Here is a 71,097-nt window from a genome sequence, read left to right on the forward strand (position 1 = left end):
TTGCTTGACATCTATAACTCATATTTCTAGGGGAATTTGGTCAGTTGGCCAAAATGTTACATATTGTAGCTTAAGGAAAATGTATATTTCTCATGATTAGCTCATAGAAAAAGTGGCAAAAAAATGTGACATTAAAATGCATTTCTATAGCTTCCAAAATATTTTTCACAATGGAGTGCCAACATGGCTGCCGGTGGCTTCAGAACACCGCCCTGTCAGCCATCTAATATATATAGCATTCGGAAAGTATTCTGACCTCTTGACTTGTTCCAAATTCAGAGACTTGTCCCGAAGCCACTCCTGTGTTGTCTTGGCTGTGTGCTTAGGGTTGTTGTCCTGTTGGAAGGTGAACCTTCACCACCAGTCGGAGGTCCTGAGCGCTCTGGAGCAACTTTTTATCAAGGATCTCTCTGTACTTTGCTCCCTCCATCTTTCCCTCGATCCTGACTAGTCTCCCAGTCCCTGAAAAACATCCCCACAGCATGATGCTGCCACGACCTTGCTTCACCGTAGGGATGGTGCCAAGTTTCCTCCAGACGTGACAGTTGGCATTCAGGCCAGAGTTCAATCTTGGTTTCATCAGACCAGAGAATCTTGTTTCTCATGGTCAGAGTCCTTTAGGTGCCTTTTGGAAAACTCCAAGCGGGCTGTCATGTGCCTTTTACTGAGGAGTGGCTTCCGTCAGGCCACTCTACCATAAAGGCCTGGTTGGTGGAGTGCGGCAGACAAGGTTGTCCTTCTGAAAGGTTCTCCCATCTGCACAGAGGAACACTGGAGCTCTGTCAGAGTGACCATCGGGGGCTTGGTCACCTTTTTATTTTATTTTTATTTCACCTTTATTTAACCAGGTAGGCTTTTTGAGAACAAGTTCTCATTTACAACTGTGACCTGGCCAAGATAAAGCAAAGCAGCGCGACACAAACAACAACACAGCGTTACACATGGAATAAACAAACATACAGTCAATAATACAATAGAAAAAGTCTATATACAGTGTGAGCAAATGAGGTAGGATAAGGGGGGTGAGGCAATAAATAGCCCATAGTGGCGAAATTATTACAGTATGGCAAATTAAACACTGGGGTGATAGATGTGCATTTACGTCATTTAGCAGACGCTAATGTGCAGAAGATGAGTGTGCAAGTAGCGGTACTGGGGTGCAAAGGATCAAAATAAATAAAATAAATAACAATATGGTGAGGAGGTAGTTGGATGGGCTATTTACAGATTGGCTATGTACAGGTGCAGTGATCTGCTCTGACAGCTGGTGCTTAAAGCTAGAGAGGGAGATATGAGTCTCCAGCTTCAGTGATTTTTGCAGTTTGTTCCAGTCATTGGCAGCAGAGAACTGGAAGGAAAGGCGGCCGATGGAGGAATTGGCTTTGGGGGTGACCAGTGAAATATACCCGCTGGAGCGTGTGCTGTGGGTGGGTGCTGCTATGGTGACCAGTGAGCTGAGATAAGGCGGGGCTTTACCTAGCAACGACTTATAGATGACCTGGAGCCAGTGGGTTTGGCGACAAATATGAAGCGAGGGCCAGCCAACGAGAGCAAACAGGTCGCAGTGGTGGGTAGTATATGGGGCTTTGGTGACAAAATGAATGGCACTGTGATAGACTGCATACAGTTTGCTGAGTAGAGTGTTGGAGGATATTTTGTAAGTGACATCGCCGAAGTCAAGGACCGGTAGGATAGTCAGTTTTACTAGGGTATGTTTGGCAGCATGAGTGAAGGATGCTTTGTTGCGAAATAGGAAGCCGATTCTAGATTAAATTTTAGATTGGAGATGCTTAATGTGAGTCTGGAAGGAGAGTTTACAGTCTAACCAGATACCTAGGTATTTGTAGTTGTCCACATATTCTAAGTCAGAACCATCCAGAGTAGTGATGCTGGACGGGTGGGTAGGTGTGGGCAGCGATCGGTTGAAGAGCATGCATTTAGTTTTGCTGGCATTTAAGAGCAGTTGGAGGCCACGGAATGAGAGTTGTATGACATTGAAGCTTGTCTGGAGGTTAGTTAATAACCTGTTTAGGATAGGGGGCAGTATTTTCACGTCCGGATAAAAAACGTACCCGATTTAATCTGGTTATTACTCCTGCCCAGAAACTAGAATATGCATATAATTGTTTGATTTGGATAGAAAACACCCTAAAGATTTTTAAACTGTTTGAATGGTGTCTGTGAGTATAACATAACTCATATGGCAGGCCAAAACCTGAGAAGATTCCATACAGGAAGTGCCCTCTCTGACCATTTCTTGGCCTTCTATAGCCTCTTTATCGAAAACAGAGGATTTCTGCTGTAACGTGACATTTTCTAAGGCTCCCATAGGCTCTCAGAAGGCGCCAGAACGGGGAATGATGACTCTGCAGTCCATGGGCAAAAAACAGTAGGGCTTTTGGAAAGTGGTCGTTCTGAGAACAATGACACGGGTGCGCGCGTGCATGTGAAGACTCCATTTTCTATTTTCAGTGTTTGAATGAAAACAAGGTCTCCCGGTCTGAATATTATCGCTATTTTACGAGAAAAATCGCATAAAAATTGATTTTAAACAGCGTTTGACATGCTTCGAAGTACGGTAATGGAATATTTTGAATTTTTTTGTCACGATACGCGTCGGCGCGTCACCCTTCGGATAGTGTCTTGAACGCAAGAACAAAACTGAGCTATTTGGATATAACTATGGATTATTTGGAACCAAAACAACATTGGGTGTTGAAGTAGAAGTCCTGGGAGTGCATTCTGACGAAGAACAGCAAAGGTAATCCAATTTTTCTTATAGTAAATCTGAGTTTGGTGAGTGCCAAACTTGGTGGGTGTCAAAATAGCTAGCCATGATGGCCGGGCTATCTACTCAGAATATTGAAAAATGTGCTTTCATCGAAAAGCTATTTTAAAATCGGACACCACGATTGCATAAAGGAGTTCTGTATCTATAATTCTTAAAATAATTATGTTTTTTGTGAACGTTTATCGTGAGTAATTTAGTAAATTCACCGGAAGTTTTCGGTGGGTATGCTAGTTCTGAACGTCACATGCTAATGTAAAAAGCTGGTTTTTGATATAAATATGAACTTGATTGAACAAAACATGCATGTATTGTATAACATAATGTCCTAGGAGTGTCATCTGATAAAGATCATCAAAGGTTAGTGCTGCATTTAGCTGTGGTTTTGGGTTTTGTGACATTATATGCTAGCTTGAAAAATGGGTGTGTGATTATTTCTGGCTGGGTACTCTCCTGACATAATCTAATGTTTTGCTTTCGTTGTAAAGCCTTTTTGAAATCGGACAATGTGGTTAGATAAAGGAGAGTCTTGTCTTTAAAATGGTGTAAAAAAGTCATATGTTCGAAAAATTAAAGTTTTGGGATTTTTGAGGAGTTTGTAATTCGCGCCACGCTCTAATCATTGGATATTGGCGAGGCGTTCCGCTAGCGGCACATCTAGATGTAAGAGGTTAACACAGTGTCCAAAGAAGGGCCAGAAGTATACAGAATGGTGTCGTCTGCGTAGAGGTGGATCAGAGAATCACCAGCAGCAAGAGCGACATCATTGATGTATACAGAGAAAAGAGTCGGCCCGAATATTGAACCCTGTGGCACCCCCATAGAGACTGCCAGAGGTCCGGACAACAGGACCTCCGATTTCACACACTGAACTCTGTCAGAGAAGTAGTTGGTGAACCAGGCGAGGCAGTCATTTGAGAAACCAAGGCTGTTGAGTCTGCCGATAAGAATGTGGTGATTGACAGAGTCGAGAGCTTTGGCCAGGTCGATGAATACAGCTGCACAGTATTGTCTCTTATCGATGGCGGTTATGATGTCGTTTAGGACCTTGAGCGTGGCTGAGGTGCACCCATGACCAGCTCGGAAACCAGATTGCATAGCGGAGAAGATACAGTAGGATTCGAAATGGTCGGTGATCTGTTTGTTAACTTGGCTTTTGAAGACCTTAGAAAGGCAGGGTAGGATAGATATAGGTCTGTAGCAGTTTGGGTCTAGAGTGTCTCCCCCTTTGAAGAGGGGGATGACCGTGGCAGCTTTACAATATTTGGGGATCTCAAAAGATACGAGAGGTTGAACAAGCTAGTATTAGGGGTTGCAACAATTTCGGCAGATCATTTTAGGAAGAGAGGGTCCAGATTGTCTAGCCCTGCTGATTTGTAGGGGTCCAGATTTTGCAGCTCTTTCAGAACATCAGCTATCTGGATTTGGGCGAAGGAGAAATGGGAGGAGGCTTGGGCAAGTTGCAGTGAGGGGTGCAGGGCTGTTGACCAAGGTAGGGGTAGCCAGGTGGAAACCATGGCCAGCCGTAGAAAAATGCTACTGAAATTCGCAATTATTGCGGATTTATCGGTGGTGAAAGTGTTTCCTAGCCTCAGTGCAGTGGGCAGCTGGGAGGAGGTGCTCTTATTCTCCATGGACTTTACAGTGTCCCAGAACTTTTTGGAGTTAGTGCTACAGGATGCAAATTTCTGTTTGAAAATCTAGCCTTTGCTTTCCTAACCGCCTGTTGGTTCCTAACTTCCCTGAAAAGTTGCATATCGCAGGGGCTATTCGATGCTAATGCAGTACACCACAGATGTTTTTGTGCTGGTCAAGGGGAGTCAGGTCTGGAGTGAACCAAGGGCTATATCTGTTCCTGGTTCTACATTTTTTGAATGGGGCATGCTTATTTAAGATGTCCAGTTTGGCCGGGCAGCCAGCTCTAGAAGAGTCTTGGTGGTTCCAAACTCCATTTAAGATTGATGGAGGCCACTGTGTTTTTGGGGACCTTCGATGCTGCAGACATTTTTTGGTACCCTTCCCCAGATCTGTGCCTCGACACAATCCTGTCTCAGCGCTCTAGAGACAATTCCTTCGACCTCATGGCTTGGTTTTTGCTCTGACATGCACTGTCAACTGTGGGTCCTTATATAGACAGGTGTGTGCCTTTCTAAATCATGTACAATCAATTGAATTTACCACAGGTGGACTCCAATGAAGTTGTAGAAACATCTCAAGGATAATCAATGGAAACAGGATGCACCGGAACTCATTTTCAAGTCTCATATCAAATGGTGGTAGAAACTCCCCAAATACAGGTCTGCCAAGCTTGTAGTATCATCCCCAAGAAGACTTAATGCAGTAATCGCTGCCAAAGGGGCTTCAAAGTACTGAGTCAAGGGTCTGAATACTTATGTAAATGTAATATTTCAGTTTTTTTATTTGTAATAAATTTGCAAAATGTTCTACAACTATTTTTGCTGTCATTTTAGGATATTGTGTGTAGTCGTGGCCAAAAGTTGAGAATGACACAAATATTAATTTTCAGTCTGATGCCTCAGTTTGTATGATGGCAATTTGCATATACTCCAGAATGTTATGAAGAGAGATCAGATGAATTGCAATTAATTGCAAAGTCCCTCTTTGCCATGCAAATTAACTGAATCCCCCAAAAACATTTCCACTCCATTTCAGCCCTGCCACAAAAGGACCAGCTGACATTATGTCAGTGATTCTCTCGTTACACAGGTGTGAGTGTTGACGAGGACAAGGCTGGAGATCACTCTGTCATGCTGATTGAGTTCGAATAACAGATTGGAAGCATCAAAAGGACGGTGGTGCTTGGAATCATTGTTCTTCCTCTGTCAGCCATGGTTACCTGCAAGGAAACACGTGCCGTCATCATTGCTTTGGACAAAAAGGGCTTCACAGGCAAGGATATTGCTGCCAGTAAGATTGCACCTAAATCAACCATTTATTGCATCATCAAGAACTTCAAGGAGAGCAGTTAAATTGTTGTGAAGAAGGCTTCAGGGCGCCCAAGAAAGTCCATCAAGCGCCAGGACCGTCTCCTAAAGTTGATTCAGCTGCAGGATCGGGGCACTACCAGTACAGAACTTGCTCAGGAATGGCAGCCGGCAGGTGTGAGTGCATCTGCACGCACAGTGAGGCGAAGACTTTTGGAGGATGGCCTGGTGTCAAGAAGGGCAGCAAAAGAAGCCACTTCTCTCCAGGAAAAACATCAAGGACAGACTGATATTCTGCAAAAGGTACAGGGATTGGACTGCTGAGGACTGGGGTAAAGTCATTTTCTCTGATGAATCCCCTTCCGATTGTTTGGGGCATCCGGAAAAAAGCTTGTCCGGAGAAGACAAGGTGAGCGCTACCGTCAGTCCTGTGTCATGCCAACAGTAAAGCATCCTGAGACCATTCATGTGTGGGGTTGCTTCTCAGCCAAGGGAGTGGGCTCACTCACAATTTTGCCTATGAACACAGCCATGAATAAAGAATAGTACCAACACATCCTCCGAGAGCAACTTCTCCCAACCATCCAGGAACAGTTTGGTGACGAACAATGCCTTTTCCAGCATGATGGAGCACCTTGCCATAAGGAAAAAGTGATAACTAAGTGGCTCGGGGAACAAAACATTGATATTTTGGGTCCATGGCCAGGAAACTCCCGACCTTAATCCCATTGACAACTTGTGGTCAATCCTCAAGAGGCGGGTGCACAAACAAATACCCACAAATTCTGACAAACTCGAAGCATTGATTATGCAAGAATGGGCTGCCATCAGTCAGGATGTGGCCCAGAAGTTAATTGACAGCATGCCAGGCGGATTGCAGAGGTCTTGGAAAAAGAAGGGTCAACACTGCAAATATTGACTCATTGCATCAACTTCATGTAATTGTCAATAAAAGCCTTTGACACTTATGAAATGCTTGTAATTATACTTCAGTATTCCATAGTAACATCTGACAAATATCTAAAGACACTGAAGCAGCAAACTTTGTGAAAATTAATATTTGTGTCATTCTCAAAACTTTTGGCCATGACTGTAGACTGAGGGAAAAAACAATAATCAATTTTAGAATAAGGCTGTAACTTAACAAAATTAGGAAAAAGTCAAGGGGTCTGAATGCACTGTATATATACACACACACAACAAAAACAGAATTGCAACTGAGTTACAGTTCATAAGGAAATCAGTCAGTTGAAATAAATTCATTAGGCCCTGATCTATGGATTTCCCATGACAGGGCAGCCGATCAGAATTTGTTTTCCCCCACAAAAAGGCTATTACGACAGAAATACTCCTTAGCAACCCCCTTCCCCCGACGACCCTGCAGTTGAAGCTGTATGTGGAGGTCCTGGTAGGATTAAAAGTACATAACCTGCAACAACTTTAGACCAAGGGAGAGTATTTCCTCACAAACTACATCACCTTGAATCAGTATTTGAAAATCAGTTTTTTCAATTTTCACCTAAAATTACCAACCCAAATCTAACTGCCTGTAGCTCAGGACCTGAAGCAAGGATATGCATATTCTTGATACCATTTGAAAGGAAACACTTAAGTTTGTGGAAATATGAAATTAATGTAGGAGAATAACAAACATTGGATCTGGTAGAAGATAAAACATAACATGCATTTTCTATTTTTTGTTGTTCCATCTTTGAAATGCAAGAGTACGCCATTATATCACTTAGGAGTCCAGGCACAATTTAGATTTTGGCCACTAGACAGCAGCACTGTATATGCAAAGTTTTAGATTGATCCAATGAACCATTGTATTACTGTTCAGTCTGCCAAAATGTGCCAAATAAGTCAATTGATACATTTAAGTACATAACTTCAGAGAACATACAAATATATGGTAATACATTTAAGTTCACACACTCTCAGTAATGTCATAAATGATGGATAATTAGCTTCCCTATAGAAAATACACCATAGCTGGAGATCACGTAGAGGTTAAAATGTTTAAACCTTTGATGTCGTCGAGTAGAAATGTTTAACACATTTTTTCTATTAAACATAAAAACACCTTCCCACTGATAATGTTCTAGAAATAATGACAATGAGGTTGAAATGTCATGTGCACTAATCTGAAATGTAATCCTCAAAGCACATTGTGGCCTAGCACTTCCATTTTTACATAAATCCCTTTGCCCCTCATATGAAAGACAGCATTGGAGTCACAGGCGGCAAGAGCTTGATTTTACAATGTACATACTGATGTGAATAATAGATCTCTCTTAAAGCTAGAACATGATCAGTTCGGCGTGTGAGATCTCAATAAGTAACCCAAATAACCTGTCTCACCTGCAACTTTTTAACAGCATTGCCCTTAGGATACAGGATTCATGACTATCTATTTGGGTCGTATCAAATCCGAAGCCTTTAGATGGATTAAAGCCAACTTTACATGACCAGTAGGGATTTCATAATACTAATGAAGAAGCATGAAAAGACAGAGACATTGCATTTTGGTACGAATGGTTCCATTTAATTTACATTACTCCCGTGCCATGAGTTTCTGCTTCTTCAGCTTCTTCTGAGAAACCTGCAGGACAAAGAAATTGTATTAGACCAACATACACCATACTAACTCTCATAGGGACAGAATGATGTAGAGTTAAATGCAAGTGTGTGGTTGCTCAGCCTCATTCATATTTATTTTCATGGGTAATCCAAAGGTGTCCTAAGAAAGTCATCATTGCAACCATTTCATACACACTTATGTGAAAGGTCTGATAAGATTTAATGAGTAATGCCAGAAGAATAGTAAACAATTTTGTTCCAGTCTACAGAGCTCTTGTTCAATAAGAGCTTGTACCTTCTAATCACACTGCTTTTACATGGGAAATATGGGGACAAGTGCATATTTTCAGGAAGATACCAAGCAGTCTTCTGCGAAAGGCGTTGGCATGCATACCTTTTTCTTAGTGGCGACTTCCTCCTCTGGTTTGGGAACGATCTGCTCCTTCTCTGTGAGGATCATCTCAATGTGGCATGGGGAGCTCATGTAGGGGTTGATGCGACCGTGGGCACGGTATGTGCGTCTGCGCATCTTGGGGGCCTTGTTCACCTGGATGTGCTCGATCACCAGGGAGTCTACATCTAGACCCTGTCAGAAAAGACAAAGATTAAACCGGTTAGCAAGTCAAATAATCCACATACATGGCCAGTTGTCTGTGGGATACAGTACTTAACCTTGACACTTGTGGGAATTGGCCTATACGTATAGGGCTAAATTACAATGTTTCTCACAAAAGAAATATGAAAAGTACATGCAAAGTAGCAAGACAGAATGCAGTTTATTAGGCTACAAACGAAATAAGCGATGAACTTCACACGGTGGTGAAAGTGCACAGTGATTAATGCTCCTTTCCAGGAAATAGAGGGTCCTCTTCTGGAGATATACTCGAGGCGTGGCTGCTTCTGACAAAAAAATAATCTCATTCTTGTCCATAATAATCTCATGCAGGCCATCCTACCCGCACGTATCTGCGAGCTGTCAGCTAGAGCCTACGTGCCAAGACCAGATTGGGCACAGTCACAATATAACTTTTCTTGTTTTTGACAAAACCATTTCACTTGTATTTATATCTATGTGCACTAGGTCATCACTCACAGCCTTTTATCCGCAACAGGTCAATTTGATGGAAACATCTCTGGAGGGAAAATGCAGATATTGTTTTTATGCAGATTTGAGAATATCTGCATAAAAATCTGTCGCCAATTAGATAGGAACCTAGCTTATGAAGTACTTTGAGCTATCCTAGCTGTGCCGTTGAACTAGAGCAGGCACACTTGTAGTGGTTTCTTTTGGAACACAACAACGGTCCATTATAAGTCCCAATCTGGGTCAGGTGGGCATGATTTGAAAGCTTGTTCCATTGCCAACATGACTCGCTAAGTAATAAAATACAATTTTACAGTGTTACCCTTTTACAAGGTAATTCAGAGAAACTGGTGGGCATACAGTGAATTCAGAAAGTATTGAGACCATCACAAGTTCCAAATGTGTTACATTACAGCCTTATTCTAAAATTGATTAAATTGCCCCCCCCCCCCCCCAAATCTACACACAATACCCCATAATGACAAAGCAAAAACAGGTGCCATTTTTGCAAATTGATTAAAAATAAAACTGAAATCTCACATTTAAATTAGTATTCAGACCCTTCACTCAGTACTTTGTTGAAGCACCTTTGGCAGCAATTACAGCCTCGAGTCTTCTTGGGTATGACGCTACAAGCTTGGCACATGTATTTGGGAGTTTCTCCCATTCTTCTCTCAAGCTCTGTCAGGTTGGATGGGGAGCGTTGCTGCACAGCTATTTTCAGGTCTCTCCAGAGATGATCGGTCAGGTTCAAGCCCGAGTTCTGGCTGGGCCAATCAAGGCCATTGAGAGACTTGTCCCGAAGCCATTCCTGCATTGTCTTGGCTGTGTGCTTAGGATCATTGTCCTGTTGGAAGGTGAACCTTTGCCCCAGTCTGAGGTCCTGAGTGCACTGGAGCAGGTTTTCATCAAGGCTTTCTGCACTTTGCTCCGTTCATCTTTCCCCCACAATCCTGACTAGTCTCCCAGTCCTTGCCACTGAAAAACATCCCCACAGCATGATGCTGCCGCCATGCTTCACTGTAGGGATAGTACTGGCCAGGTGATGAGCGGTGCCTAGTTTCCTCCAGACGTGACGCTTGACATTCAGGTCAAATAGTTCAATTTTGGTCTGGCCAGTCTCCCATAAAGGTCTGATTGGTGGAGTGCTGCAGAAATGGATGTCCTTCTGGAAGGTCCTCCCGAGCTCTGTCAGTGACCACCGGGTTTTAGACAGCTCCCTTCTCCCCCGATTGGCCAAGCAGCCAGCTCTAGGAAGATTATTGGTGGTTACAAACTTCTTCCATTTAAGAATGATGTAGGCCACTGTTCTTGGGGACCTTCAATGCTGCAGAAATGTTTTGGTACCCTTCCCAAGATCTGTGCCTCGACATAATCCTCAACTGTGGGACCTTAGACAGGTGTGTGCCTTTCCAAATCATGCCCAATCAACTTAATTTACCACAGGTGGACTCCAATCAAGTTGTAGAAACATCAGGGATGATCAATGGAAACAGGATGCACCCAAGCGCTAAAAACCTGTTTTCGCGTTGTCATTATGGGGTATTATGTGTAGATTCATAAGGGGGAAAAAAGCGAATCCATTTCAGAGTAAGGCTGTAACGTAACTAAATGTGGAAAAAGTGAAGGGGTCTGAATACTTCACGAATGCACTGTAGAAAGGAGTCATGCGTGCATTCAGGTGCGTGTGCTGCAGCGAATTTAGTTAATTCTGTTCAAAGACACGTCATCTTTGTAACTTTACAGCTAATAGTGATCATAAACGTTGACACTATATGACATGTGTTTTATGATTTGGACATGTGAAGTGCACATTTGGACATCTGTTTGGCTTCCGACATCAAAGCGGTATTTATTATAATCCTCAACATCTCATCTGTCAAAATACGTAGTCATCTTAGTTTACAGCAATTCCTTCGTTCAAGCAAAATTTGCAAAAGTTCCTCAAACAGCGGGAGGGATGGAGCAACTTGTCATTCGTGGTGCTCAAGTTCAGAACGGCCATCAGTCAAAACCCATACAGAGCTGTGAAGCGCAGAGCCAGAACTCTGACATGTATCACACGTCACTGTACAGCCAGAACTCTGACATGTATCACACATCACTGTACAACCAGAACTCTGACATGTATCGCACGTCACTGTACAACCAGAACTCTGACATGTATCACACGTCACTGTACAGCCAGAACTCTGACATGTATCACACGTCACTGTACAACCAGAACTCTGACATGTATCACACGTCACTGTACAGCCAGAACTCTGACATGTATCGCACGTCACTGTACAACCAGAACTCTGACATGTATCGCACGTCACTGTACAGCCAGAACTCTGACATGTATCACACGTCACTGTACAACCAGAACTCTGACATGTATCGCACGTCACTGTACAACCAGAACTCTGACATGTATCGCACGTCACTGTACAGCCAGAACTCTGACATGTATCGCACGTCACTGTACAGCCAGAACTCTGACATGTATCGCACGTCACTGTACAGCCAGAACTCTGACATGTATCGCACGTCACTGTACAGCCAGAACTCTGACATGTATCGCACGTCACTGTACAACCATAACTCTGACATGTATCGCACGTCACTGTACAACCAGAACTCTGACATGTATCGCACGTCACTGTACAGCCAGAACTCTGACATGTATCGCACGTCACTGTACAACCAGAACTCTGACATGTATCGCACGTCACTGTACAACCAGAACTCTGACATGTATCGCACGTCACTGTACAACCAGAACTCTGACATGTATCACACGTCACTACGTTCCAATTTAGGGGCGTATCAGCACACAAATCTAATTCTTTACACTCATACAAGTGTTGAAAATGGCAAAGCTAGAATCCTTAATGACTACATCAATTTTAGGATTAATAATATGTACTCATTGATTCGGGAAGAAAATAACTTCTAAATGCCTCATGAGCTAAATTCAACTGTTGTACCCCCATCAGAACCCACAATAAGCTTGTTATAGTCCAATGTTTGAAAAAGTATATTAAACAAATACTATAGCCTCAAAACATGGTTGAAACCAACGCTTATATCATAGATGTCAGTCCATGCATTCAAAGCTCTCGCTTCGAATTTGAGAGGGTTAACATTTCAGGCTCATCCCGCAGCTTTTGACCAAAACAATCTTCTCGATGAAGGATTCCAGCTTTAAATGATATTGTTCATACAAGCATCATGGTGGCTCCGATGTCATTTTTCATGCCACGATAAGAGGCAGGCCTAACAAAAATACCAACCTTACCTTAAGCTCAGCGTTGCTCTCAGCGTTCTTCAGCATGTGGAGAAGGAACTCCGCACTCTTCTTGGGCCAGCGGCCCTGTGTCCAATCAAACTGCTTGGCCTGCAGAGGAACAATTGGGTCAGTGGTGTGCATACAAGACTGGGCCAGAATAGGTGCCCTAATTTCTGGTCAACATTGGGGAAAATGTATGTAGACATAAGCGCAAGTGTGTGGTTGCTCAGCCTCGTTCATATTTACTTTCATAGGTAATCCAAAGGTGTCCTAAGAAAGTCATCATTGCAACCATTTCATACAGACATGCATTAAAACTATAAGTGTAAGGTCTAATAAGCCAGAAAGATTTTAAGTCATTTTATGCCCCTCTCCAAAGCCCATGTTTAACAAATGTATTATTATTTATTTTTAAGATCCCTTTCATACCTGCTAATCCCAATACTTTTATTTGGGAAATATAATAAAGCGTAGACATTGTCAGAAGATAACCAACCAAAGTCCCCTATACACATTTAAATTGAGGCTAGGGTAAATGTAACTGAACTGGCATTTACCTGGGCACACCTGCTGACACCCCCATTGTAGCGACGGAAGGGAACACACTGGTGCTTGACGGTAACATCCTTCAGGTACTTGGTGGCCTTGCGGATGTGCATGCCTTTGATGGTCTGAGCTGTCTCACGGGTGTTCTGATGGGAAACAAACAAGAAGCATCCATATACTGTAGTAGCTAGCTATATCAATAACAGATTGTTATAACTGTCTTGATAGGTATGAATGCAAAATGCTCAGTTATGTCAGATATTGTCACATTTGATTCCAAAGGTCTCCAAAGTTCTCATCATAGCAAAGCATCATACTTTTCAGAAGCACACATTTATGACTACCAATACATATCAACCAACAGCAACTAACTCCCACACTGATACAACTACAGTAGACAAAATGTCTGAAAGCAACTTCTCATGCGAATCAGAAAAGAGAACACCTTACCTTGAAGTGAACCCGGAGATTTGAGCCCCTCGACTTGCATGCTTCAGAAGAAAATACAGAAATGATCAGTGAGGTCAAAACACAGAAATAACGTTACATGGTGAATAAACCATTTGTGTGTACATGTGTGGTTGCTCAGCCTCGTTCATATTTATTTTCATGGGTAATCTAAAGGTGTCCTAAGAAAGTCATCATTACAACCATGGGTAAGTCTAATAAGCTAGCTAGTTAGTTAACTTGCATTAGCTAGCTAATGAATAAACCCAGGGCAACAATCACATCGGTACTCACACTTAGTCGGGTTCTCAGGGTCGAGCGAGTAGCGGACCATTTTCAGAGATCTGCAAAAGATAAACGGGTTGTTAACTAGCTAACTAAAACTAGTCGGAGAACGTGTTAGTGTGTTGCTTGACTGAGAAACAAGTCAGACATCTTGGAGGATGAGCTACGTGTTAGTTGATCGCTAGCAAACGTTAAACCAGCAACGGTAGGGTAATTACAACACAAGACATCGAGCAAATCACATACGACTACATAACTGGGACTATGTATTTCATCAAGACCCATTCGTAGGGCCGGGGTCGAAATTATGGTCATGGTTTCGTTAGCAATGCTAAAAGTGGCTTGGGACCAAGCAAATTACAAATATGACTTTTGGTGAAAATAGTCACCGATACACATTTGGACGCCGACGTTTCTAAGTAGTGGTTTAAATACATGTAAATTGAACATTTAAGAGTCGGGATGCCATAGATATTAAAGCGATTACATGGATTCTCGGCCGCAGTTGTATATCGTCTCACTTACTTTCTAAGGCCGCGGAAGGGAAGAGGTAGGAAGAAGCATTCTGGGAGTGGAAATCGTTGAATGTCGTCTCGCGAGATATTCAGAGATCTTTCAACGGGATTAGGTGTTCTTCTTTGGTGTAATTTCTGACAGGCATTTATTCCAATAGAAAGAGTTTACCGCCACCTTTTGTATTACAAATATATTGCATTCTCGTTTTGAACAAGCACTGTGAAACGTTTATGTACTAGATGCACTGGCGGACTTAACATTAGGCAGAAGAGGCCTCACGTTATCAAGGGGCCTCATGAGTTGGGCATAAAAAAAACTCGTCTGAAGGTAAACCGATACCGGGCTGAAAAATGAATGGAATTGAATAGGGAATTTCGTCGTAAAAAGTTATCAAATCAAATTGTATTGGTCACATACACATGGTTATCAGATGTTAATGCAAAGGTAGCGAAATGCTTGTGCTTCTAGTTCCGACCATGCAGTAATATCTAACAAGTAATCTAACAATTTCACAACAACTACCTTTTACACACAAGTGTAAAGGAATGAATAAGAATATGTACATAAAAATATATGGATGAGCGATGGCCGAACTGCATTGGCAAGATGCAGTAGATGGTATAGAGTACAGTATATACATATGAGATGAGTAATGTAAGGTATGTAAACATTATATAAAGTGGCATTGTTTAAAGTCCCTAGTGATACCATTTACTACATCCATTTATTACATATAGGGGTAATTCCACGATAAAACAACATTCAGAGCTTTCTTATGCTGATTGTATCTCTCAGATATAGGACAGGTACTTCAAAACATACTTCCTTTTGTTCCTTCTGTTTTTCCATGTATGAATCTGTTATTCAATGAATTTCTATGGACTAAGGGGTAAGGCCAAATGTTTCATAAAATATATATTTTTTTATATTTACAGGTATTGCTAAAATATCCTTGGTATGAAAATCTTAAAACAATTCCATATGTTACATGCCATGTTGTGTTGCTACCATGTTGTTATCATGTGTTGCTGCCATGCTATGTTGTTGTCTTAGGTCTTTCTTTTTGTAGTATTGTGTTGTCTCTTGTCGTGTTTTGTCCTATATTTTTATTTCATTTATTTAAATGTTTAATCCCAGACCCCGCCCGCGCAGGAGGCCTTTTGACTTTTAGTACGCCGTCATTGTAAATAAGAATTTGTTCTAAACTGACTTGCCTAGTTAAATAAAGGTTCAATAAAATAAAATAGTAGAAAACACAGACCTAGGCCCTTAGACTCTAAGGGGATACAATACGCATTTCTTTAGTAAAAAGACAGGTGCTGCTGATAATACTGCCATTTTCACCGAGGCAGAGGACATGTATGTGTAGCCCATGTACTTGGTGCTGTCAGATACATGGGCTACATACTGTATAGTAAGACAGAGGGGCGCTGCTACGTTCGCTCGGATGCTTTCTCCAGTGAGATAGTTTCAGCCACTTGCGAATTGAAGGAAAGTTGGCAAGTGCACAATGCTGTTCGGAATTTGGAATTATTTTGGATGAACTTGCAAGGGTAACTTACTTTTTTAAGTGATTTGTTTGACAATCAGATGAAAACATCATGACTGGTTCTGTTCATGGCACATTAAAAGGTAATACATTATTATAGTTAAATTACGTCTTTACTCTCAATCCTCTGCCTGAGCCCTCCAAATCACTAAGTCGCCCCCTGACTAGATGGGCTCAAAGAGCAGGAAAATGATGTTCTCTGACTATTTCAAGTACAGTACCACCATCCACAGAGACATATTATTGTCTCCCATGATTAAATCGGGGAGGGGACTGTGCATCTGTCTCTGTCCGTTAGTGCGTTTGTACATTAGTCACACGTGATATCTCAGACTGCACTGGCCAGATTTTGACGAAACTTGGGTGAATGATGGGTCTTGCCATAGAGATCCAGCATTTACTAAAATACACTGATTGGCCAGATGGTGGTACTATAACAAGATATTTAAAATGATTTGAAAGGTCACGCCCCTCACCCCGTTTGACCTAAAGTCATGAAGTTCAATACATAGCCCCCTCTCCTCACAAGGAACAAAGTTGCCTCAGTGAGCCATAAGGTCCGCCATGATGGATTTTTTATTTTGTAAAAAACACTTAAACGCTACTCTTCTGGCACCAAATAATCGATCTGCACTAAACTTGATTATGTGGTATCTATGGACAAAGGTCTCTCAACGCAATATTTTACAGACTAGTACCTAAAACAACATGGCCGCAATCGACCAATAAACATTCCAGTTGGTGTGGTCTGGCACATAAATGCATATAAATCAGTCAAGGATTTTCGTTTTGTCAAAATAATTGGTACACATCTTGCAAACACTGTCAAGACTCAGTACACAAAAGAACATTAATATCAACCACACAGTGGCGCTATAATGGGCACATGTTTATATCGCTTGATCTGTTTGACTCAGAGTGCTGAAATTTGGCACACATTCTCAGGGATACGAGTCTAGCTATCCCACGTGATATATCAAACACCACTAGCCCGATTTTGACGACACTTGGGTGAATGATGCGTCTTGCCAAGGGGCTCCATCACTTAGACAATTACACTGATTGGCCCAAGGGGTGCTGCATCATTCGTGGGGGGACGACAGGTTTACTGTTGCCTTTAAAAAAATATATTTTGGTTTCTGTTTTTCAGTTAGAGCAATATAAGCATAAAGGACCAATAGTCTAGTATTTTGATGGGATCATATACTGTAAGTAATTCAATGATTAACCCCCACGATGAAATCGGGGAGGTAGCTGTGCATCTGTCTCCGTTCTTTAGTACGTTTGTACGTTAGTCACGTGATATCTCAGCCAGCACCAGGTGGATTTTGATGAAACTGATGCATCTTGCCATAGAGATCTGGCATTTACTCAATTCCACTGATTGGTACAAGGCGGGGGCTACAAGGTGGGGGGCTGCATCATTCGTGGGGGACAACATCCTTCCTGTTGCCTTGTTTTTCATAAACCACACATTTCTCTAACTACCTTTATATGTATTTAATACAAGATCATGTTCTTGTACTGGAGTTTTTGCAGTGGTGTAAAGTACTTAAGTAAAAATACTTCAAAGTACTATTTTAGTAGTTTTTTGGGGTTATCTGTACTTTACTTTACTATTTATATTTTTGAGAACTTTTACTTTTAATCCACTACATTCCTAAAGAAAATAGTGTACTTGTTACTCCATACATTTTCCCTGACACTCAAAAGTACTTGAATGCTGGGTTTCCGAGTGGTGCAATGGTCTAAGGCACTGCATCTCAGTGCAAGAGGCACCACTACAGTTCCTGGTTCAAATCCAAGCGGTATCACATCTGGCTGTGATTGGGAGTCCCATAGGGTGGTGCACAATTGGCCCAGCATCGTTTGGGTTTGGCCAGGGTAGGCTGTCATTGTAAATAAGAATTTGTTCTTAACTGACTTGCCTAGTTAAAATAAAAATGCTTAGCAGGAAAATGGTACAATTCATGCACTTATTAAGAGAACATGCCTCTGATCTGGTGAACTTGCTAAACACAAATGCTTCATTATGTTGGAGTGTGCCCCTGGATATCTGTAAATTAAAAAAAAAAATTGAACATTGTGCTGTCTGGTTAATTTAAGGAATTTGAAATCATTTAGACTTTTACTAGTAGTATTTTACTGGGTGACTTCTACTCAAGTCATTTTGTATTAAGGAATCTTTTACTCAAGTATGATAATTGGGTACCTTTTCCACCACTGAGTTTTTGGGACCACTCATCTCCACCTCAAATGATTAGGTGTGCTGCTGAGGTCTGTTTTATCACTGGAGGGGCTAATCATTCAAATGTTTGTAGGAGTCTCTGGTTTTGTGTTGCTGCTACCTTGGTTAACAGTCAACATTGGACCAGCTGTAATGTAAGTAACTGATAAACAAGAGAGCTCCTTTGTATCAGAAAGTGCTGTGAACTAGTCTGTGAAATTCAGATTGTAAAATAGATGGTCTATGCAGCATGTTATATTTTTTCCCTTGATTCTAGACTGTCTCGATCACCTATATGTGTTCAGGGCATATGTTGTTGTTGTTGTGTGGAATACCTCACCTTAACAGCACAATATCCTGTATCTCATCCCCTCTTCTCTTGTTGCCCTAGCTAGAACATTATTGATCTCTGACCTGATCGGTCTGCAGTGGAGGTGCCCCCTCTAAGTAGATCTAATGTAGATTATAGATTAGGAGGTTCAAAAATGGCAGGTCATCTTTTTTTTTTTTACTCTAGTCAATCTAATCTGTGTAATATCCTTGCGTTCTGTCCTGGACTGGGAGTCCAGGTCAGGAACGTGACCTCAGCTAATTAAACTGGGAGTGTGTAGTTGGCCGAGATGAGAGTGGTCATTCAATATAATATATGCCGTTTAGTAGACGGTTTTATTCTAAACGACATAGTCGTGCGCATACACTTGAAAATATTGGGTCGTCCTGGGAACTGAACCCACCTTCATGGCGTTGCAACTAAGCGCCCATGCTCTACTGCTAGAGCAGTTTTACTAAGAGAGCGCGTACAGAGACTCCACTCCTGACTTTAGTCAATAAAACATGTGATATACACTGTGCTGGGAGACAGTTTGCTGCCATCAGTCATGACTAATTGGCCTCTATGTAAAGTCATTTAAACACAGCGACCAATGGCAAAGTATCTTTCCCATAAAGATGTATAATCAGTATTAGTGTGTAGAGAAAGACAAATGAAAAAGACAACGTGGTCATATTTAAACCAGTAGTTGGTTTATTTTGTATTTGGTGTTTTTTTTATGTTGTGTTGTGAGACAGTTTGATCTGCTACTTATAAAATTGTATGTAGCCTATACGCTCACAATGGCTAAGTGAGCCATGCACAACGTTGCACTGCAAATAATGTTGAAAGAGGGTGGTAACAACTTGTCAATATACAAAAATAAAGATATTATATACAAAAGTTATAAACTTTTTTCTTGCGTGTTTTAAACATATTGCAGCATCTCCCCCATACCAGTGAAAAACATCTTGAAATAAATTCCTCTATTCCAACATAACCAAAGATAGTGTTATGAAGACTTCAAAGTCAATACTACAGACATCTTCTTCGGTTTCCTTTAGAGAACATGATCATCTTTTATTTACACACAATGATCATTTTTGAACGAGTCTAAAGTGAAACTGAGTACTTTTCTTACTAAAGCTGAAATGGCAAAATCACAAATACATCACTCAATAGTCAGGATATGCTACAATGAAACAAGTCCAGCTGAAGTGGAATTTCCTTGGCATAAACAGTCCACTGACTTCACATAATATGTCATTCCAGCATTTACTTCATACGATACATCTGCCCCTTTGCAAGCTAAAGCAAAGGTTAAGGTCCGTTCATGGGTAACGTGTGTTGTGTTCTTTAAGAGTAGGTGGTGTTCATGTGTTTGGCTATACAAGACTGTATTTGGTTGACAGACATAGAAACAGACAGGCGGATAGACCCCACAACTGTCGGTCATAGCATGATATAGTAGGAGGTTCAGTCAGTTCTCTTTCCTATGTTCTTCAAATCACAGCCTTTACACGTGGACAGGAAAATGAGCATAAATGGGAAATTAGAATGGGGTAGCAGTCCAGCCAAGAGGTTTCCAACATTTCATGATGCCACTAAGTAGTAAAGAGAGATATCCATCCAAGTCTTTGCCCCCTCATCTCTCGATTGTTTAATTGATAGCGTGGATAGATAGTTGATACGGTGGATTTCCTGTGTTTCGTCTTGGTTAGGTTGTAGGCAGAGGTTTGTCATAGATCTGGAGGGCAGCGTGGAGTAAGAGAGTTGGAAAAGACACTGCTTGTTGATGGGTCTTAAAAACGACCAAGGTGAAGGTTTGCTTTCAGCCAAAGTCCTGTAATAATGGTATTTGTCATCATAGTGAGGCAGTGTAAGAACAGTTGGATAACCTGCAAATAAAAAAAAAAAGACAAAGAATATAACATACTCTTACTTATATACTTTGTGATATGTAGTACAGCTTCACTATCATCAATGCCATCAGGAATATTCAATTACAGGTTTGATGTCGATCCATTTACACAGTTTATAGAAGCTTCTAAGCGTCTAACCCTCTAGTTACCAACCTATGACTCTTTCTGGAAGATACTTACAGTTATGAGCTCTACTGCATCCACCTGACGGTGCATATCTCTGTGACCTTGCATGGCTGTGTCCAGTCTGGCTGCTTCCTGGGTGGGTTGAGGGGATTCAGAGGGAGAGCTGGGGTGTGGGGTTCAGACTCAGGTGTGCAGCAGGTGTTGGCTAGAGAGTCGGGCGTGAGGGTACAGTCAGACAGGACAGTAGAGGCCAGGCCGCAGGGCTCATTTGAGACAGGGGCTGACCACAGTGGGCGTAGGTGGGTAAACCAGCGCCACGTCGACCCGCTCCAAACCATTCTTTGGGCAGATTATCTCAGTCAGCCCCTCAGGGCGCGGCTGGCTTAGAAGCTCACCTAAGAAAGAGCAAGACAGGGGGAGGGGGAGAGTTAGTTTAAAAATAATACTCAAATTATCCAACCGACAGAGATTATTTCTCCAATGATATCAGGATATAGTGGATTTTGTACAGGATCCAAAATTGATGTTTTGCCAAGATTTGAGCTGTAACAAAATTATTCTTTATTTGTCCACTAGATGGCAATTTCACTGCATTACCACTGATTGCCAGATCCTGCTACAGAGACAAATAACTGCATGTTCATTTCCCTTGAGACCTCTGGAGTGGAGGGCTCCAACAGGCTTTGTTTAATAGCTGCAGATCCCCTCATATTCAAAGGATGTGTCCTCGTCAGCAAAATCACAAGGTACTGGCAGTGTGTTGGGGAATGTATGTTAGTGAGAGAAAGAGCTTGTGCGTGTATGCCTGCGTGTGTTTGAATATGCGCGTGCATGTGAACGTGCATGGGTGTTTATCACCACATGTTCTGTAACCAAGGCCGTTTCCTGACTATCAGCACAGAACAGGCTGTACGTCACTTTATGTCCTTCTAATTATGGGAAAAACAAAAACGCCCCATTTGTCTCACTAACAGGCCATCTGCAGGCCTTTAACCACTGTGTTGTGTGATCGTGAATGTACAGAAAAACATGCCTGAACTTCGTTCTCTATCCAGGACCACTTCATATCTAACGAGCAATATGTAAAAACAGGCTTCAGGCTGTTGGTAGATTTACACATCATCTTCTAGAAAACTAAACCTTAATTATTACCCTTAAAGCCTTAGTTTGTTTGAATGGAGGGATCGATGCAGAACATCTTTGAAAGACCTCTTTCTGTTTTCAGAACAATAGCAGGAAACAGAGCAGGTGCAGCACGAACAGAATCAGAAACACAGCTAAAGGTAAAAACAAACATCCCAATTCTCCTTCATTCTCCGCTGCATCCTTAATGGAAAGAGGCTGTGGTTCTAAAAGTCCTGTGTGGCACAGCCAGGGTTCCTCCAAATGCTGTCAGCCAGTTCGCAACTAACAGGGCATGTTGGGATGCTGTGCGTAGGTCTGTTTGTGATGATGGCGGGGTATCGGTCCGATTTGAGGCAGGCAGAAACAATGAGTTGTTACATCATCCGTCACCGAATAAGATTACGGTCATCCTGTCTGGCTGGCTGGCTGCCTGCCTCTGACAGTAATGCAGTGCAGCACGAGACTACACCCATCAGACAGTGAGTGGGTTTAGTACATGCTCTGTCTGTACACAGACAGACAGTCTGACCACACACTGCTACTATAGCCAACTGGATAATGTACTCACATAGTGCTTGGAAGTCCATGAGACAAACAGTGGTTAAATCCCATCAGTAGTACTATGTCACTACATTCTCTATCATTAATGGTTATATTATAACATTTCTGTTGTGTGATATAAAGGCAAGCCCAATCAATATGTTAGGGGGGGGAGAGATAGATGTTGCATGCTACTTTGACAGAATCATCTATACTCACTGGCTTGTACCATGCTCAGAGCTCACATGATTTGAATGGTTTAGCTGTAAGAATGGATTAGGCCCGATGATCCTTTTCCTTGGTTAAATAATGATGCACCCCTCTTGTTTGTCTTTGTCAGTCTGCCTAGATAGCTCACTAATATTGTACTGCCCCATCACCGGCAGGATCTGGGCTTATCTGCTATAGAAAAGATTGACCTGGTTTTACTGTGTGTACCTCATATCGTCATGACCTGCTGGATCAACACTGTTCAGCTCCAGTACCGTCTCCTAGGCTGTGTCTGTGTGACCATGACTGTCACCATGCTGTAAAACTAAAACCCTCGTAGCAACCCTATCCAAAAGTCAATGGGGTTTTTTGTTACCAAGGATATGGCTAATTTGTTACCATGGTTGATATTTGCTCTGGTCTTGGTATATCTAATCATTTCAAGCGCTGTTCATTTCTCTGTGTGTCTTAGTCCTGAAAACTTAGTTCACACAGATTTTCTTCCCTACACTCAACACAATGTATAGGATTCATCCCAATGCCTGTTCTTCCCTCAGGCTACTGCTCTACACACCCAATCTAATAGCCTGTCCTTAGCAGCACTTAACCCATTGATTTTCTCTTCTCATCGGGACAAAGGAGGGGGTCCAACTAGCATGCTGGAGTTGTTTAGCACCGGAAACAGACAGACTGGAATAAAGGTTAAGAACTCATGGTATTTTTTGTCCTGGTAAAAAAGGTGTGATTTTTACAGTATTGTGCTTGTAGTGCTGCTGTTCACTGCAATACAGTCGGAATGTATAACATCACAGTTTTGCTATACAGGATGTCCTGACGTGATGTATTAGCGGTTCATTCCTGAGAATGTTGCTGGCACCAGATCGCTCTGTGTGGAAACAGTGGGGAGTCTGTTACAGGAAGTATACGTGCTGAATCACACAGCCAGTTAGTTATCTCTGCCGCTCCCCTCATCTGGGTCAGAGTCAGACAGAGGACAGTAAAAACGCTCACTCCAGTCTCACCTCCTTCACTGCTCACTGGGTGTAGGCTAGTCATACAGTATGCAGATGGACAGAGGACTCTGTTGGCCCTGACATCAAGGACTAGGAATGTGCTATTCGCCTCCACTCCCCCCTCCTCACAATAGCATCAGAAAGCAGGTAGGATAATGAGCATGTACATTCCTGTGCTGCTGCCCTGCTGGGCTTGATCTTCTGCCAGGCTGTCCATTTCTGCTCTTTTCCCTCTCCACTGAACTCTACCACCATAAAAGGAAAACTGCTATTTCTCCAGGCTTGCTAGAAGAAAAAATACAAAAAAATATTTTTATTTTTTTCCTGTTTCCAAGAATGTCCCAGTAGGATGTTGGATGTGTTTGGAAAAACACAGGAGGAGTCTAGCTGAGAATGTCCACGTCTGGTCTTTCCACAATGGACTCAGTCCTTCGCTTCCCTTTTTTACCCGGCTTTAGGCATCATTGGAAAGAGAGGGAGAGAGGCAAAGAGGGGTTGGGTTCATTTCAAAGAAGGCTATTGACAATGATCGATAACAACGCACACTCAGAGGGATGGAGGAGGGGCATGTGAACACATGAAAGGGCCTGGTTTCTGAGGGTGTCGGACTCAATTACTTTCTCCTTTATACATCTTTCTCTGTACACAATGTTTCTGCAGGAAGATCAAAATGGGTCACTTGTAGTCAGCCCCCATCCCCCACAAAAGGGAATGACCCTCAGCATCCAATCAAGACTGATTTTACAGGCCTCGTCCCTCCTCCGTTCTGTCACAACATCAACATTTCCCCAAGTTTCAATCATCGTCTTCTTACACACTAATTCCCTCTTACTCATCCTCAGGTTACATCCTTCATTATACAACAAAAAGGAGGGGCCCTCCCCCTTTCCACATCTGCCACGCTCCACACTGGTAGGTGAGAACTCACACTGGGGTTTGAGAAGATCGATAAAAAGCCAGAGTTCTTCACAGCTGTTCTAACAGAAACGAAGGCAATGCCACCGAGAAGAGGCGACTTTCCCTCGCGGGCTGAGTAACAGCCAATGCCGTGACAAAGCTGGCAGTGTGCCCAGATCAGGCCTAAAGCAAACAGGGCGGGCAGCTAGCTGCCTTCTGCCCAGTATCCACACTCACCCTCAGGGGGTTGGTAGAAGCCGGAAGCATCCAGTTTTCAGGGGGAAATGAGAGTAGAGGTGAAGCCTGAAAACCGGATGCGTACGGGTTCTGACAACCCCAGCATTTCTTTTATGCCTGCTACATTAGGTTACTCCATATTAATGAAGGGTAAAGGGGAGAACTCCTCTTCCTTCATTGGCCTATTCAGAGCTAACACAACCGCCATGGAATAGATGCACTACACCAAACAGAACAACACACACAGGACAAACACAGGGAGCATAGCCATATTCATAATCACCTTTAGGGCTAAACAGGGCAGAGCACAAAATATCATATTTGGTTTCAATACTAAAAATCAGCTTAGGTCACAGCAAAGGGATTTTAGGAACCAATTCCACAGTTTAATCCCCAACCCCATGGATGATGGTCCTCGTGATAGCATCTACACATGTCCCAGCCCCACCCGTCTACTGCAGCATTACATTATTATGCTCTTGGAGCATATCCACACAAAGGGTAACAGAACAACACTACCAACCTCCTATCAGCCTCCTATCAGCCTACAGCCTGCCACCCCCTTTCACAAAACATGCCCCACAGGTCTAGCGTTCTAGATGTATAACTAGTGTGTGTGTTGTGCACACAAAGATACCGCTGGGACTCAAGTGGATTGAAACAGGGAGGAAGCACCAGCCTCTCTGAGGCAGGGGGACAAAGGAGGGCAGTGGCTGTATTCAAGCTACACCCCTGCAGCCTCAGTCCTGTTGGGGGGGGGGGGCTGTGTGGACACAAAGGGACTACAACTGGGAGGGGCTGTGTGTGAGAGATCCTGGAACCCCCGCCGCTGTATCCACACTCACCATCATTAGCATGCACACACACCAGAGGAGGATTTCCACCAGCTCCCGTGCTCTAATTAGTCACACAGGACTGACTGCAGTTTTCTGTTGAAACAGACAGAATAATCGGACAGGGAATTTACCTAAACACTGAACTCGCCACGTCACGTGTAACTTAAACACATGGTTTATCTGAGAAAGGCGCCGGAGGAGATGGCTGCCATTTTATGGCCCCCTAACCAATTGTAAATGTTTTTAAACGTTATTTGTAACTTATTTTGTACATAATGTTTCTGCCACCATCTCTTATGACCGAAAAGAGCTTCTAGATATCAAGACAGCGATTACTCACCCTGTCCTGGAAGATAAATATATTTTTTCCTTCAACGAGTCTGACGCGAAGGATTTACTCCAAACACCCGACAAGGCCCTCATCCCCGTCATTCGCAGGATAAAGAGACGGCGACGTAGGTCTGGGTGCCATGTAAGGATCCGACGGTGAGAGGGTAATCTGCCTTTACCATCAATCATATTAGTCAACGTACAATCACTGGATAATAAAATAGACGAACTACGAGCAAGTACACTGCTCAAAAAAATAAAGGGAACACTTAAACAACACAATGTAACTACAAGTCAATCACACTTCTGTGAAATCAAACTGTCCACTTAGGAAGCAACACTGATTGACAATACATTTCACATGCTGTTGTGCAAATGGAATAGACAACAGGTGGAAATTATAGGCAATTAGCAAGACACCCCCAATAAAGGAGTGGTTCTGCAGGTGGGGACCACAGACCACTTCTCAGTTCCTATGCTTCCTGGCTGATGTTTTGGTCACTTGAATGCTGGCGGTGCTTTCACTCTAGTGGTAGCATGAGACGGAGTCTACAACCCACACAAGTGGCTCAGGTAGTGCAGCTCATCCAGGATGGCACATCAATGCGAGCTGTGGCAAGAAGGTTTGCTGTGTCTGTCAGTGTAGTGTCCAGAGCATGGAGGCGCTACCAGGAGACAGGCCAATACATCAAGAGACGTGGAGGAGGCAGTAGGAGGGCAACAAACCAGCAGCAGGACCGCTACCTCCACCTTTGTGCAAGGAGGAGCAGGAGAAGCACTGCCAGAGCCCTGCAAAATGACCTCCAGCAGGCCACAAATGTGCATGTGTCTGCTCAAACGGTCAGAAACAGACTCCATGAGGGTGGTATGAGGGCCCGACGTCCACAGGTGGGGGTTGTGCATACAGCCCAACACCGTGCAGGACGTTTGGCATTTGCCAGAGAACACCAAGATTGGCAAATTCGCCACTGGCGCCCTGTGCTCTTCACAGATGAAAGCAGGTTCACACTGAGCACGTGACAGACGTGACAGTCTGGAGACGCCGTGGAGAACGTTCTGCTGCCTGCAACATCCTCCAGCATGACCGGTTTGGCGGTGGGTCAGTCATGGTGTGGGGTGGCATTTCTTTGGGGGGGCCGCACAGCCCTTCATGTGCTCGCCAGAGGTAACCTGACTGCCATTAGGTACCGAGATGAGATCCTCAGACCCCTTGTGAGACCATATGCTGGTGCGGTTGGCCCTGGGTTCCTCCTAATGCAAGACAATGCTAGACCTCATGTGGCTGGAGTGTGTCAGCAGTTCCTGCAAGAGGAAGGCATTGATGCTATGGACTGGCCCGCCCGTTCCCCTGACCTGAATCCAATTGAGCACATCTGGGACATCATGTCTCGCTCCATCCACCAATGCCACATTGCCCCACAGACTGTCCAGGAGTTGGTGGATGCTTTAGTCCAGGTCTGGGAGGAGATCCCTCAGGAGCCCATCCGCCACCTCATCAGGAGCATGCCCAGGCGTTGTAGGGAGGTCATACAGGCACGTGGAGGCCACACACACACCACTGAGCCTCATTTTGACTTGTTTTAAGGACATTACATCAAAGTTGGATCAGCCTGTAGTGTGGTTTTCCACTTTAATTTTGAGTGTGACTCCAAATCCAGACCTCCATGGGTTGATAAATTGGATTTCCATTGATTATTTTTGTGTGATTTTGTTGTCAGCACATTCAACTATGTAAAGAAAAAAGTATTTAATAAGATTATTTCTTTCATTCAGATCTAGGATGTGTTGTTTAAGTGTTCCCTTTATTTTTTGAGCAGTATATATATTCTACCAACAGGACATTTACTTCACTAGGATAGGGGGCAGCATTCGGAATTCTGGATGAAAAGCGTGCCCAAATTAAACTGCCTGCTACTCGGGCCCAGAAGGTAGGATATGCATATTATTAGTAGATTTGGGTAGAAAACACTCTGAAGTTTCTAACACTGTTTGAATGATGTCTGTGAGTATAACAGAACACATATGGCAGGCAAAAACCTGAGAAAAATCCAACCAGGAAGTGGGAAATCTGAGGCTTGTAGTTTTTTCAAGTGATTGCCTTTACAGTATACAGTGACTTAGGGTTCATTTTGCACTTCCTAAGGCTTCCACTAGATGTCAACAGTCTTTAGAACGTTGTTTCAGGCTTCTACAGTGAACAGAGAGTGAACAAGAAGGCCTGGAAGTTGGTGACTCAGAAAAGGACATGAGTTCAGTGGCGCGCACTCACGTGAGAGGTAGCTGTGTTCCATTACATTTTTGAAGACATTGGAATCGTCCGGTTGGAATATTATTGAAGATTTATGTTAAAAAGGCCCTAAAGATTGATGCTATACATCATTTGCCATGTTTCTACGAACGTAAATATAGCTTTTTTGACTTTTTGGCGTGAAATCTTCGGCGCTCTTCCTACATTTGGAGTAGGTTACTGAACGCGCTAACAAAAAGGAGGTTTTTGGACATAAATTATGGACTTTATCGAACAAAACAACATTTATTGTGGACCTGGGATTCCTGGGAGTGCATTCTGATGAAGATCAAAGGTAAGGGAATATTTATAATGCTATTTATGATTTTAGATGACTCCAAAATGGCGGGTATCTGTATTGCCTGATGATGTTTTCTGAGCGCCGTACTCAGATTATTGCAAAGTGTGCTTTCCCCGTGAAGCTTTTTTGAAATCTGTCACAGCGGTTGCATTAAGGAGATGTTTATCTATAATTCTTTGAATAACAGTTTAATATTTTATCAACGTTTATGATGAGTATTTCTATAAATTGATGTGCTCATTCACCAGAAGTTTTTGAAGGAAAAACATTTCTGAACATTACGGGCCAATGTAAAATGGGGTTTTTGGATATAAATATGAACTTTATCGAGCAAAACATACATGTATTGTGTAACATGAAGTCCTATGAGTGCCATCTGATGAAGATCAAAGGTTAGTGCTTAATTTTTGCTGTATTTCTGTTTTTTGTGACGCCTCTCCTTGCTTGGAAAATGGCTGTGTGGTTGTTCTTGTCAAGGTGATGTGCTAACATAATCTAATGCTATGCTTTCGCCGTAAAGCCTTCTTGAAATCGGACAATGTGGTTGGATTAACGAGAATCTTATCTTTAAAATGGGATATAATAGTTATATGTTTGAGAAATTTGAATTATGAGATTGTCGTTTTGAATTTGGCTCCCTGCTATTTCACTGGCTGTTGAATAGTGTGTCCCGCAGGTGGGACGGTCACGTCCCACCTACCCAAGAGAGGTTAAAAACTGTAATATCTTATGTTTCACCGAGTCGTGGCTGAACGACGACATGAATAACATACAGCTGGCAGGTTTTACACTTTTTCGGCGGGATAGAACAGCCGCCTCTGGTATGACGGTCTATGTATATTTGTAAACAACAGCTGGTGCATGAAATTTAAGGAAGTCTCAAGGTTTTGCTCGCCTGAGGTAGAGTATCACATGATAAGCTGTAGACCACACTATATACCAAGACGTTTTCATTATATTCTTCGTAGCTGTCTATTTACCACCACAAACAGATGCTGGCACTAAGACCGCACTCAACGAGCTGTATAAAGCCATAAGCAAACAAGAAAATGCTCATCCAGGAGGTGGTGATCCTAGAGGCCGGGGACTTCAATACAGGGTAACTTAAATCCGTTTTACCTAATTTCTATCAGCATGTTACATGTGCAACCAGAGGGAAAAACATCTTTATTCCACACACAGAGACACGTGCAAAGCTCTCCCTCCATTTGGCAAATCTGACCATAATTCTATCCTCCCGATTCCTGCTTACAAGCAAAAACTAAAGCAGGAAGCACCAGTGACTAGATCAATAAAAAGGTGGCCAGATGAAGCAGATGCTAAGCTACAGGACTGTTTTGCTAGCACAGACTGGAAAATGTTCCGGGATTCTCCCGATGGCATTGAGGAGTACACTATATCAGTCATTGGCTTCATCAATAAGAGCATCGATGACGTCGTTCCCACAGTGACTGTATGTACATACCTCAATCAGAAGCCATGGATTACAGGTAACATCCACACTGAGCTAAAAGGTAGAGCTGCCGCTTTCAAGGAGCGGGACTCTAACCCGGAAGCTTATAAGAAATCCCGCTATGCCCTCCGAAGAACCATCTAACAGGCAAAGCATCAATAGAGGACTAAGATTGAATTGTACTACAACGGCTCCAATGCTCGTCGGATGTGGCAGGGCTTGCAAACTATTAGACTACAAATGGAAGCACAGCCGCGAGCTGCCCAGTGACATGCGCCTACCAGACGAGCTAAATTACTTCTACGCTCGCTTCAAGGCAAGTAACACTGAAACATGCATGAGAGCATTAGCTGTTCCAGACGACTATGTGATCACGCTCGCCGTAGCCGATGTGAGTAAGACCTTTAAACAGGTCAACATTCACAAGGCCGCAGGGCCAGCTGGATTACCAGGACGTGTACTCCGAGCATGCACTCACCTACTGGCAAATATCTTCACTGACATTTTCAACCTCTCCCAAGACTGTAATACAAACATGTTTCAAGCAGACCACCATAGTCCCTGTGCCCAAGAACACTAAGGTAACCTGCCTAAATGACTACCGACCCATAGCACTCACATCTGTAGCCATGAAGTGCTTTGAAAGGCTGGTCATAGATCATATCAACACCATTATCCCAGAAACCCTAGACTGACTCCAATTTGCATACCGCTCCAACAGATCCACAGATGATGCAATCTCTATTGTACTCCACACTGTCCTTTCACACCTGGACAAAAGGAACACCTATGTGAGAATGTTATTCATTGCTCAGCGTTCAACACCATAGTGCCCTCAAAGCTCATCACTAAGCTAACGACCCTGGGACTAAACACCTCCCTCTGCAACTGGATCCTGGACTTCCTGATGGCCCGCCCCCAGTTGGTAAGGGTAGGTAACACAGCCGCCACGCTGATCCTCAACATGGGGGCCCCTCAGGGGTGTGTGCTCAGTCCCCTCCTGTACTCCCTGTTCACTCATGACTTAATGGCCTGGCACGACTCCAACACCATCATTAAGTTTGCAGATGATACAACCGTGTTAGGCCTGATCACTGACAACGATGAGAAAGCCTATAGGGTGGAGGTCAGAGACCTGGCTGTGTGGTGCCAGGACAACCTCTCCCTCAACGTGATCAACATAAAGGAGATGATTGTGGACTACAGGAAAAGGAGGACCGAGCACAACCCCATTCTCATCGACGGGGTTGTAGTGGAGCAGGTTGACAGCTTCACATTCCTTGGTGTCCACCTAACTAACAAACTATCATGGTCCAAGCACATCAACACAGTCGTGAAGAGGGCACGACAACGCCTCTTCCCCCTCAAGAGACTGGTCCTCAGATCCTCAAAAAGTTCTACAGCTGCACCATCGAGAGCATCCTGACTGGTTGCATCACTGCCTGGTAGGCAACTGCTCGGCCTCCGACCGCAAGGCACTACAGACTACAGGTAGTGCGTACGGCCCAGTACATCACTGGGGCCAAGCTTCCTGCCATCCAGGATCTCTATACCAGGCGGTGTCAGAGGAAGGCCCTAAAAATTGTCAGACTTCAGCCACCCTAATCATAGACTGTTCTCTCCACTACCACACGGCAAGTGGTACCGCAGTCTAGGTCCAAAAGGCTACTTAATAACTTATACCCCTAAGCCATGACTCCTGAACATCTAATAAAATGTCTACCCAGACTATTTGCATTGCCCCCCCCCCCCTTTTACACTGCTGCTACTGTTATCTACGCATAGTCACTTTAATAAATCTACCTACATGTACATATTATCTCAATTACCTTGACTAACCAGGGTAATTGATTTGATATGATTTGACTCATGAAAGAAATGAGTCAGACCTCCCAACGCAATAACTGATGTGTTGTAAACCTACTGAATTTGAACTACGACCCACAAACACAAAGCTGAGATAATGGCAGAGCTACTACTGTAATGTTTGTGTTGTAATAATATCCTATGATAACTATCCAGTCCTGACATACCATTACGTTTTCACCAGCGCATCCAAGCAGAGACAAGCTTCTGTCAAACTTTTTACTGTCAAATTTGGGTCAAGTACTTCCAGCTCTCCAGGAATGTACCTTAAGTGTTCATGGGACAAAACAAACAGCTGTACCGTATGTATGACTGGAATACAATTGCTCAAACAATTTTCTGTCTAAATTCAGCTCACAGTTAGCCAACACTGATCATGAAGAGAGACATATTTTCTGAGGCAAACAGCACCAGGCCTAAATAATTGTGGTATTTTCAGGGTGATTTATCACGACAGAAGACTTGCCTGTATCTCAACAACCTCGAATTACTTCAGAAGATTTCCTTTCACTTATTCAGCTGGAGTGTCCTCTGTCCTACAGTTAAACAGGCCCACATACAGTTGAAGTCAGAAGTTTACATACACTTATGTTGGAGTCATAACTTGTTTTTCAAACACTCCACAAATTTCTTGTTAATAAACTATAGTTTTGTTAAGTCAGTTAGGTCATACTGCTTGGAAAATTCCTGAAAATGTTGTAATGGCTTTAGAAGCTTCCGTCAGGCTGATTGACATTATTTGAGTCAACTGGAGGTGTACCTGTGGATGTATTTCAAGGCCTACCTTCAAACTCAGTGCCTCTTTGCTTGACATCATTGGAAAATGAAAAGAAATCAGCCAAGACCTCATAATTTTTTTTTGTAGACCTCCACAAGTCTGGTTCATCCTTGGGAGCAATTTCCGAACGCCTGAAGGTACCACGTTCATTTGTACAAACTGTAGTACGCAAGTATAAACACCATGGGACCACGCAGCCGTCATACCGCTCAGGAAGGAGATGCGTTCTGTCTCCTAGAGATGAACGTACTTTGGTGCGAAAAGTGCAAATCAATCCCAGAAGAGCAGCAAAGGACCTTGTGAAGATGCTGGAGGAAACCGGTACAAAAGTATCAATATCCACAGTAAAACGAGTCCTATATCGACATAACCTGAAAGGCTGCTCAGCAAGGAAAAAGCCAGACTACGGTTTGCAACTGCACATGGGGACAAAGATCATACCAGAGGACATTTCTCCAAAAAGTATGATGAAACAAAAATATAACTGTTTGGCCATAATGACCATCGTTAGGTTTGGAGGAAAAGGGGGAGGCTTGGAAGCCGAAGAACACCATCCCAACCGTGAAGCAAAGGGGGTGGCAGCATCATGTTGTGGGGGTGCTTTGCTGCAGGAGGGACTGGTGCACTTCACAAAATAGATGGCATCATGAGGACGGGAAATTATGTGGATATATTGAAGCAACATCTCAAGACATCAGTCAGGTAGTTAAAGTTTGGTCACAAATGGGTCTTCCAAATGGACAATGACCCCAAGCGTACTTCCAAAGTTGTGGCAAAATGGCTTAAGGACAACAAAGTCAAGGTATTGGAGTGGCCATCACAAAGCCCTGACCTTAATCCCATAGAACATTTGTGGCCAGAACTGAAAAGGCGTGTGCGAGCAAAGAGGCCTACAAACCTGACTCAGTTACACCAGCTCTGTCAGGAGGAATGGGCCACAATTCACCCAATTTATTCTGGGAAGCTTGTGGAAGGCTACCCAAAACATTTGGCCCAAGTTAACCTGTCTGGGCTAGGGGGCAGTATTTTCACGGCCGGATAAAAAAACGTACCCGATTTAAACTGGTTACTACTCTTGCCCAGAAATGAGAATATGCATATAATTAGTAGATGTGGATAGAAAACACTCTAAAGTTTCTAAAACTGTTTGAATGGTGTCTGTGAGTATAACAGAACTCATATGGCAGGCAAAAAAATGAGAAGATTCCATGCAGGAAGTGGCCTGTCTGACCATTTTTAGTCCTTCTGTTGCATCTCTATCGAAATTACAGCATCTGTGCTGTTACGTGACACTTTCTAAGGCTTCCATTGGCTCTCTAAAGCGTTCAGAAAGCGGAATGACGCGTCTCCTGTCTCTGGGCAAAGTACAGAAGCAGAGTTTGTAAGTGGTCTGACTGGGGACAGTGAGACTGGACCTCACAATTTTTTTCTTTCACTCTTTGAATGAATACAACTTTGTCCGGTTGGAATATTATCGCTATTTTACGAGAAAAATTGCATAAAAATTCATTTTAAACAGCGTTTGACATGCTTCTAAGTACGGTAAAGGAATATTTAGAATTTTTTTGTCACGAAATGCGCTCGCGCGTTACCCTTCGGAAAGTGACCTGAACGCACGAACAAAACGGAGGTATTTGGATATAACTATGGATTATTTGGAACCAAAACAACATTTGTTGTTGAAGTAGAAGTCCTGGGAGTGCATTCTGACGAAGAACAGCAAAGGTAATCAAATTTTTCTAATAGTAATTCTGAGTTTAGGTTGCCCCAAACTTGGTGGGTGTCAAATTTGCTAGCCGTGATGGCTGAGCTATGTACTCAGAATATTGCAAAATGTGCTTTCGCCGAAAAGCTATTTTTAAATCTAACATAGCGTTTGCATAAAGGAGTTCTGTATCTATAATTCTTAAAATAATTATGTATTTTGTCAACGTTTATCATGAGTAATTTAGTAAATTCACCGGAAGTTTTCGGTGGGTATGCTAGTTCTGAACATCACATGCTAATGTAAAAAGCAGTTTTTTGATATAAATATGAACTTGATTGAACAAAACATGCATGTATTGTATAACATAATGTCCTAGGAGTGTCATCTGATGAAGATCAAAGGTTAGTGCTGCATTTAGCTATGGTTTGGGTTTTTGTGACATATATGCTTGCTTTGAAAATGGCTGTGTGATTATGTATGTCTATGTACTCTCCTAACATAATCTAATGTTTTGCTTTCGCTGTAAAGCGTTTTTGAAATCGGACAACGTGGTTGGATTAACGAGAGTATTATCTTTCAAATGGTGTAAAATAGTCATATGTTTGAGAAATTGAAGTTATAGCATTTTTTAGGTATTTGTATTTCGCGCCACGCGATTCCACTGGCTGTTGAATAGAGTGGGACGCTAACGTCCCACCTAGCCCAGAGAGGTTAAACACTTTAAAGGCAATGCTACCAAAACTCAATTAGTATTATGTAAACTTCTGACCCACTGGGAATGTGATGAAAGATATAAAAGCTTAAATAAATCCTCTACTATTGTTCTGACATTTCACATTCTTAAAGTTAAGTGGTGATCCTAACTGACCTAAGACAGGGAATTTTACTAGGATTAAATGCCAGGAATTGTGAAAAACTGAGATTACATACACCTTAGCCAAATACATTTAAACTTCCGACTTCAACTATATGTTCCTCATCAACAGCCTACCATTTGACCCCTCACAGAGAACAGTGACGGAATCTACACTAGTACAGGGAAAGAGAGCTCAGGTTGCCTGTACATAGTCCGATCAGTTCAGGTTCTTCCTGAGTAAAGACAGTGTGGCTCGTACAGTCAGGAACTCAGGATGTTTGGATGCCAGAGTACTGGCATACTCTGACATTTGAGTTTCTAGTAAACAGATCAGACATCTTGGACAGTAGAGTAGACACAGCGCTCAGGTTGCCACCAGTGCAGCATCAGACCATGTGGTAGTGCCCAGGGCAGGCAGAGAGAGAGCAGTGAGTCAGTGGTAGACATAGAGCAGCTGCCTCTGCCCTGGGTTCAGATCCAGAGGCCAGCAGCTCAGTCAGAGGATTAACACCACAGTGTGTTGAAACAACAGTCAGGCCAAGCACGTCACATGAAGCAGCCGGTCATGATCAACAAACATGGCCAGACACAACTCACTCTGTCTCACTGACACAGACCGACATATAGCAGTGCTACATATACCCAAACACACACACACACACAGTTCGGTTTTCCATGACACCCAAAAAGACAGAGTTCAGCAGCCGTCTGGTGGTCAGATGCAGTTGAGTCAGGGCTGGTTGCGAATGAGATTTCCACACAAGCAGCTGTCTGCTCTGCCCACTCTGTGCTGTGCAGGTGAGAAGGCCCAGGACGAGGCCCAAACAGAACGCCATTTAAAATGTCCTAACGAAAACCACATTCTTTCTACTTTAAGTAACACACATTTTGATCACCAGGGTTCATTACCTTACAGGTACTGCATAACAAGGGTTTTAAATCACTTAATGTTCTGTTGTTACTAGCCTACATCTGTGACGTCTGGTGTGGAGCATAAACTTTGGTCTTGGTAGCCTCAGCCAAGACCTACTCAGTCTCCACAACAACAACAAAAAGCCTGCAATTTGATTGGCTTTGAGTGTTGGAGTGGCTTTCCTTGACCAGCAAATGTAAGTGTTCCAGTTTTAGTTGCTGCATCAATTTGGACCACCACCTTGATGAGATCATCATTTGTCTGATGAGGTAACTGACTGTTTGTTTATGAACAATGCACATTGCCAGAAAGTGGGGGGAGGATAATTACACATCAGAGTTTGCTGCTTGGCATTCCAGTCTAGTTCTAAAAAAACTCCATAAATCCAAAAGGAGGGAAATACTGACCAAATCATAAAATAGTTGCTCCTATCAGTTATATAAAGCACTGCAGTCCGCTGTAGAACAAGATGTGTGGTAAAACAAACACTAGACACAAAGAAACACTTCGCTGACTAGTCTGATAAGAGTCAAGTTTACACAGACAGAGGGAGTTCGTTTGGAGACATGACTATCTTAGAGGCAGCTTAACAAAGAGACAGGAAGATATCGTGACCAGTCTCTCAAACACATTAAATTAGACTAATCCCTTTTGAACAGCGAGTGGCTCCTGCCTCCTGACACGGACAGGCCCACAGCCTGAGGAATGTGTGCCCTATTTCTCTGCCAGAGGGGATGGCACAAAAATAACCCATTCTGGCCAACCCATTCTGGCCATTCCACAGTGGGTTGCCTTGGAGACTGAGCTGGGCCTGCCTGGCAAACAGCAAGTAGGCCAGACGAGAATCTGGCAGTGTCAAAGGCAGCCTTCTGGGGTACCTTAGGATGAAGAGATGAGGACGGGGAACCAGCCAGCAGCACTTGTGTGTTTAAGATGGCTGTGGTTAAAGTGGAGCTTAATCCTGGCAGGCAGAGAAGAGAGTTTAATCACAGCGGCATTATCCTGAACATGAACACATATGCACTAAAGAGAGAGAGAGGAGGTAGTAACATAGGAGCCTGTCTGCACTATCATAGCCAGGGTAGCAGCATAGTGGAGACAGGCTCCTATCACAGCCAGGGTAGCAGCACAGTGCAGACAGGCTCCTATCACAGCCAGGGCAGTAGCATAGCGCAGACAGGCTCCCATCACAGCCAGGGCAGTAACATAGCGCAGACAGGCTCCCATCACAGCCAGGGCAGTAGCATAGTGCAGACAGGCTCCCATCACAGCCAGGGCAGTAGCATAGCGCAGACAGGCTCCCATCACAGCCAGGGCAGTAGCATAGTGCAGACAGGCTCCCATCACAGCCAGGGCAGTAGCATAGTGCAGACAGGCTCCCATCACAGCCAGGGCAGTAGCATAGCGCAGACAGGCTCCCATCACAGCCAGGGCAGTAGCATAGTGCAGACAGGCTCCTATCACAGCCAGGGCAGTAGCATAGCGCAGACAGGCTCCTATCACAACCAGGGCAGTAGCATAGCGCAGACAGGCTCCTATCATTACCAGGGCAGGATATGGAATAACTACTAGCAGACCATTATATTCTCCCCTGTATATTGTGCGCGCAGAGAGAGCTGCTGCTCATCTGTTCGGACAGTGGTGTGTGCATGCCCGAGCGAACATGTGTGCGTGCTGCAGGGCCAGATGTTAACATCTGGTGCATAATGAGATGATCACCCTTATGCAGCACAGCAGTCAAAAACAGCTCCAGCCCCACTGCCCTCCTCTCCCTTTGACACTGAAGCTGTCCAATCACATTATCAGCCCACTCACACTGATGGGCCTGGCTGGTGCGGATGACTTAAGGCCCTACATCGCAATCATGTTCATTGTGAATGAGACAATCCTTGGGCTTAGCTAAAGGAATGCTAATATAGAGTAATTCATATTAAACGGATATCCGTTTAAAAACACTGTGTGCTGTATATTGGGTTGTTGTAGCAAGGTCATATACGCAACCAAGAAAATGACTAAATATGGTTTTAACGGTAACACCTGGCGACTGTATAAAGCAGGAAAATACACCATGTGACGTGACTAGCAAATATGCCTCAGTCTGCCCCAGGGAAATGGGAGAGAGAGCAGGAGATACAAAAAAAAAAAAAAGATTCCCTACAGCAAAATTCATGCAATTATTGTCCACTCGAGCAAAATAACATTTTTTACTGTGTGTAAATGTCTTTCATAAAATCGGTCACATTCAAATGTAGCCCATATCAAAACACTGAAAATGGACACAGTCCAGTATCCTCTTAAAAATCAGCTTGAGCATGGATACATTAAATTACACGGTAATGTCACAGCATGAGAGAACCAGATACAGTTGAAGTGGGAAGTTTACATACACTAAGGTCGCTGTCATTAAAACTCGTTTTTCAACCACTCCACAAAGTTCTTGTTAACGAACTATAGTTTTGGCAAGTCGGTTAGGACATCTACTTTGTGCATGACACAAGTAATCTTTCCAACAATTGTTTACAGACAGATTATTTCACTTATAATTCACTGCATCACAATTCCAGTTGGTCAGAAGTTTACATACACTAAGCTGACTGTGCCTTTAAACAGCTTGGAAAATTCCAGAAAATGATGTCATGGCTTTAGAAGCTTTTGATAGGCTAATTGACATAATTTGAGTCAATTGGGAGGTGTACCTGTGGATGCATTTCTAGGCGTACCTTCAAACGCAGTGCCTCTTTGCTTGACATCATGGGAAAATCAAAAGAAATCAGCCAAGACCTCAGAAAAAAAGAATTGTAGACCTCCACAAGTCTGGTTCATCCTTGGGAGCAATTTCCAAATGCCTGACGGTACCACGTTCATCTGTACGAACAATAGTACGCAAGTATAAACACCATGGGACCACGCAGCCGTCATACCGGTCAGAAAGGAGACGCGTTCGGTCTTCCAAAGTTGTGGCAAAATGGCTCAAGGACAACAAAGTCAAGGTATTGGAGTGGCCATTACAAAGCCCTGACCTCAAACCCATAGATAATTTGTGGGCTGAGCTGAAAAAGCATGTGCGAGCAAGGAGGCCTAGAAACCTGACTCAGTTACACCAACTCTGTCAGGAGGAATGGGCCAAAATTATCCCAACTTATTGTGGGAAGCTTGTGGAATGCTACCCAAAACGTTTGACCCAAGTCAAACAATTTAAAGGCAATGCTACCAAATACTAATTGAGTGTATGTAAACTTCTGACCTACTGGGAATCTGATGAAAGAAATAAAAGCTGAAATAAATCACTCTACTATTATTCTGACATTTCACATTCTTAAAATAAAAGTGGTGATCCTAACTGACCTAAGACAGGGAATTTTTACCAGGATTAAGTGTCAGGAATTGTGAAAAAATGAGTTTAAATGTATTTGGCTAAGGTGTATGTAAACTTCCGACTTCAATTCTATATGTTCACCAATGGTGAAAATAAACCCAGAGTAGAACAAACAAAAGAGGGGCTCCTAAAATAGCTGTCCATTCCTTGGGGCAGGATGCTGCTGAACAGCCCTGTGTATTAATTAGCTAACAGTAATAGCTAGGTTATCATGGTCCTTAAAACAGAGCCTGCTCATCACATCCCCCCCACACACAAAAAACAACCCACATACTATAAATACGTACACTCATTGGTTGGGTTTAAAGTGAATAAATGTATCATTCCTCAGGCAGAGCTGAGTAATTGGCAGCTGGCAAGGCAATCTGCCAGGGACTGAACTGATCTGAGGACAGGTTCATTCTCCTTGTTAGCATGGTTGAATTACCAGCCAGGGGGCCCCTATTGATTTTGTTAGTCTGACTCCGATATCATATTAAAAACTGCAAACATTTCTATCCACCCTAAGGCAAAATGTGTAGAACTGCAGGAAATTAGCTGTAAACCAAACATTTCTCTACACCCCATGGCAAAATGTGTGTAATTGCAAAAAATGACTAAAACAAACCCCAAAATATCTGCGCTGTCAAGAGGGGGGGGGGGTCACTAAAATGTTTGCTCGCAGTGGGGGGAGGGGGATGTGGATAGGCAAACCCGTGAGCAACTGCGGCCCCTCCATGATCAGTTCAGATTTTTTATGGCTCCCACCCCCATCAAAGTTGTCTATCCCTGGCCTAGAGGAACATTGTGCTCATGCTTCATCCAGGACGTGAACTGTCCGACAGTGACCAAAACAGCCCATTTCCACCACTGCTATCAGCTCTAGACCTCTGACCACGTCAAAGGAGTGTGCACTGACCGGAAGAAAAGCCTGAAAGCCTGAATGTGAAGAACTATAAATGAGAGTGCCCTAATTTTATTTCCAGACACCATTTCCCTTTCAAGGCAGACAATGGCCCGCCAAATGGAGAAAAAAAAGAAGAAAAACTACTCCCTTCTAGGAAACTACAAGTTTGAGCCTTGATGGCTTTGGTCAACACATTCAGGATTTTGACTGATGCTAGCGGGCAAAAGGGGAAAGCTATGCTGAAAAGGGTTTGATATAATTCATCACACAATACGAAGGCTGGCAACCAGGCTTGCAAAACCCATACATTATGAATACAGCAACAAAACCTGAACAGCCGATTGTTAGGGACTCGGTAGAGGCTAGGTGACCATTGACTCTGCGTTCCCACGGGATAGAAGCTATGAACCCATCCAAACCCAACAGCCACTGTCTGTCACATGTCTAAGAGATAATACAGTGGACAGGCTTACTGCACACAACTCCAGTTGGGCAGCCAACTGGTGACATAACAGGATTCACGTCCTCTCTTAGAGATTACTAGGCTGCGTTGAGGACAGATTTCATACAGCACAATAATAAAAAAAACAAGTAGGTGATATGGAAAACAACATTTAGAGCAGACCAAACAATCCAAAACCCACAGCAACTCTGAAAACGAATTTAGCCCACTGGTGTCTTATCCACCTAAGTGTAGTTAGTGTGTGGTTGAGAGTACACAGGTAGGTGCGGACAGGAGTAATTCATCAGACTACAGCAAGAATTAGAATTCACAGGTAGAAAATAAAACCATTTCAGCATGAGCTGTACAGTAAGACAATCATAGGTAGGCCTATGAAGGCCTATTTAACTTTATGTAAGGTCGTCAGAAGGTCACATCTAATGTGAGATATCCATAAGACCATTTCCCATGTGATGTCCAGAGTTAAAAACAAAACAAAAACACCCTTTAGGCTAACCTTCTTTCAGGTGAACAGCTCATTCACGTCACCAACACAGACATACACAAACATACACGACCGAGAAGAACACTTTAGGATAACTGTACCGAACAGACAGACAGACAGACAGACAGACAGACAGACAGACAGACAATTCAGAAGGCCACAGCAGCACATCAGTCAGAGGGCCAATATGAGCTCTATCACTTTCACTTCCAGCCTTGTCCCTGAGCCGGGAAACGCAAGACATCTGAACCTCTTCATATAACAGAACCAGCTTTTCCTGCCACAATCACTAATATGATAACTATCTCTCTGCATCAACAGTTGTGACTGGCCCACAGTCACTAGATACAGCCACTCAGCAACAAGTCAGGCCCTTCAGCAGCTTACTAAGTTTGTATTAACCAATACACTGCATTTGTAGTTTAGTCTGTGCCTCTGAGATCGCCAGTCTCTGAACAGTTCCTCAAAACAGCTCTACTTTGGCTGTTAGATTCTGGCTCATTCTTCCAGAGTTCCTTGTGCTTGGCTGTTACTGAGTTACTAATCATCACCAGCCTCTGAGTTTCCTCTTGACCCTGCAGTCAGTCCTTGGCCAAAGCGTCTAAGCTGCGTCATTTCCCAGCACTTCCACCAGTGGAATGTTTTAATGGGCAAAACACACAAAGTCATAACCGGACAGAGAAGTTCCAGCTGAAGAGCTGCAAGAGACAGACTGACAGGTTTTCAACTTTTTCCTCATTTAGACTTCATTGCCAATCCCTGTACTCAATTACTGGTAATGACTGCGGCATATTGCTCAAGATTTCGAAAGGTGGTTTGCTACATTTTTAAACAATGAAACTTAGCCGATACTACCACATAGACATCTCGTCTGTGATTCCTGTGACAGGTATCAATGTAGTGGCTCGTCTTACTTTCTCGTAAAGTTAGCCTTGGAGGCCTTTGGCTATATTTGGAGCACCCACCAGTTGTCTCTTGGGGTAAAGCGCAATAATTTATCTTAAGTTGGCCTAAGAATTTTCCAGATATTCCCCAGGGGATCTAAATAACATGTAAGGAGTCCAATTAAATTGACCGCCATGTGGTGAGAAAACAATACATGATTGTATGACTGATCTATGCTCCTCCTTGATACAGTATAGCCATGGCTTACTGGGAGGAAGAGGATAGACTGCCTGTGCGACGATATCCAATTCCTCAGCAAGCAGCTAGCAGCTCGTCCACAGTGAAAAGTCAGTTTTATTATTCACTAAAAAGTCAGAATGAAATTAAAATAATGTGGGAACATGTCCCAACAAATGTTCCAGTGAACTGAAATGTCTTCACACCGTCGTTGCTGGGCAGGCAGCCTAAAGTTGTGAGCTTTCAGTCATCTCATCTCTTTCATTTTTAGAATACGATGCAATAATACAGGAAAAACTGGGTAAAGTTCAATGTAACTACTATACCTCTATAGGTATGGGTGGATGAGGCTGTGAGGAGCTTGAGGGTAAGTGAAATGATGAATGTGTTTGTTCGTGTGTCTATGCATCTGTGTGACTGTGATAATCTAACCAACTCAGCTTTGCCTTCTTGGCCAGTCCCCTGCATGACCATTATCACTAGCAGCCTGATCCTAGCAGATCCCCTAACTGGATTAGAGGGGTTTGTCCAGTGGTACAGAGTCAAACTGGACTTGAGGATCCACACAGAGAGGGAAAGTGCTGGAGGGCTCGCCTTCGACACTAAGAATCAAAGCCAGCTTTGGACACCACTCCCTAGATCTCTGCCCTTCAACAACAGATACTTTGTTTATTACAGCTCAGCCTTCAACACCACAGTACCCTCCAAGCTCATCATTAAGCTCGGGCCCTGGGTTTAAACTCTGCCCTGTGGAACTGGGTCCTGGACTTTCTGACGGGCCTCCCCAGGTGAAGGTAGGAAACACCTCCACTACGCTGATCCTCAACACAGGGGCCCCACAAGTGTGCGTGCTCAGCCCCCTCCTGTACTCCGTTCACCCATGACTGTGTGGCCATGCACGCCTCCAACTCAATCATCAAGTTTGCAGACAACACAACAGTAGTAGATCTGATTACCAAAATATGACGAGACAGCCTACAGGGAGGAGGTGAGGGCCCTGGTGGAGTGGTGCCAGGAAAATAATCTCTCCCTCAACGTCAACAAACAAAGGAGCTGATCATTGACTTCAGGAAACAGCAGAGGGAGCATGCCCCTATCCATATGGACAGGACCACAGTGGAGAAGGTGAAAAGCTTCAAGTTCCTCATGTACACTTCACTGACAATCTGAAAATGGTCCACCCACACAGACAGTGTGGTGAAGGCGCAACAGCGCCTCTTCAACATTAGGAGGCTGAAGAAATTCAGCTTGGCCCCTAAGACCCTCACAAACTTTTACAGATGCACAATCGAGAGCATCCTGTCAGGCTGTATCACCGCCTGGTACGGCAACTGCACGGCCCGCAAGCGCAGGGCTCTCCTGAGGGTGGTGCGGTCTGCCCAACGCATCACCGGGTCACACTGCCTGCCCTCCAAAACACCTACAGCACCCGATGTCACAGGAAGGCCAAAAAGATCATCAAGGACATCAATTACCCAAGCCACTGCCTGTTCAACCCCCTAGCATCCAGAAGGCGAGGTCAGTACAGGTGCATAAAAGCTGGGACAGAGAGACTGAAAAACAGCTTCTATCTCAAGGCCATCAGACTGTTAAATAGCCATCACTAACCGGCCTCCACCCAGTACCCTGCCCTGAACTTAGTCACTGTCACTAGCCGGCTACCACCCGGTTACTCAACCCTGCACCTTAGAGGCTGATGCCCTACGTACATAGACATGGAATCACTGGTCACTTTAATGTTTACATACTGTTTTACTCATTTCATATGTATATACTGTATCCTAGGCAATGCCACTCCAACATTCCTCGTCCTAATATTTATATATTTCTTAATTCCATTGTTTTACTTGAGATGTATGTATTCTTGGGAATTGTTATATACTACTGCACTGCTAGGAAGACAAGCATTTCGCTACATTCGCAATAACATCCGCTAAATATTTGGATGTGACCAATCAAATTTGATTTGAAAAGAGCAGATGTAGACAAAATACTATCCTCTTCCTTTGAACTTGTATGATGGGCACGAATGATCTGTGAGATAAGACATCTTGGTAGGCACCTGAAATATATCTACTGTACTTAGCAAATTGGAATGTAAATTGCACCAAGCATGTTTAAAGGTTCACAGGTTGATAACCAGATATATAGACCAGTGGGCCAGCAGGTTTATTTGTTGTGCTGTTACTGTACTGCAATTCACAGAGTAAGCTTAAGCCCTGGGCAGGGGAGAAGGTTGCTACACGAGGTACAGCAAAGTACAGGAGAAGGACAGACCGTGGGCGCCCAGCCAGAGATCATACTCTGGTTTCTCACACGTCTTCCACTCAGGGTCGACTGACGGCAGCTTGGATGTCTGCACAAACACACTTTGAGACGATTTTCAGGATCATGTACTGTACCCCCGCAAAAAACTCAAGAGGTCAATAAGAGTTCCACCAAAACGAGGGCTATTTGAACAGTATTTTAAAACACCATTTGTGTGGTCAGGAACGAGTGGACATCAATTTTAAGGATAACCTTTGTGACTAATCCCTGTGGAACGTGAAGGATCACATCCTTTCTGCTTACGACAAGTGTCATTATCTGTCAGATCAGAAGAAGGCAACAAACGAATCTGGATGTGTGTGGAAGAGGAAATGACAATTAACTGCACATTACTAATTAATCACTCACCACCCGCTGTCACTTTACACATACATTCAACACAAGCAAAAGCACAAACAGACTCTCACTTACACAAACACAATACAAGGTTTGTGGGGTTGCATCGTTTAGGGGGGAAATTGGTCTGCATGGCTGAGATTTCTTTTTCAGCCATATAAAGGCAGATCAGGTCATGAATAAAAGGGGAATGCATGCCTTTGTTCGATTCAGAGATGTCAGGCCAAAAGAGATGCAAGGAAAAGATTATTGCAATGGAGGTCTTCTCTCTAGATTCCACAGAAGAAAGATTATATTCAAGAGTCCTCCATGTTTAGTCTGCCGGAAAGAGAGGAGCCCCAACACTGAGTCAACAAGCTGCAGCAGCCAAAAACATGGCCATATTAGGACATATGAAAAGCTGTGCAGCTAAATGGAGGAGGAACACAGGTTGTGGAAAAGGTAGAACATTTTCATTTCTACAGAGACAAAGCAGGGGTGAAGGGGCATTCTATAGGAGTTGAATCACCAACATTTTTACAGGAGAGCAAACCTATAGCAACCATTGAGTTGCTCCAGTGAACACAACAAGAGGGCACATTCCCATGGAAACAGGCAGGTGCAGCTAAGAGCCAGTCACCTGCAAAGTAACTACTTGAGTGAGTTGTTCAAATTCAGCTATTGCCCAGTCTAAATTAAGAAGCGCACAGCTGGGGTGGGTCGGAAGAAGGCTACAGTGCACAGGGCTAAAGTTCCATTAATTGAATTCCAAATCACTAACCTGCAACATATTACATCCCCCACCCACGCAAACAAAACCATCTCCTCCCTTCCTTCCCTCCCACCCCATTCAATTTGTCAAAGTCTCCCAAGCATGATATCACATCCAGCCTTGCTTCAATAAATACCCAAGCAGAAAGACTAGCTTGTGGTAGAGTAACTCACTCACTCCTATCCAGCAGAAATGACAATGACGCTTGCAATGAAATGTGACACATTTACATAAGCACGAAGCAGTCACCATCTAGTTACTACTCAGTTAAACAAACTGTCGGTGTCTACAGGACTATCACCTTGCTAAACTTAATCCCTACGTGTTGTGCCTTGCGAAGTGTGGCAAACGACAACCGTGCGCATGTTCCTCCTAGGTCTCTACTACAGTATATGACATCTAGTCTATCTGCCAGAGAACTGCCTTACTTCAATCTACCGGACAGTTTATGTGCCTAGCTAAGCTCCAGTCTATTAGTATAGTAGGGGCTGGTCTGTGTCCCAGCTCCCGGGCCAGTCAGACAGACGGTTGCTCCGGAAGCATCGACACGCCAGTGAAACAGCTCTGAAAAAGCACGGTCTCATGTCTAATGATTCAAACCAGCCACGCCGCAGACGTGAACTAATCCACAAAAGACCGCCAAAGCCCTCCCTGGGCCAGAGAGGGAGAGGTGGGGATTGAAGCGTGAAAACAAGAGTGTGGGGAACTAACACAGAGAGAAGAAAAGAGGGAGAAATAAAATGAGGGTAGGAGGGCCAGGGAATGGGGTAGCTACCCATCCAGCCAAGACCCAGCTGCCTGCTCAATTCAGGACCACACCTAAATGACGATATCAACAATCCTGGTATGCGCATAGCTCCAGCACTACAGACTGCTTCAGCAGAAGACACAAACAAGATCTGCAGTATGAAAAGGCCCATTTAAAAGCACTATTTAAAAAAAAAAAGGGAAAGATATCAGTCTGGCAGATTTTCTGTCATTCATAGGAGCAGGAAAATGAGTAGGTGCTCTATTCTCATACAAAAGAGTGCACTCGAGGAGGTAATGCAATGACATCACAACAAAATCAATCTCATACTAGCAGCAGTAACGAGACAATGTACTGTAGGCCTACACTTCTTCCCACCGAATGCATGAATAGGGAGACCTTTACTGATTTCACCATATGAGTTTACACTGGTCTACTGATGTCTGGATAGCATTGTGCATCGTAACAAAAGAGCCGACATTGGGCTTGCTCGTGCTGTATGATCCATCTACTACAGACACATTCCAAGACAATAAAGGCACAGTGTGTTGCCACGGCAACCGTCAGTCAAACACCACGTCAGAACTTGTCCAGGAACTCAGCCAGAGGCCGAGAATAGACAACTCCGAGGCCAATTTGTGTATCAGAGGTGGGGCTTGAGCCCACGGAGCTCTTCCTCCCTCCCTCCCTCCCTTAGCTGAGCTAATGTCACCTACAGCGGCACTGTAGCCTTTGTGTAGCCTCCATCCCCCACTGACTGACTTAACTTAAACCTAATGAGTCATCCTCACACAAACACAGCAATAAACCCCTATTTTGTTTGACTATAGCACAAGAGCAGTGAATGAGTGTACAGAACGGCTTTCACTTTCTCACTCAAACCTCCAAAGATTGTTTGAGGCATTCATAATAGGTCAGAACATATCACTGTTGGGTAATTCCACAGCGTGATGCTGACACAAATCTGTTGTTATTAGCAGTTCGTTATTCTCTTTCATCCATTCAAATGAATCCCAGGAGAGGAGTATGTCATGAAAAACACCTGTATCAGATGTCCCCTCCATGAGATATTTCCATAATGCCATGATGATTCTAAACCACTGGTAAGTGATATACTTGAGTATAATTTTACACTTCCAGTTTCTCTCACCACATATAACCCTCAATATTGTCATTAAAATAATGAAAATTAGGGTGGGGCAATGTAAACTACAAAGTCCTTTACACATCTTTGCTAAATTAAAAGTGTGCCAATGAAAACGTGCCTACTTCTGGGAGGCTTGACAAGGGACTCGATAGAGAAAGAGAGGGATGTGACAGAGAAAGAGAGGGACAGAGAATCAAAGAGTCAGAGAGGGGAAAGCATATTTACCTGGGAAGGTGTGTGGGTTGGGTGACCCTCTTTTGAGGCACTTTGAACACAGAACATGAACAGTGTAATAGAGCCCGGGCCACTCCTGCAGTAGGACATTCAGCTCCTCAACCAGTGGTGTTATCGCTTGCCAAGCAGTCCAGATATTTGGCAGGGAGGCATGGCTGGCTATGGACAGTGTCTCGGACTGCAGCCTGCCCCGAGCCGGACGGTAGCTGACTACCACAGGCACTTTACCACGATAGGCAAATATCTGGTGCCGCCCATCTGACCTCTGAACCACATGGCTGTTGATCTGCACACTGTAGCGTGCAAACAGTCCAGGAGGGAAGAGAAAGGGAAAGCTGTATTCAATCTTCAGCTGCTCCACAGAGAAGAACGGACTAGCAGCCACTGAGCTCCCGTTCACCCAGGCCTCGGCATGGGGCTCCTCATTGCTGACATAGCTTGGGAACTTGTACCAGACGGTGGCCCCGTTCAGAGGCTTGCTGCGGGGCTTGTTGATGCAGTAGCAGACCCCCATCTTCTCCAGCAGCTCCATGATGAGGTGGAGGTCCTGTTGGGTCTGGATGAGAGGTCTCAGGAGCAGCCGGATGACGTTGGAAGGCAGGAGGCCGTGGCTGAGGAAGCCCTCCACATGGTGCTGTAGATGGGTAGCCCGGAGGTCCTCTTCCTTCTCCCCCTCCATAACCACACTGGCCCTCCTTTTGTCCCCCCTCTCCCCATCTGACAGTAGCCTCTCCAGCAGCGTGGACTCATCACTCTGGAAGAAGACATTGAGGATGGCGATGAAGCGTGGCAGGTTGTGGAAGACGTACTCTTTTAGTGTCAGACTGTCCTCGAAGTAGAGTAGCTTCCCGCTCTCGTGCAGGTAGGACAGGGCACTCTGCAGGCGGTCCTCTGTGAGTCCTGCCTGGAGGCCCAAGCGGGCCGAGTCCCACCACGAGAGCCACAGGTCCTGGGGCTTAAAGTGCAGCTCCTCCAGCATCTGCCAGGACTTGGGCAGCACGCGGTGGAGGTTGGGGAAGATGTCCCTGTGGTCTGCCACTGACATGAGCTTCTCCCTCAGCCTCTGGATGTTCCTCTGGCTCTCCGTGCAGCTGACACACAGGACAGGAGACAGGAGCTGCAGCCTGTGGTTCAGCATGTACTGCAGCTGGGCTTTCTTCCGCCTCAGGTTCTTGTCTGTGACGCCGTAGAAGAGGATGTGAGGGCTGGAGGTGCGGATGTTGTAGCCCTGTTCCAGGGCCTGGTCCACCTGTTGGGCGAGGGTCCGCAGGCAATGGCTGTCCCACTTCTCCTGCAGGGCAATCTGTCTGTGAATATCCAGGCTCTTCTCCTCCACCTCCATGTCTCCACACAAGTCTGTATGTGTGCCCACCATGCAGACCACAGCGTGGGGCACTTTGGCACTGAGGAGGTGGAGGAAGTACCCCACGTGGGCGTAAAAGCTCTTGGGTGAGTACGTTTTCAGATTCACAACAAGGATGTACAGAGCACCGGGTGAGAGAAAAAAAGGTTTGATGAGGTCATAATTTGGCTTCCCTGACAGGTCATACACTAAAAACGTAAGACTGCGATCGGCGTCCGCTACCCAGTTAGTCACATCAATCCCTTTGTTCCCCTGAGCAGAGTTGGCATCCTGCTGCTCACTCACTACACTCTGTCTGAGCCGTGTTTTCCCAGCGTTTTTCATTCCCATCAGGACCAGTTTTAATCTAGGCTTCACAGCGAGCTGGGAATGTGTGAGTTCCTTTTGATAGGCAGCGATATAGGGGATTCCCTTCATACAGACCTCATAGGGAGGCTGGATGAGGGGGTTATCCTTCACCTTCCAAATGTTTACCTTGGAGAGTTTTCCAAAGTTATCTGGAAGTATGGCTATTTGATTACCCTGTAAAACAAGCTCTTCCAATCTCTCTAGCTCCACAATGGAGTCAGGCAGATAAGTAATCTTATTATTGTCCAACCAGAGGTTTGCCAGCCTATGCAATTGGCCAATCTCTTCTGGGACAAAAGACAGTTGATTTCTGCTCAGGTAAAGCTCGTCTAGTCCTGTGATGTTTAGGATAACCTGGGGAAACTCCTCAAACTCATTAGATGAAAGATTGATCATTTTAAGTCTCTGCAGGTTGCCAAAGGAACGAGGCAGAGCTGAGAGGTTGTTACTGTCCAGCATCAGGCTCTCCAGGTTGTGCAGCTGACAGAAGGTGTCAGGTAACGAGGAGATGTGAATGCTGCTGAGCCACAGGATCTTGATGAACTGCAGCTTCATGATGTCCCCTGGTAGACACGCAAATGTATTCCCAGAGCAGTCGAGCTCCTCCAGGTCACTGAGGGAAAGAATCTCCGGGGGACACAGGTCCAGGTTGTTGTGGTCGGCATCCAGAGTACGGAGCCTCTTGAGCTGTGAGAAGGACCTGGGGAAATCGCGTATGTCATTGAAGCTTATGTCCAGTTCCTCCAAGCACTGCAGTGCCCCAATCTGTGACGGCAGGTACTGGATCTTGTTGTGACTGATGCAGAGCTTTTTCAGCCCCTTCAGCAGGCCTATATCCTCTGAGAAGTGGCTCAAGCAGTTGTGGCTCATGTCCAGCTCCACAAGTTGACCTAGTTCAAACACCACAAAGGGCACTGTGACAAATTTGTTCCTGCGGAGGATAAGGATACGCAGGTTTGTGAGGGTAGCCCCCAATCCTTCTGGTAGCTCGTGCAGCGAGTTATTGCCCAGATTGAGCACCTCTATCTCACTTATATTTTCAGGTAGAATTATCCTCTCCCTGTCTTTGGAGCAGATAGTGAGCTGACGCAGGTTGCTTCGCAGCTTCCTAGAGCGGACAGCAGCATCTCTCCACAGCGTAGCCGTTTTGAGATTGTTCTCCTTGTCCTCCATGGCTTTGCAGACCGACCCCTCCTTGTTATCCTGGTCGCATGGTGGTCTAGGTGCTTGTTTCATCGTTTATTGTTCTTATCATCAACAATACAAACAACGGGGAAAACGACAGTAACTCCATTTCGAGTAGGAGCAAGAAAACATGCTTTTCAATCCTATCAAGACGATTGGACCTGGCCAACAGCGCTTCACGCATCTTCTTTTATCTACGGCCGCGAACCACACAATGAAAAGGGAAACCTACCGCAATTTCAAGTCTATTTTAAAACCCAAGCGTTTCGGCTGGCCCCTCCAGCGCATTATCTGGTATCGTAGCATCCAATCGCGTCCCTTATTCAAACAAACAATGCATGAAATCAAACAACGGGAACGGTCACTCCTTATGTCTCGCTAGTTGCTACTCTCTCCGCCCGTGTTCTCGTGAACTGCAGTCCTTCCTGCTCAGGGACGTGTGGAAAGAGCAACAACGCCTAGAACATACTGCGTCAGCCTTTGAGCACACCTTCTTGGTTAAGTTATTGATTCTATTGACCATGATGAGGAAAAGCTATTATTATTGCTTGGCAAGAAAATTGATAATAATAAATAAAGGAATATGTATGTTTAATCCAGAGAAGACAACTGTTTTCCATTATATTTTATGTATATATTTTCCACACCAATGAGTTGAAAAAGTGTAATTAATTATTCTATATTGAGCTCATTTTCCCCATAATTATTCTGGTCATAGATGGGATATAACATGCTTATAAGAAATACAGACCAAATAGTACAGAATTAAGTTTCTGGAATGTTATTTTGATCAAGCACCATATTTAATGTCCCCCTTCCAAAGGTATTTTTTAGTAGCAGACATTGAAACTTGCATGATGTAGAGTTCTAGGCATCGTAAGGAAAGGTTCGTAAGTAAGCATTTCACTTTAAAGTCTACACCAGTTGTATTCGGCGCATGTGATAAATAAAATTTTATTTGATGTCTCATTGGGGGCAAATACAAAATACTGTACCACTTTCTCTTGGTATTCCTTGATGGGAAACTGCGTGTACCGTGAGTTACATGTGATTTGTCTCCATCTAACGGATATGATGTGAATGCACAGGGTTTGGTAAAACCATTACGTCACCATATCACATTGGATTATGTGTTGAAATGAGACATTTTTATTTTACCTTTATTTAACTAGGCAAGTCAGTTAAGAACACATAATTGTGCCTTAGACCGCTGCGCCACTCGGGAGCCCAAAGTTTAAATTTGATTGGATTTCTACATAACATAAAAAGGGCATAATGCTTTTCTCGTGAACCCGATACCATGAAGCACAGAAATGTTAGGAATGTTAGATGTTGTACCATTTGTAAATGATATTTTATGCAAATGCGATGCTAGTTTGTATTGCAATTGTCCTTCTCCCTCTTTTGGCATTGGAACTGTACATTGAACAGTCATGTTTAATGTCCCACTTTTCATTCTGAGCCAATGAAGTTCAAACTGATTAAAAAACGCAGCACAAACAAAAACCGAGATAGACGATACATGTTAAGGACCCTTGGTGTAAAGTACTTAAGTAAAAATACTTTAAAGTACTACTTGGGTAGTTTTTTTGGGTATCTGTACTTTACTATTTATATTTTTGACAAGTTTTACTTCACTACATTCCTAAAGAAAATTATGCACTCTTTACTTCATACATTTTCCCTGACACCCAAATGTACTCGTTACATTTTGAATGCTTGGCAGGACAAGAAAATGGTCCAATTCACACACTTATCAAGATAACATTCCTGGTCATCCCTATTGCCTCTGATCTGGCGGACTCATTAAACACAAACGCTCGTTTTTAAATGATGTCTGAGTGTTGGTGTGCCCGACTTTCCGTAAATAAAAAAAATACAAATAAAATGGTGCCGTCTGGTTTGCTTAATATAAGACATTTGAAATGATTTATTCCTTAACTACTTAAGTGTATGTTAGCAATTACATTTACTTTTGATGCTTAAGTATATTTAAAACGAAATACTTTTACTCTAGTATTATTTTACTGGGTGACTTTCACTTGAGTCATTTTCTATTAAAAGGTATCTTTACTTTTACTCAACTATGAAAATTGGGTATTTTTCATTACAAATGTTAAGGAATGTCAAAGCTCTTTAAAATATACTGCCCCCCCAGAAAGTAAAGAAAGCAGGCTAAAACTAAGGAAATATTTATTAGTATTCAATGAGAAATGGTTTAAGACAATAGCTCATACATTCTTAGCCCACAAGTTTGTGCATTGCTTACACCAAACATATCCTCAATTTTCTTGAACCTGTTTTAGAGTGGACACCAAGTTAAATAAGCACAAAGGCCTTGCTCTGTAAAATAAAATACTGAAGCCAGGCCTCTAACAGACACAGTTAAGTACATTTGAGGGTCAGCAAGGTTGTTTTGTTTTCAGACAATATGAAAGACAAAAGCCCAGCGAAATAACAATTCTTCTTTAAAGAAACTCATAGCAAACAATGTCTGGGTGCTACTGTGGAAATTTACACTAGTTGTCAAAAGGCAGAAACAACATTTTTATTGTGGTAAGTGGCACAACTAATACAATTAAAAAACTACCCACAGAGTCCTACAATTTGGGACAAAAAAAGTACACAGATTGAGTTGGAAAAATGCTATGAATTATTTTCAAGTCATGGGAGTAAAACAGACATGGGATGCCTGCTTGAAGGCCTCAATGTGGAAGTCACAGAGCCAGGGGATGTGGAGCTGAAGTCGAGGTGGGGGGGCTAGTCTCTGCTGCAAGGAGTACGTGGGGGTGGGGCTCCTTCCACAGGGGCAGAGCTGGGCACAGTCCGCAGCTGTCCTTCGTGCATGCGCTCGTTGATGCGCAGTTGGCAGCCATCCTGCAGCATGCGCAGCGCAATGCGAGCAATGTTGCGCGAGTCATCCAGGCCAGAGTGAGGGCGGCCCTCGTATTGAAGGCCCAGCTTCTCTAGCATGCTGCTCAGCTTGGTCTGGGTACGAGGGACCTGTGAAAAATAAAGTGAGGATTCTAGTTCTATTGTTCTACTCAACAGATCGTGTCTAACATGTCTATACATTTAGAGAAATATTTCGGATAATTTTATAATCACAACCTTATAGAAGTTTCCGTAGAATTTTTTGATGTTGATCCACTTCTTTGCAAACTGTGGATATCTGAGCCGACTTAAACGGCACTGGGTATTCATGAACTTGCTCATGTCCCAAGATCTGTGGAAATGACAAAGCACATAGTTGTACTAATGAGAACATGTCATATCTCGCTAGAGTTATCATTAATACACAAAAGCAGTGTTAGTACCCTCTGCCCACATGTACGTACCCATCTGTAAGAATGGCATATTTGTATTTTGTGCCAAGCTCTTTCTCCTGAAGCCAAAGCACCACCCGCTTAAGAACATTGGGGAAGGTGTCTGCTTCATCCACCATTTTCTGGACCAAAAAAAGCAGTTAGAAAAGTCTTATATTAACATTACAATGTGTGAAGTATTGTGGATCATAGTATTCTAATCCTTCAAAATTGGTTTAGACAACATCTGTCTGGTGTCTCACCTGTGTTATCCCTGTCAACTTTATGCAGAACTCTGACAGCTGTGTGTTGACTTCTGGCCTGACATATTCCTGAAAGCTGTCCTCCTACAATGAAATCCAGTGTCATTCATGATAACAAAACATTTGTGTGTGTGTGTTTAAGTTGTATTATTTGCATCAACTACTAATGTGAACTCAAAAGGGCCATACATCTGATAGTACACACAAGCCTTACAAAGTATTGATTCTAACAATGTCCCCTCCTCACAATGTCTAAAGTGCGGGTGTTGAACAGGACCATTGGGAACTCAATGATTTCATGCGTGAAGTCAAGGGGGTTGTCCTGTTCACACGTTGCCTCAAAGTCCACCACACAGATGAAGTCGTAGTAGGCATCAGTTGGTCCACCCTCTGTCACAGACTGCATCAACGACAGCTTCTGCTTCTTGTAGTAGTTCTTCAACCGCTTCTTCATCACATCCTTCACACCTCTACACACAGAGTGAGAGAGAGAGAGAGAGACAGACACTTGGGATCATGTTCAGTGATACAGATCTTTTTCCAGTGACATGTCAAGCAGCTCTGGGATTTCCTAACGTAGAAATCCTGATCTTCAATGGATTACGTTTGTAGCAATCTCCTGCTGAAACAAGTGTTCCTACATACCTTGTGTCAAGCTTACACTCTGCCAGTTTAGACCGAAGCTCATCCTTGTTCATGCGGTTGATATGTCCATTTGCAAGAGCAATCTCTTTGTAAACAGGATCACTGAACTCGCCACGAGTAGAAGATACTTGAGGGACAGGTTCACCAATGTTACTACGCACCTTGTTGCAAGAATTGAAATAGAGAAAGAAATATAACGTTAGTCTCACAAGTAGGTAACTCGTTTAAAACATCACCTGGCTGTTATTCCTACTGTAGCAGAGTTAACATTAGCTGTACAGTAAGTTACTCACCATGTCATCTCCCTCGGGTTTAGAAGACAATTTCACATTGTCACCCTTGTCTTGAATATTCTCCTTGTATTCCTCCATTATTGAGGGATAGGATTGTCTCAACCAACTAATCCAAGTATGTTGACTGGAAATAAAATGTGTGCGTGCTACTTGCTAGCTAACTGGTAGATGTCTCTTGTAGCAAACAATCCTCCTGTCATGTCCTGTTTCCGCGCGTTCTTCCCGCGTGTCTGTGCCAGTGGTCAGCGAATAAAAAAATTTATCCGAAGTTTGTCGCGGAACAACGTAACGTTACATGATATTAGACACTTCGCTTTATTTATATCTTTCCAACCTTATTCAGACAATACACACTTTACATATACATTTGGATAGCTAGCTGGCAAGCAAACTAAAACGTAATATTGTGGAAAAATATAAACAATCAAACGTAATCTCCGGTTGCAGTTCCGGTTAAACTTGACGCCTAAAATACATTAGCGACACATGCTGACAGGGAAGACCATTACACCAGTAAATCGACTACCAGACTCCTCTTTTTAGTTGAATCTAAGCAAGGAGGCACTAGAAAGTAACAAGCAATCAATCTAATTTACGAAACAAACATATAAACGCAAAATATAAAGTGTTGGTCCCATGTTTAATGAGCTGAAATAAAATATCCTAGACATTTTCCACTAGCACAAAAAACGTATTTCTCTCAAATGTTTGAAACAAATTTGTTTACATCCCTTTGACAAGACAATCCATCCACCTGACAGGTGTGGCATATCAAGAAGCTGATTAAACAGGATGATCATTACACGGGTGCAGCTCTAAAATGTGCAGTTTTGTCACACAACACAATGTCTCAAGTTTTGAGGGTTGAGCAATTTGCATGCTGACTGCAGGAATGTCCACCAGAGCTGTTACCAGAGAATTGAATGTTAATTTCTCTACCATACCCAACATCATTTTTGAGAATTTGGCAGTACGTCCAACCGGCCTCACAACCGCAGACGTCAACGTTGTGAACAAAGTGCCCCATGGTGGTTGTGGGAATATGGTATGGGCAGGCATAAACTAGACAATGAACACAATTTAATTTTACCGATGGCAATTTGAATGCACTGAGATACCGTGACGAGATCCTGAGACCCATTGTCGTGCCATTCATCTGCTGTCATCAACTCATGTTTCAGCATGATAATGCACGGCCCCATGTCGCAAGGTTCTGTACACATTTTCTGGAAGCTGAAAACCCCAACCTTGTCACAACACAACTGATTGGCTCAAACGCATAAAAAATGAACTTTTAACAAGGCACAACTGTTAATTGAAATGCAACGTCAACAGTGAAGAGGCGACTCCGGGATGCTGGCCTTCTAGGCAGAGTTCCTCTGTCCAGTGTCTGGGTTCTTTTGCCCATCTTAATCTTTTCTTTTTATTGGCCAGTCTGAGATATGTCTTTTTCTTTGCAACTCTGCCTGGAAGGCCAGCATCCCGGAGTCGCCTCTTCACTGTTGACGTTGAGACTGGTGTTTTAAGGGTACTATTTAATGAAGCTGCTAATTGAGGACTTGTGAGGCGTCTGTTTCTCAAACTAGACACTCTAATGTACTTGTCCTCTTGCTCAGTTGTGCACTGGGGCTACCCACTCCTCTTTCTATTCTGGTTAGAGCCAGTTTGCTCTGTTCTGTGAAGGGAGTAGTACACAGCGTTGTAAGAGATCTTCAGTTTCTTGGCAATTTCTCACATGGAATAGCCTTCATTTCTCAGAACAAGAATAGACTGACGAGTCTCAGAAAAAAGGTATTTGTTTCTGGTCATTTTGAGCCTGTAATTGAACCCACAAATGCTGATGTTCCAGATGCTCAACTAGTCTAAAGGACAGTTTTATTGCTTCTTTAATCAGGACAACAGTTTTCAGCTGTGCTAACATAATTGCAAAAGGGTTTTCTAATGATCAATTAGCCTTTTAAAATGATAAACTTGGATTAGCTGACACAACGTGCCATTGGAACACAGGAGTGATGGTTGCTGATTATGGGCCTCTGTACGCCTATGTAGACATTCCATTAAAAATCAGCCATTCCCAGCTACAATAGAAATGTACAACATTAACAATGTCTAACCTGTATTTCTGTTCAATTTGATGCTATTTTAATGGACAAAAAAAAAAGCTTTTCTTACAAAAACAAGGACATCTTTAAGTGACCCCAAACTTTTGAACGGTAGTGTAAGTATTCAGAACATTTATCCAGTACTTTGTTTAAGCACCTTTGGCCGTGATTACAGCCTCGAGTCTTCTTGGGTATGATGCTACAAGCTTGGCACACCTGTATTTGGGGAGTTTCTCCCATTATTCTCTGCAGATCGTCTCAAGCTCTGTTAGGTTGGATCGGGAGCGTAGCAGCACAACTATTTTCAGGTCTCTCCAGACATGTTCGATCGGGTTCAAGTTTTAGAGAAATGTAATCATTGAATATTGTAAGAGCTTTCATTGTCTGCTTATATGCCCCATTTATCTATCCTACGTTTCTGACTTGGTGTACAGGGAGAACACTAAGAACGGCCCATGTTCTGAATTTTGTTGCTGTACATTTCAAAAGTAGTGAACAAATAGTTATATTGACTACCTCCAACTTAGCTCGCTCATTAATGTCTTAATCAAAATTACGTATTTGCCTCTTTTCCGCTTGTCGTCCCTTTATGCCATAGTTTGTACATCTCAATTGTCAGTAGAAAACATTTGTTTAAGCAAGTCAGCCATGTCAGCTATGATTTCTTTTAAAGGCAGTAAATGAGGCTGAATGAACTGTTTCGCTGCCACACAAGGCTCCGCTGATAGCCAGGTGGAGCAGTGGTAAGGCATTGGGACTGATGTTGGTACTCTGCAGTTGGGAAAGCTTTATGTAGGCCCTAACAGTTTGTGGGAACCGTTTGTCAGTGGTGGATAAAGTACCCAATTGTCATACTTGAGTAAAAGTATAGATGCCTTAATAGAAAGTTACTCAAGTAAAAGTCACCCAGCAAAATACTACTTGAGTAAAAGTCTAAAAGTATTTGGTTTCAAATATACTTAAGTATCAAAAGTAAATGTAATTGCCAAAATATACTTAAGTATCAAAAGTAGAAGTGCCCCACCAAGATTTACATGCTAAAATCACCACTGCTTATAAGACCCTTTATAAAAGGCAGCAAATTGTTCTTAGTGATCAAGAAAGGTCAGACTATTCTTCCCCCCACTCAGTTCATTTTGGTTTTTAGTGTGTTTGATATAGCAGTGAACTCTACAGTAAACAGTCTTATCTGTTAACATATGGCTTGGTGAATGGTGTCTAAGGGTCTTGCTGAATATAGTTCAGCTGGCAGACCTTTGTACAGGTTGCTATGCGTTGAACAGGCTTCATCAGTCACTTCTATAGACATCTGTTTGAGTATCATAGTTCATAGTGACGAGGTCATGGGATTGATAAGTCAAACAAACCTTTGGTTAGCTCTCCTATCATTCACTAAATTGCCATCAGAAGGCTTGTTTCATATCCCCCACAGTAATAATACCACCTCTGGTGGTTTCAACGAGGAGTTTAAATAAACAAAAAATGTAATATTCTTGCAAAACATATTTAATTCTGACATACAAAAATCCATTCTTCATACTTGTTCCTTTAAAAACATATCCAATGACTCTTATTTACATAGAGCAGCATAGTGAACACTGTAAAACATTTTAGATCATTAACAGGAGCAGACAGAAATGTGTATTGCTAAGGTTCCAGTCCCAAGTAAATTCCTGCCATTTCCACCCCTTTAAAAATTGAAGGATTTGAACTCAAACACCCACATACCAGAATGAGCTCAGTACAAACATGGTGCAAATCCTGAAGTGACTTAAAAATACCTATGTCTATTCTGAAGTCATATCACTTAACATAAATCAACTTAAAGAACTCAGTACAAGAAATGTGATGTGAAAATACAGACATTTTGATTGCAAATCTATTTGTTAAAAATCATTCAAAGTTTCATCATAAACATTGCTCTTCCAATTATTTTGACCTGCATCACACATAAGTGTACATAGTTTTACCAGTTAGTGTAATTTCCTGTTGAGTCAACAATGGCTTATCCCAACACATACAGTGGGGTCCAGAATTACTGGATCCCTTTACAAAGATGGGAAAAATACATTGTATAAAATAAATACTGAGATATATTGCATGAGATGTATATTTTACACTAATACAATTGCTCAGAGATATATATATATATATATATATATATATCATCTTCATCTTCAAATAATATTTTTGCAGGAATCTCCTTGCGAATGATTTTGCCGAAGATTGTATCTCCGCCGGCCTGGGCAACCTGAGCTTTTGCTATCTCCTCCGACATATATATATATTGTTAAACAATCTCAAAAAGATAAAGGGCCAAAATTATTGGATCCTCTGTTTTCAATAGTCCAGCACCCTCCCTTTTTGAGGATAACGACACAATTCACAGTAGGGATGAGGTATTTTCTGCATGCGCATTGTTCTTTCGAAGGCTAAACCCACCATTGGTGTGCGTGGCCAAAGACCACTATTTTCATGTCTTATGACAATAGCACCGGTTCCAATCCATGTGCCATTGCCGTTTAGCAAACTTCAGGTGGTGGTATGGTCATACGACATGAAAATAGAGCTCTTTGACCACGCACACCAATGGTGGGTTTAGCCTTCAAAAGAACAACGCATATGCAGAAAATACCTAATCCCTACTGTAAAATATAGTGGTGCATCTTTGATGTTATGGGGCTATTTTGGTCCTGGGGCCCTTGTTAAGGTCAATGGCATCATAAACTTTACCCATGACCAGGACATTTTAGCCAAAAACCTGGTTCCCTCTGCCAGGAGGCTGAAACTTGGCCACAAATGAATCTTCCAGCAAGACAATAACTAAGATCCCTTCCAACATGTTCTCCAATCTAATAAAACATTTTTGAAAAAGGCTCAATTGTCATTATCCTCGCAAAGGAAGGGTGCTGGCATATTGAAAACATGTGATCCAATCATTTTGACCTCATCTTTGAGATTTTTTTTCATGACTTGTTAAACAAAATCTTTGCCCTGAGCAATTGTATTAGTATAAAATATCATTTCTAATTTTTTTGAGCATAGAATAGAGACCAGTTTGAATTTTTCGTTTTTTACTAATCTTTATCAAGGGATCCAATAATTCCAAAGCCCACTGTAGATTAAGTACAAAAGCTAGATATTAATTATGTTTTTCTCTTGGTTCAGTCAACATCTACACTGAGATATGCCTGTTAATTAAACCTGCTATGCAATCAGTAAATGTCACATCTTAATATTCTAATTCTGATAATCCACAGAGTATACAACCCCCAGCCAAAAACATATTTCTTTTTCTTATTGCTTTTGTTCCCCCGAGCATGGCTAGACTGGCCTGGCCTGAAAAATCACTCATTTTCAGGAACAGCCCTTTCTCTGAACAAAAAACACTTTACTCTAAGGATGACGGCTTTTCAGTAGTAAGGTCTAATATCCTCATATCCTGCATAACTTGGCCACTCCGGGAACATCCCATGGGAGAATCTGGGACTTCCATAGAAGTCGAATTGAATTCCAAGATCAAACGAGTATCTCTGCTGGTTACTGCTGAACCTGCCCTGGCCGTCCATCTTCAGAGCAGACCAGATGATCCTGTAGTTTCGGCCCTGGTTACCGTCCCAGTATGTCTGGCCATTGACTTCATAGCAGATGGCAAACTCTATGTGCTTGTGCGGCCTCAGCTCAACTGGAAGGGAAACCTCGAAGGCAAAGGTGTCATAGTCCGAGCCTGTGTAGGTGTCCTTCAAGTACTGGCACTCCAAGTCTGTGTAGCTTTTCCAAGTGTCAAAGGTCACACGCACCTTGACAGACTTCTCAAAGGACAGGTTTTTGACCTTCACGGTTCCAGACAGTGCCTTCTCTTTCAGCATGCAGTGCTCTAAGCAGACAAGCTCAGTCTCCAGACGCTGACGGAACAGCAGGTAATCAGAGGAGGGCTGGGTGAACCCCATTACCAGTCTGTCCTCCTCATATGGTAACTTGAGCGAAGAGCTGAACAGCTCTGTGATGTTGAGCGGGATGTCAATAGTGTCAAAATGAGAAAAGAACTTCACCTTGGTGAGGGCCAGGCCCTTGTGGTCGGCGAAGGACACTCGCCTTTTAGGTTTCCCATTCTTCTCATGAAACAAATCTGGTTCAGTCTGCATAGGAGGGGCAGAGGGTTTGAACTGCATGCAGGGCTTCAGACAGGGTCGTAGTGGTTGCAGTGATTTCGGGGACCTCGTGTAGCAGAAGTCGTCGTTTGACAGGTAGAGCGGCATGGCCAATTCAATCGGCATGGTGGACTTGTGAGGAAAGAGGCTGAATAGACTGAGGGGAAAAAACAAAGATACCAGAAAGTTGTCATTCGTCCAGTTGCTTCAAACAATGTTTGACAGAATACACATTCTCTTGTGAAATGTATATAGTATCTTTATTGCTGAATTTGCATGTGAAACATTAAGCAACCGTAGGCTAAGTGCATGGCCAGAGCAAACATTGCATCAATTTCATCTGCTGATAGATCAACCCACAAGTTACTCATGTTCAGCCAACCATCACATGTATTTGGTTGACTTCCGTATAATATCACTGTTTAAGTTGTCAAAAGGCCTTCTCTAACCTACTTGCCCAATGTGTATAATCATGGGTATGCTTTAGCATTTGTACAATCCATCATGCAATCATTTGGAAAAGGGAAGGTGATCATGTATAGCCTTATCCTGAAACGCTGTGGGGAGTTTTCTTCTGAAATGCTGAGTTTGAGGTCTCCATAATATCCAAATTTCTTGTACTTGACCTATTTTATTGGATAGCCTTGTCGAGGTGAGGCATAGGCACGCATCTGATATCTGACAGAAATAGAGTTAAGAAAGTATTTAAATATGCTAGTATCCACAAGTTCATCTGACTCTGGGGAAGTAAATAAAAGGGCCTCATTGTCAAAATCCCAAAGTATCACTTTTAAAGCCCATTCTTACTGCACTAAACTTGTCCCACTTTACTAACATGAACTTCAGAACTGAAACGCTACAGATAGGGTCATTACTTACTCAGTGTTACACACATGCTGCACTTTATTTTCTAATATGCCAGACAAGGGCAATTTAGCAGACGATTTTATCCAGTGCAACTTACAGTAGTGAGCGCAGACATTTGCATACTGGTCCCCTGTGGGAATCGAACCCACAACCCTGGTGTTTCAACTGAGCAACAAAGGACCCATAATTGTGTCTCTTTCTGGTTTCAGTTTTTCTGAAAGTTCATTGTGAAACAAAAACATGGTACACTAACTAGCCAATAAACTATACCCAACATTACATGTTAAAGCTTGCGAATAGCCATTGATATGATGGTGCTGTTTAAGGATTTGCCTAATCAGCAAATGTTTTGCCATTCCTTCAGACTACTTGGCGATACTTTATTAAATCTCGATTCGGAAGTCCGCATTGTCTTATAAACTCCTGTTCTAGTTGCAGGTAGAACCCCAATAATGAGGTAATATTCATCAGAAAGATATTAAAAGCACTTTTTGCACAGAGTGGAGACATTTTAGCTAGCAGATTTCACGTTTCCAAATTCTTTCCATCAACTATTCAGTTTTAAGTGATAACGCCGCGGCCTCGCGACCCAAACAAAGATCTACACACATGCAAGACACATCTCACTTAATACAAAAAGTGGATTTAAGATTGTCCTGCATATTTTTTGGGGGGCGTTCCACCTGCAACTGGAAACAGATGTGTATAATACACCGCAGCTTTCCGAATCAAGAACGAAGAAAGTACCGGAAAGTAAAGGTTAGTTGAATGTTGCATGACTGCTTTGTCTATGGGCCATATTCAGTGACTATGTATTCTCGACCTCAGAGGCTGAGGTTTGAGTTCCTTGGCTATGAACTAACTCAATGTTATACACTACTACTGCGAATTAGATTACAATCCTGCAAAAGTGATACTTTTATTTATCTAACGTTAGTCATGAAACAAGCTTACCTTGTGCAGTTTGTTTGAAACATTTGCAATGAATTCAGGTAGAATTGACGTGATAGGCTGCGTCTACTACCAGTCAGAAATCACCATTGCCCTCTCAGCGGTGAAAGCTCCTCTTCCTTGTCGTTTACATGTAGGCTATAATCAATTTTGCTGCAATGCTACTCTACTATTGCAACAAATAAAATGTAACTAGCAACTTCACAAACTGTATCCAGCTTCGGTCATGCCACTGTTTCAAACATCATACTGGGTTCAAGTGAACGTGTAGGCCTACCTGTAGCCAATCACAGTGGGCGGTGGAGGAGCGCTCCGTGAATCGGCAACTTGGTGAAAGAATATCTAGAGATAGTCGAATGACCGCTCTAACGATGGAAATACATGTCCTCAAAGATAGAAGGCAGGCAAGATCAGGCGGGACCATTCTAGCAAATAAGAGGGCAGTTTTGCTTGTCAACAACTGGCACAACACCAATATAGTAGTTTTTTTTGTTAAATTGTCGGAATGCCACGTGCGTCTTAACAACCTAACCATTTGTATTTATTATGGATCCCCGGCAGCAGCTACTCTTCCTGGGGTCTAGCAAAATTAAGGCAGTTTATACAATTTAAAAAACATTACAATACATTCACAGATTTCACAACACACTGTGTGCCCTCAGGCACTCCACCAGTACACATATATACAGTATATACGGTACTAAATCCATGTGTATGTATGTGTCTGTGCCAATGTTTGTGTTGCTTCACAGCCCCCGCTGTGCCATATGGTACTTTTGAATCTGTTTTTTAAATATAATTGTACTGCTGGCATGAGTTACTTGATGTGGAATATGGTTCCATGTAGTCATTGCTCTATGCAGTACTGTGTGCCTCCCATCGTCTGTTCTGGACTTGGGGACTGTGAAGAGACCTCTTGTGGCATGTCTTGTAAGGTATGCACACAACTTCTATTCAATCAAATAAGCCTCACGTAGCAAATTAGGAATTACATTTTTTTGTTGACCAAATTCGACACTCATTGACTTCCATAAAAAAATCGTATTATCGTGGACAGATTTTAGGCTGAGCAAACCCTCTCGCTTCTCATCTTACTTTCTGCCTAGGTCCTAAAGCTAAATCAAAGATGGTGGATCAATGAAGATGTCCCACTCAGGCAGTTTACCATTACTTTTTTGTTGTCACAGTTCCAGTCTGCTTAAGCATTTTAGGGCAAGTATGCCCAATATTGGACTAAAGTAGCCTAACGTTGCTCATCTTAGTCCAAGGTCCTTACATGTTCTGTTTAAAGGGTGAATTGGCTCTGGAAGCCAAAACAGCCAAATTCACCATCTAAAGGTTTATCGATTTTCAATTGCGGAATGGTACTAGCAACATAAATCTCTCTACTTTCATATCACATCAATCATTTCACAAATGCAAAATACACACTTACTGTACTGTACACAGTTGCAGCCTACAGTATTTTTCAGTGACTAGGTTTGTGGCGTCGGTCTTCCGTTTACACACAGGTGTTCGGAGACAAAGATGGCTAACTTGTACAGGTCTTGGTCTTCTGTCTGTTTTCCGTAAACAAGCGCTGTAACATGGAAATATGACCTTGTGGGAACGCTAGCCCTATTAAAAGTTGTGTATCAACAACTTTTTGTTTTTTTGAAAAGTATTTCTCTCTGGTATTAAAGATAAGGTCCTTATGTTTCCAAAGCCATACCACAAGCGATGCGTGTTAATATTCAGACCATGCGTCACGGCTCTTAACAAATCTCATCGCCATACAGAAGACACTTTTATTCAATGATTTATGTGTAATGTAATGGGATTAAGTGCTAGGTTAGAGATACCTGTATATACAGTGCATTCGGAAAGTATTCAGACCACTTGACTTTTTTCACATTTTGTTACATTACAACCTTATTCTAAAATTGATTAAATCTACACACAATACCCCAAAATGACAAAGCGAAACAGGTTCTTTAACGTTTTTGCAAATGTGTTACAAATGAAAAACAGAAATACCTTATTTACATAAGTATTCAGACCCTTTGTTATGAGACTCGAAAATTTAGCTCAGGTGCATCCTGTTTCCATTGATCATCTTTGAGATGTTTTACAACTTGATTGGAGTCCACCTGTGGTAAATAAAATGTATTGGACATGATTTGGACAGGCACAAATATAAGGTCCCACAGTTGACAGTACATGTCAAAGCAGAAACCAAGCCATGCGGTCTAAGGAATTGTTGCAGCATTGAAGGTCCCCAAGAACACAGTGGCCTCCATCATTCTTAAATGGAAGAAGTTTGGAACCACCAAGAGTTTCCTAGAGCTGGCCGCCCAGCCAAACTGTGCAATCGGGGGAGAAGGGCCTTGGGCAGGGAGGTGACCAAGAACCCGATGGTTACTCTGACAGAGCTCCAGAGTTTCTCTGTGGAGTTGGGAGAACCTTCCAGAAACACGACCATCTCGCCAGCACTCCACCAATCAGGCCTTTATGGCACTCCTCAGTAAAAGGCACATGAAAGCCCACTTGGAGTTTTTCAATAGGCACCTAAAGGACTCTCAGTCAATGGGAAACAAGATTCTCTGGTCTGATTAAACCAGGGTTGAACTCTTTGGCCTGAATGCCAACCGTCATGTCTGGAGGAAACCTGGCACCGTCTCTTCGGTGAAGCATGATACAGCACCCTGCTGTGGGGATCTTGTTTAGCGGCAGGGACTAGAAGACTAGTCAGGATCGAGGGAAAGATGAACGTTGCAAAGTACAGAGAGATCCTTGTTGAAAACCTGCTCCAGAGCGCTCAGGACCTCAGACTGGGGCGATGGTTCACCTTCCAACAGGACAACGACCCTAAGCACACAGCCAAGACAACACAGGAGTGGCTTCGGGACAACTCTCTGAATGTCCTTGAGTGGCCCAGCCAGAGCCCGGACTTGAACCCGATCGAACATCTCTGGAGAGACCTGAAAATAGCTGTGCAGTGACGCTCCCCATCCAACCTGACAGAGCTTGAGAGGATCTGCAGAGAAGAATGGGAGAAACTCCCCAAATACAGGTGTGCCATGCTTGTAGTGTCATACCCAAGAAAAGTCAAGGCTGTAATCGCTGCCAAAGGTGCTTCAACAAGGTGCTGAGTAAAGGGTCTGAATACTTAAGTCAACATAGTATTTCCTTTTTTTTCTTTTTTATACATTTGCAAAAATGTATTAACCTGTTTTTGCTTTGTCATTATGGGATAATGTGTGTAGATTGATGTGAAAAAAGTGATTTTAATCCATTTTAGAATAAGACAATAATGTAACAAAATGTGGAAAAATTCTAAGGATCTGAATACTTTTCAAATGCACTGTATATATACACTACTGGTCAAAAGTTTTGGAACACCTACTCATTCAAAGGCTTTTCTTAATTTTTTCTATTTTCTACACTGTAGAATAATAGTGAAGACATCAACACTATGAAATAACACACATGGAATCATGTAGTAACCAAAAAAGTGTTAACCCGTTGGGGATAGGGGGCGGTATTTACACGGCCAGATAAAAAACGTACCCGATTACTACTGGTTACTACTCCTGCCCAGTAACTAGAATATGCATATAATTATTGGCTTTGGATAGAAAACACCCTAAAGTTTCTAAAACTGTTTGAATGGTGTCTGTGAGTATAACAGAATTCATATGGCACGAAATGCGTTGTGCTCGTCACCCTTCTTTACCATTCGGATAGTGTCTTGAACACACGAACAAAACGCCGCTATTTGGATATAACTATGGATTATTTGGGACCAAACCAACATTTGTTATTGAAGTAGAAGTCCTGGGAGTGCATTCTGATGAAGAACAGCAAAGGTAATAACATTTTTCTTATAGTAAATCTGACTTTGGTGAGTGCTAAAATTGCTGGGTGTCTAAATAGCTAGCCCTGTGATGCCGGGCTATCTACTGAGAATATTGCAAAATGTGCTTTCACCGAAAAGCAATTTTAAAACCCTGACATAGCGAGTGCATAGAGGAGTTCTGTATCTATAATTCTTAAAATAATTGTTATGTTTTTTGTGAACGTTTATTGTGAGTAATTTAGTAAATTCACCGGAAGTGTTCGGTGGGAATGCTAGTCACACGCTAGTCACATGCTAATGTAAAAAGCTGTTTTTTGGTATAAATATGAACTTGATTGAACAAAACATGCATGTATTGTATAACATAATGTCCTAGGGGTGTCATCTGATGAAGATCATCAAAGGTTAGTGCTGCATTTAGCTGTGGTTTGGGTTTATGTGACATTATATGCTAGCTTGAAAAATGGGTGTCTGATTATTTCTGGCTGGGTACTCTGCTGACATAATCTAATGTTTTGCTTTCGTTGTAAAGCCTTTTTGAAATCGGACAGTGTGGTTAGATTAACAAGCATCTTGTCTTTAAAATGGTGTAAAATAGTCATATGTTTGAGAAATTGAAGTAATAGCATTTCTAAGGTATTTGATTATCGCACCACGGGATTCAACTGGCTGTTGAGTTCTTGCGTCCCACCTAGCCCAGAGAGGTTAAACAAATCAAAATATATTTTATATTTGAGATTCTTCAAATAGCCACCCTTTGCCTTGATGACAGCTTTGCACACTCTTGGCATTCTCTTAACACTCTGAAGTTTCTAAAACTGTTTGAATGATGTCTGTGAGTATAACAGAACTCATATGGCAGGCAAAGATCTGAGAAAAATCCAACCAGGAAGTGTGGAAATCTGAGGTTTGTAGTTTTTCAAGTGATTGCCTATCCATTATACAGTGTCTATGGGGTCATATTGCACTTCCTAAGGCTTCCACTAGATGTCAACAGTCTTTAGAATGTTGTTTCAGGCTTCTACTGTGAATGGGGAGAGAATACGAGCTGATTGAGTCAGGTGTCTGGCAGTCGGCCATTATTTTAGTTACGCGCGCGGCCATGAGCACGAGCTCAGTTCTCTTTCCTTTATGAAGACAAAGAAATTGTCCGGTTGGAATATTTTTGAAGATTTATGATAAAAACATCCTAAAGATTGATTCTATACATCGTTTGACATGTTTCTACAAACTGTAATACAACTTTTTTGACTTTTCGTCTGGACTTTAGTGCACGCGCCTTGTGCATTTGGAATAGTGAACCTAACGCGTGAACAAAATGGAGGTATTTGGAAACAAAGATGAACTTTATCGAACAAAACAAACATTTATTGTGGAACTGGGATTCCTGGGAGTGCATTCTGATGAAGATCATCAAAGGTAAGTGAATATTTATAATGCGATTTCTGACTTCAGTTGACTCCACAACATGGTGGGTATCTGTATGGCTTGTTTTGGTGTCTGAGTGCTGTACTCAGATTATTGCAAAGTGTGCTTTCGCCGTATAGCTTTTTTGAAATCTGACACAGCGGTTGCATTAAGGAGAAGTTTATCTTTAATTCTATGCATAACAGTTGTATATTTTATCAACGTTTATGATGAGTATTTCTGTAAATTGATGTGCTCATTCACCGGAGTTTTGGAGGCAAAACATTTCTGAACATTACACACCAATGTAAAATGTTTTTTTTGGATATAAATAGGAACTTTATCGAGCAAAACATACATGTATTGTGTAACATGAAGTCCTATGAGTGCCATCTGATGAAGATCATCAAAGGTTAGTGATTCATTTCAGCTGTATTTCTGTTTTTTGTGACGCCTCTCCTTGCTTTGAAAATGGCTGTGTGGTTTTTGTTGTCTAGGTGCTGTCCTAACATAATCTAATGCTATGCTTTCCCCGTAAAGCCTTTTTAAAATCGGACACTGTGGTTGGATTAACGAGAAGTGTATCTTTAAAATGGTGTATAATACATGTATGTGTGAGAAATTTGAATTATGAGATTTTTGTTGTTTTGAATTTGGCGCTCTGCTATTTCACTGGCTGTTGGCAAGTGGGACGCTACTGTCCCACATACCCCAGAGAGGTTAACTTATCCCAGAGCTTGCTCCAAGATGCCGCCGGTGAAGAAAAGGTACTTGGAGTGGACATTTAGTCCGACTCAGGAGGCGGGCACACCATCCACCGCTTCCGAGTATATTACTCAGTCTCTGGACAATAAAGTAGACAAGCTCAGGGCGAGGATCTCCTTCCAGAGAGACATCAGGGACTGTAGCATACTCTGTTTCACGGAATCATGGCTCTCTTTGGATATACTGTCCCCGTCCATACAGCCAGCTGGGTTCTCAGTTCTTCGCGCAGACAGGAATTAAGAACTCTCCGGGAAGAAGAAAGGCGGGGGGGTGTATGTTTCATGATTAACTACTCATGGTGTGATTGTGATAACATACAAAAACTCAAGTCCTTTTGTTCACCCCACCTAGAATACCTCACAATCAAATGCCAACCGTATTACCTCCCAAGAGAATTCTCTTCAGTTATAGTTACAGCCGTGTATATTCCCCCTCAAGCCGATACCACGACTGCCCTAAAGGAACTACACTGGACTTTATGCAAACTGGAAACCACATATCCTGAGGCTGCATTTATTGTAGCTGGGGATTTTAACAAAGCAAATTTGAGGAAAATGCTACCGAAGTTCTATCAACAAATTGACTGTAGTACTGGCTTAGGAAAAACACAAGACCACTGCTACAAGGCACTCCCCCGCCCTCCCTTCAGCAAATCAGATCACGACTCAATTTTGCTCCTCACTTCCTATAGGCAGAAACTCAAACAAGAAGTACCTGTGCTAAGGTCTATTCAACGCTGGTCTGACCAATCGGAATCCATGCTTCAAGATTGTTTGTTTTAATCACACGGACTGCGATATGTTCAGGGTAGCCTCTGAGAATAACATTGACGTTTACACGGACATGGGTACTGAGTTCATCAGGAAGTGTATAGGGGATGTTGTTCCCACGGTGACTATTATAACCTACCCAAACCAGAAACTGTGGATAGATGGCAGCATTTGCGCAAAACTGAACGCACGAACCACTGCATTTAACCATGACAAGGTGACTCGGAATATGGTCGAGTACAAACAGTGTAGTTATTCCCTCCGTAAGGCAATCAAACAGGCAAAAAGTCAGTACAGACACAAAGTGGAGTCGCAATTCAACAGCTCAAACACGAGACATATGTGGCAGGGTCCACAGACAATCACGGATTACTAAGGGAAAACCAGCCACGTTGCGGACACCGACGTCTTGTTCCCATTCAAGCTAAACACCTTCTTTGCCCGCTTTGAGGATAACACAGTGCCACCGACACAGGTAAGACATTTGAGTAAGACATTTAAGTGTTTACGGACATATTCAATCTCTCCCTATCCCAGTCTGCTGTCCCCACTTGCTTCAAGATGTCCACCATTGTTCCTGTACCCAAGAAAGCAAAGGTAACTGAACTATCGCCCCGGAGCACTCACTTCTGTCATCATGAAGTGCTTTGAGAGGCTAGTTAAGGATCATATCACCTCTACCTTACCTGACACCCTAGATCCACTTCAATTTGCTTACCGCCCAATTAGATCTACAGACGATGCAATCGCCATCACACTGCACACTGCCCAGTCCCATTTGGACAAGAGGAATACCTATGTCAGAATGCTGTTCATTGACTATAGCTCAGTCTTCAACAACATAGTACCCTCCAAGGTCATCATTATGCTCGGGGCCCTGGGTCTGAACCCCGCCCTGTGCAACTGTGTACTGGATTTCCTGACGGGCCACCCCCAGGTGGTGAGGTAGGAAACAATACCTCCACTTCGCTGATCCTCAACACAAGGGCCCCACAAGGGTGCGTGCTCAGCCCCCTCCTG

The 71,097-nt window shown here is 43.0% G+C and overlaps 4 protein-coding genes and 3 non-coding genes across 12 annotated transcripts; all 7 read right to left on the bottom strand.

Annotated features, from left to right (window-relative positions):
- Window positions 1–8,256: 8,256 nt before the first annotated feature.
- rpl17 (ribosomal protein L17) lies at window positions 8,257–14,571 on the bottom strand. 2 transcript variants are annotated; one of them, XM_014129469.2, is made up of 7 exons: window positions 14,475–14,571; window positions 13,959–14,008; window positions 13,668–13,708; window positions 13,229–13,363; window positions 12,681–12,779; window positions 8,708–8,899; window positions 8,257–8,335 (listed from the first exon to the last, which is right to left on the bottom strand). In XM_014129469.2, the coding sequence occupies exons 2-7, from the start codon at window positions 13,996–13,998 to the stop codon at window positions 8,288–8,290; spliced, it is 555 nt and encodes a 184-aa protein (XP_013984944.1). In that variant the 5' UTR covers window positions 13,999–14,008; window positions 14,475–14,571; the 3' UTR covers window positions 8,257–8,287. The 2 variants fall into 2 exon arrangements, with proteins under 2 accessions (XP_013984944.1, XP_013984952.1); XM_014129477.2 differs by lacking the exon at window positions 14,475–14,571 and adding an exon at window positions 14,437–14,455.
- On the bottom strand, window positions 8,425–8,494 carry LOC123726810 (small nucleolar RNA SNORD58). The gene has a single exon (XR_006758961.1). It is a non-coding gene; the product is annotated as a small nucleolar RNA SNORD58 (small nucleolar RNA).
- Window positions 12,893–12,962, bottom strand: LOC123726811 (small nucleolar RNA SNORD58). Its single transcript, XR_006758963.1, has one exon. It is a non-coding gene; the product is annotated as a small nucleolar RNA SNORD58 (small nucleolar RNA).
- Window positions 13,798–13,867, bottom strand: LOC123726812 (small nucleolar RNA SNORD58). The gene has a single exon (XR_006758964.1). It is a non-coding gene; the product is annotated as a small nucleolar RNA SNORD58 (small nucleolar RNA).
- Window positions 14,572–19,242: 4,671 nt separating the features above from the next.
- LOC106563686 (malignant fibrous histiocytoma-amplified sequence 1 homolog) lies at window positions 19,243–51,189 on the bottom strand. Its single transcript, XM_014129491.2, has 3 exons — window positions 47,816–51,189; window positions 20,654–20,994; window positions 19,243–20,449 (listed from the first exon to the last, which is right to left on the bottom strand). Exons 1-2 carry the CDS (start codon window positions 50,769–50,771, stop codon window positions 20,864–20,866), a joined length of 3,087 nt encoding a protein of 1,028 aa, XP_013984966.1. The 5' UTR covers window positions 50,772–51,189; the 3' UTR covers window positions 19,243–20,449; window positions 20,654–20,863.
- A 1,707-nt stretch (window positions 51,190–52,896) lies between these two features.
- On the bottom strand, window positions 52,897–55,673 carry LOC106563692 (3'-5' exoribonuclease 1). 2 transcript variants are annotated; one of them, XM_014129511.2, is made up of 7 exons: window positions 55,227–55,673; window positions 54,934–55,094; window positions 54,566–54,758; window positions 54,289–54,372; window positions 54,059–54,168; window positions 53,832–53,946; window positions 52,897–53,723 (listed from the first exon to the last, which is right to left on the bottom strand). In XM_014129511.2, the coding sequence occupies exons 1-7, from the start codon at window positions 55,302–55,304 to the stop codon at window positions 53,481–53,483; spliced, it is 984 nt and encodes a 327-aa protein (XP_013984986.1). In that variant the 5' UTR covers window positions 55,305–55,673; the 3' UTR covers window positions 52,897–53,480. The 2 variants fall into 2 exon arrangements, with proteins under 2 accessions (XP_013984986.1, XP_013984976.1); XM_014129501.2 differs by having other exon boundaries at window positions 54,536–54,758; window positions 55,227–55,672.
- Window positions 55,674–58,816: 3,143 nt separating this feature from the next.
- On the bottom strand, window positions 58,817–65,023 carry LOC106563715 (protein phosphatase 1 regulatory subunit 3B). Of its 4 annotated transcripts, XM_045689370.1 has the most exons (3): window positions 64,733–65,005; window positions 63,301–63,722; window positions 58,817–61,636 (listed from the first exon to the last, which is right to left on the bottom strand). In XM_045689370.1, exons 2-3 carry the CDS (start codon window positions 63,321–63,323, stop codon window positions 60,742–60,744), a joined length of 918 nt encoding a protein of 305 aa, XP_045545326.1. In that variant the 5' UTR covers window positions 63,324–63,722; window positions 64,733–65,005; the 3' UTR covers window positions 58,817–60,741. The 4 variants fall into 4 exon arrangements, with proteins under 4 accessions (XP_045545326.1, XP_013985021.1, XP_013985011.1 ...); XM_014129546.2 differs by lacking the exon at window positions 63,301–63,722 and having other exon boundaries at window positions 64,733–65,023; XM_014129536.2 differs by lacking the exon at window positions 64,733–65,005 and having other exon boundaries at window positions 63,575–63,895.
- Window positions 65,024–71,097: the final 6,074 nt, after the last annotated feature.

The sequence above is a fragment of the Salmo salar genome, chromosome ssa01 (genome assembly GCF_905237065.1).
Source record: "Salmo salar chromosome ssa01, Ssal_v3.1, whole genome shotgun sequence".
NCBI lineage: Eukaryota > Metazoa > Chordata > Actinopteri > Salmoniformes > Salmonidae > Salmo > Salmo salar.

What these genes read in the sequence shown, in the direction of transcription:
- rpl17 (XM_014129469.2), bottom strand. Translation starts at nt 13,998, where the DNA reads ATGGTCCGCTACTCGCTCGACCCTGAGAACCCGACTAAGT. An exon ending in ATCTCCGGGTTCACTTCAAG is followed by an intron (nt 13,364 to 13,667) that starts GTAAGGTGTTCT and finishes GTTTCCCATCAG; the next exon opens with AACACCCGTGAGACAGCTCA. An exon ending in GTGTCAGCAGGTGTGCCCAG is followed by an intron (nt 12,780 to 13,228) that starts GTAAATGCCAGT and finishes GTTCCTCTGCAG; the next exon opens with GCCAAGCAGTTTGATTGGAC.
- LOC106563686 (XM_014129491.2), bottom strand. Translation starts at nt 50,771, where the DNA reads ATGAAACAAGCACCTAGACCACCATGCGACCAGGATAACAAGGAGGGG. An exon ending in CAACCCACACACCTTCCCAG is followed by an intron (nt 20,995 to 47,815) that starts GTAAATATGCTT and finishes GCTCTTTCTTAG; the next exon opens with GTGAGCTTCTAAGCCAGCCG.
- LOC106563692 (XM_014129501.2), bottom strand. Translation starts at nt 55,304, where the DNA reads ATGGAGGAATACAAGGAGAATATTCAAGACAAGGGTGACAATGTGAAA. An exon ending in GAGTGTAAGCTTGACACAAG is followed by an intron (nt 54,759 to 54,933) that starts GTATGTAGGAAC and finishes CTCTGTGTGTAG; the next exon opens with AGGTGTGAAGGATGTGATGA. An exon ending in TATGCCATTCTTACAGATGG is followed by an intron (nt 53,947 to 54,058) that starts GTACGTACATGT and finishes TCATTTCCACAG; the next exon opens with ATCTTGGGACATGAGCAAGT.
- LOC106563715 (XM_045689370.1), bottom strand. Translation starts at nt 63,323, where the DNA reads ATGTTTCAAACAAACTGCACAAG. An exon ending in TTTCAAACAAACTGCACAAG is followed by an intron (nt 61,637 to 63,300) that starts GTAAGCTTGTTT and finishes TTTTCCCCTCAG; the next exon opens with TCTATTCAGCCTCTTTCCTC.